The 55439-nt window shown below is 28.8% G+C and overlaps 5 protein-coding genes and 2 pseudogenes across 5 annotated transcripts; 3 read left to right on the top strand and 4 right to left on the bottom strand.

Moving 5' to 3' along the window:
- Positions 1 to 6666: 6666 nt before the first annotated feature.
- LOC132953828 (uncharacterized) lies at positions 6667 to 7491 on the bottom strand. The gene has a single exon (XM_061026163.1). The coding sequence runs from the start codon at positions 7489 to 7491 to the stop codon at positions 6667 to 6669; it is 825 nt and encodes a 274-aa protein (XP_060882146.1).
- A 4148-nt stretch (positions 7492 to 11639) lies between these two features.
- LOC132953827 (zinc finger MYM-type protein 1-like) lies at positions 11640 to 14898 on the top strand. Its single transcript, XM_061026162.1, has 4 exons — positions 11640 to 11802; positions 11969 to 12067; positions 12569 to 12736; positions 13343 to 14898. The coding sequence occupies exons 1-4, from the start codon at positions 11640 to 11642 to the stop codon at positions 14869 to 14871; spliced, it is 1959 nt and encodes a 652-aa protein (XP_060882145.1). The 3' UTR covers positions 14872 to 14898.
- Positions 14899 to 17854: 2956 nt separating this feature from the next.
- On the top strand, positions 17855 to 20900 carry LOC132953826 (general transcription factor II-I repeat domain-containing protein 2-like). The gene is made up of 3 exons (XM_061026161.1): positions 17855 to 18775; positions 18821 to 19467; positions 20888 to 20900. Exons 1-3 carry the CDS (start codon positions 17855 to 17857, stop codon positions 20898 to 20900), a joined length of 1581 nt encoding a protein of 526 aa, XP_060882144.1.
- A 517-nt stretch (positions 20901 to 21417) lies between these two features.
- On the bottom strand, positions 21418 to 23812 carry LOC132953825 (E3 SUMO-protein ligase ZBED1-like). The gene is made up of 4 exons (XM_061026160.1): positions 23586 to 23812; positions 21974 to 22995; positions 21515 to 21930; positions 21418 to 21450 (listed from the first exon to the last, which is right to left on the bottom strand). Exons 1-4 carry the CDS (start codon positions 23810 to 23812, stop codon positions 21418 to 21420), a joined length of 1698 nt encoding a protein of 565 aa, XP_060882143.1.
- A 4061-nt stretch (positions 23813 to 27873) lies between these two features.
- Positions 27874 to 29198, top strand: LOC132953824 (putative nuclease HARBI1). Its single transcript, XM_061026159.1, has 2 exons — positions 27874 to 28116; positions 28377 to 29198. The coding sequence occupies exons 1-2, from the start codon at positions 27874 to 27876 to the stop codon at positions 29196 to 29198; spliced, it is 1065 nt and encodes a 354-aa protein (XP_060882142.1).
- A 6746-nt stretch (positions 29199 to 35944) lies between these two features.
- LOC132953823 (uncharacterized) lies at positions 35945 to 54042 on the bottom strand (annotated as a pseudogene).
- LOC132936620 (uncharacterized) lies at positions 50162 to 52906 on the bottom strand (annotated as a pseudogene).
- Positions 54043 to 55439: the final 1397 nt, after the last annotated feature.

Below are 55439 nucleotides of genomic sequence, written 5' to 3'. Positions count from 1 at the left end.
ATAAACCGGGGCACTCCGAAGATGTATGTTACAAAAAGAAAAAAACAAATAAATCCAATGGACAGTTTTCGGGAAATGGGCCAAGACCGAGTGGCTCGGGCAACCAATCGGTCAAAACATTAAAAACAATAGCCTTAAACCTGCAAGAACCTTGTCATTCAGAACCAAATTAATTGATAATCATGCTTTATATAAAATTCCACAATGTACAAAAAAGATCGTAAAGCTACTTGTAGACACAGGGGCTGATCTTAATTTAATAAAACTAGATGCGCTTCACGATGATGTTCAAGTATCAGACACAAAAATATTCATGTTACAGGGGATAAATGATCAAACAGTTAAGACCATGGGATTTACAATGTTGACAGTCATAAATGGAAATCAATCTTCCGAAAGTGAATTTCATGTAGTTCCGACAAATTTTCCAATTATAGGATGGTATTTTGGGGAAACCATTTTTAACGGAGAATCAAATTGTCATTGACGTAGGAAAAGGGGAAATTACATCAACATTAGATGACGTCACAACTATTCCAGCTAGATGTGAAACAATTATTCCAGTAGATGTGTCAGATCTACAAATTCAAGAACATCAGAGCATACTAGTTTACGCTCAAAATATAAATAGTGAAATAATATGTGGAAATATATTAAATCAAGTAAAAAATCATCAGATTCTCATAAGTATAATTAACCCAACAGAAACTCAAATTGTGGTACCTATACCAAAACTAACAGAGTTATCACACGAAATAATAAATGAAGAATCGATAAAACATTTTGTAAATACTAATAAAGTAACAAAAAATGAACAAAATAGGATTCAACTTCTAAAGAACTTTCTCAAAACAGATCATATGAATCTTGAAGAAAAAGTATCTATTGAAGAGTTATGCAGTGAATTTTCTGATATATTTTTTCTCGAAGGAGATAAAATTACATGTACAGACGCTGTATATCATGAAATAAGAACACCAGGAACAACACAACCCATCTATCAACGACCTTATCGACTTCCATATGCGCAGAAAGAGGAAATAGATAACCAAATTGAAAAATTGGAAAAAGATGGAATAATTGGGCCCAGTGATAGCCCATGGAATGCTCCATTGTTAGTAGTGCCAAAGAAGATCGATGACTCAGGTGAACAAAAATACAGGGTTGTAGTTGATTTCCGTAAATTAAACAACCTTACTGTGGGAGATGCGTTTCCAATGCCAGACGTCAATACAATCTTGGATCAATTGGGAAATGCAAAGTATTTCTCATGTTTGGACATGGCGAGTGGTTACCATCAAATTCCAATGCGACCGGAAGACAGACAAAAAACCGGTTTTAGCACCGAAAAGGGCCATTTTGAGTTCAACAGGATGTGTTTTGGACTAAAAGGAGCTCCGGCAACTTTTCAAAGACTTATGAATCAAGTACTTATTTGTCTCAACGGTGTGAAATCTTATCTTTTGTTTACCTGGATGATGTAATCGTTATTGGAACATCTATTAAAGATCACGAAAATAACTTACGAGATGTATTTAAAAGATTTCGTAAATATCATTTGCAACTTCAACCACTGAAATGCCAATTCTTAAGTAAAGAAGTATGTTATCTTGGTCACTTGATAACTGATGAAGGCATAAAACCAGATCCAAAAAAAATATCATGTGTAGCTAATTATTGCACTCCAACTAATGCTAAAGAGCTAAAATCATTTCTTGGATTAATAGGTTATTATCGAAAATTCATCAAAGATTTCAGTAAAAAAAAAAAAACCATTAACATCTTTACTAAAGAAGGATCAACAAATTATATTGACGGATGCTTGTGAAGACGCATTTCAAACATTCAGAACCATATTGACCAAGAAACCAATACTTCAATTTCCTGACTTTTCTCAACCTTTCAATATTACAACAGATGCCAGTAATTGTGCAATAGGAGGAATATTATCGGAAGGAAACATTGGGTCAGACTTGCCAATTTCCTATGGATCACGCACATTAAATAAAGCTGAAATAAATTACAATACTACTGAAAAGGAACTGTTGGCAATAATTTGGTCGGTTAAACAATTTCGTCCTTACATCTACGGTCGAAAATTTAACATTATAACAGACCACAAACCTCTATCATGGATGTTTGGAGTTAAAGATCCTGGAGCTCGTCTTACGAGGTGGCGACTTCTGCTAGAAGAATACGACTATTCAATCATTTATAAACCAGGAGTCCAGAACACAAATGCTGACGCACTTAGCAGAATAGCAGTTTCTACTACTACGGCAATTACGCCTCAATCGACTAACGAATATCAGAAATTTCTTGAAGAAATATCCCAACGTATCATTATAAACAATAATGTTACTGAAACAGCGGGTAATTTATTCGATGCTGCAGACGAATATGCATTAGGACATTGTGTTTCTCAAGATTTTTGTATGAAAAAAGGGATAGGTCTCGAATTCAGAAGAAAATATGGTCAAATTAAACAGCTAAAAAATCAAAATAAACAGGTAACAGAAATAGCTTCTTTACAAGTAAATGGAAGAACTATTCTTTACCTAATTACAAAAGAAAAACATTGGCAGAAGCCTTCTAATAAAACAATGTTTTTAACTTTAAAAAATTTGCGAACTTTCTGCGATACAAATAAAATAAAAAAACTTGCATTACCAAAAATAGCTTGTGGAATAGATCAATTAGATTGGTCTGAAATACGCACAATGATTCGATTCCATTTTAAAGGCTCTGAAACCAAAGTACTAGTGTTCATTGATAACACATATACAGAAGAAGATAAATATAAGATTATCGAAGAATTTCACAATTCACCACTAGGAGGCCATCAAGGAATTTCCAGAACAATCAAAAGAATAAAACAACAACATACATGGAAAGGATTGAAAAAAGATGTACAAAATTTTATATCGTCATGTCAATCATGCCAGCGAAATAAAACTCTTAATAAAACCGTCAAACAACCTATGGTTATAACAACTACATCTTCCAAACCCTTTGAACGTATATTCCTAGATATTGTTGGACCAATTACCACGTCTAAAAAAAGAAATAATTATATATTGACACTACAAGACGATTTGACGAAGTTTTCGGCTGCATATCCGTTAGTATCTCACGATGCAAATTCGGTATCGAAGGCGTTCGTTGAAGGTTTTGTATGCCATCATGGAATACCGGAGTCAATCTTAACAGATTGTGGTACAGAATTTATGGGTAAAATATTTGCTGCCTGTTGTAAGCTATTGCAAATAGATAAACTACACACGACATCATATCATCCTCAATCTAATGGTGGACTTGAAAGGTCACATCAGACGTTAGCTGCTTATCTTCGACATTATGTCGATAAACATCTTGATGACTGGGATGACTATGTTCCGTATGCAATGTTTGTATACAACACCACAGTACATACAACAACCAAACACCAACCATACGAACTAATATATGGATTCCCTTGTTCAATACCACATACATTAAGTAGAACTCCTCAACCTAGATACAACTACGAAGATTATGTCTTCGAGTTGAAACAAAAACTTCAAGAGTCACACAAACAAGCTCGAAAAAACATATTATTAAGTAAAGAAAAATCCAAAGAAACATATGATCAAAATCGACATGAAATTAACTTCAATGTAGGAGATCGAGTTTGGATAAAAAATCACCAACCGAAAGGCAAATTAAGTCCTAAATGGCTTGGACCGTATTCGGTTACTCAATTAGAAGACAATGAAAATGTCATAATACAAAAAGAACGAAAAGAAGTGAAAATACACATAAACGAACTTAAGCCGTGTTTTCCGTAAAAAAAAAGATAATATATTTATATATAAATGATTATTATAATAGTGGTAATGATACATAGATAACATAAAATAAAAAAAAATAAAAATAAAAATAATAATAATATAATGTATTTCACATATGAACTTGTAGTCAAATAATACACAATGGTGTTTCAGAATAATATGTATGATGGAATCACTTATTAAAACAGAACCCTTGTACAACATCTCGTATGCAAAAGAATCACCAGGAATCTACTTCGACTACATCTCCGACATGCATATAACACCTGCAAATTGGGAGATAGCAGTATATTTAAATGTGTCCATTTATCAGGCACATTATTTGGAAATCAAAAATTTTCAGAAAGAAACTCTAGCACTTTGCAATGAAGCGACCGAAAGTTTTTCAGATGAATGCAGTTTCTTATGCTTAAAAAAGAAATTTTATACATCTGAAATTTGTTCATTGTTTAAGACTACATCAGAAAAAGTTTTGAACGAATTTGAATTTGAGACTAACAAACTAGTCCAAATAATTGAAGAACAGGATCATTCAAAACATAAACGCAATGTAGCAAACGGTATAAAAGAAATTATATATACTCTGTTCGGGTCTATAAAAATAGATGATGTTTACAAATTATATTCAAATATCAGAACAATGGTAAAAAATGGACAGAAATCTCAAAATTTGGCAGAAAGTAAATTAATAATTACTCCTGCGAATACTAATAATGCAATAATGATCAATAAACCAACTATAGACGCAACGACGGAAATACAAAATAACATAAGACAAATTCGCCGTTTTATTTTATCAGAACGAGAAGAGTTTAGTGATGAAAATATCAAAATTATATTGGAAAATCAAATTATAAATTTAAATTTAATATATAACCAATATGCTTTAGAAGTAGGAAAAATTATTCAAATATTACATTCGGCTATGTATGGGAAATTACACCCTTTAGTAATATCATCAAATCAATTATTAGATGAAATGAAATTAATTAAATTAAATCTTTCACCTGACTTAAACATTCCTGTAAAATTAGATGTATCTGGTATGTCTGAACTGTATAGAATAATACAAACTACAATCGTTAAAAGTAATGATTTAATTATATTCATCAATACGATTCCTTTAGTATTAAGTAACATGTATAAACTATATAATGTTCTACCAAACCCAGTATATTATATAGAAGATAAGAGATTTATGTTTATACAACCTAGGTTTAAGTTTATAGCCATAACTATTGATCAGGAATATTTTATTAACTTAAGCGAAAACGATGTTAGTTTGTGTACTGATACAAACCGTTTTAAAATTTGTAAAAACCTTTTAGCCAAAAGGGTAGTGACATCAAACGAATGTGAAATAAATTTAATTTCTTATTCAGATATAACAGAATTAGCAGATTTTTGTAAAATAAAATACACTTCATTTAAACATGGGATTTTTCATAAGCTTATGTCATCAAATTCGTGGATTTTCACGGTAACAAAGCAAAATTTAGTTGTAACGTGTTCCAATAAAGATTCAATTACAGAAGTATTAACTGGATCAGGAATATTATCACTGAGCGAACAATGTTCCGCAATTTCAGGAGGTTATCGCATGATTCCGTTTAGAACAATTTATTCAGAATTAAAATCAGACTTCATACCAACTATAAATTTAACTAAATATATACACGATGCTAACACAATAAAAGAATTTGTATCACCAGAAATGGTATTTTCAAAGTATAAAGATGATACTGAAGTCACTATCCCAAAAGATAATTTAGATTATAAGCAATCTTCAATTTATATAAATTATTATGTAATTGGTTTAATAACACTATGTTGGTTACTAATAATTATACTGTCAATTATCATAATAAGAAAAATATTTAATTTTAAGAAAATTAAAAATATCAATGTAAATCAACCGAGTTCGACGGAAAAAAATGAACAAAATCAAGTAGAACTTAAAATAAGAAAAGGAAAAATTACCCAAAATAATTGTTTAGAAGTAGGATAATGATCTTCCGTCTAACCCGGGGGGTGTTATATGCCCACCACTATATATTATGTAGACTATAGTGACGCTTGTTTATCAGAGTATAATAACGCCTGTATGTAGGCGTCTTATCTTAGATATTTTGCTTTTGCACGACAAGACTATTGTATCGGTCCTGTCGGCAATTCAGTCTAGAACCCGACTCATTCGAGTTAAGTAGTGTGCTTCTAATATATAAATTACATAGTTAAAATTAATAAAGTAAAGTATTCTTATTTAAATCAAATCGTGTATTCTTTTTAATAATAAACTACCAACATTTGATTATCACCCGCTACACAGAGAACGGTTTCAACAAATTGTCGTCTTTGGATACAACCAAGGACACAATATAAAATATAACAGAACATCACGGGCATATACGGTGGCGTTCATAACAATTTAGTACAGCATACAAATACTACAAAACATACTATACAGAAATCCGAAGGACAGATTCAATCAATGAAATCGCCAACATCTTGGGTGTTTCACAGCAAAAAGTTGACAAAAAATAGAAAACTTTACAGTCCCAATTTCGTAGGGAACAACATAAAGTAAAAAATAAAAAATCTGGAGCTGGAACCGATGATAATTACACAAGTGCGTGGTATTTGTACAAGCCATTAATTTTTTTTCAGATAGAAATAAACCAAAAAATACTTGAGACACTTATGATGCACAGGTAATAACAACATTATTTGAATAATTTTTTTAAAACAAATAATTGGTAGTTTTTATTGGTTAATAATTAATAGTAAATAGTTAATAAAAATTAAGCATAGAAGTAGGTAGGTAATTAAATACAACTTATTCAAATTCATCTTGCAAATAAACACGCCCTGCAGTTGCAAAATAATGAGCAAATCGTTCACGAGTTTTGTGTACAGCTGCTGCTGATTTTCGTCCACATTTCTTCAATGGTAAAAATGACGTGGTTTCCGACGAATCACTCCTCCAAGTTCCTTTTTTTAAAGTTCGGTTTTCAAAAGCTTCAGAGTCAAAAATATCTGGTGGACTATATACATTTTTTGACGACTCACTCCGTCTTAAAAAATTATGCAAATGGACACACGCTAAAACAATTGTATTTATTTTTTCTGGTTGTAGTAATAACGGTTTCCTTAAGACTCGAAAAACTGAAGCCATTATGCCAAAAGTATTTTCAACGACACGTTGTGCCCTTGATAAACGATAATTAAAAGCTCGTTGTGGTGAACCTCGTAAATGAGTCCCTGGAAAAGGTTTCATTAAAATTTCCTTCAATGGAAAAGCATCATCGCATACAAAAACATATGGAGATTTTTCTTTTTGTCCTGGAAGTGCTTTTGGCGATGGTAGGTTTAAAGATTCATCGTAAATTTTTTTTGCCAAGATGGAATTATTAAATACACCTCCATCTGATATCCTACCTTGGCACCCAACACTTGCAAAAATAAAACAATAATGTGCGTCCACTGCAGCAAGTAGTACAACACTAAATGTCCCCTTGTAATTAAAATATTCCGTGCCACTATTAAAAGGTGCTTGCATTACGATGTGTTTACCGTCAATAGCACCTACACATTGCAGAAAATTCCATAATTCATTATAGTCATTTGCTATTAATTCCCATGCGTTTGATGAATTAGGCATCTAAAAATAATTATAATTTGTTTATAGTACCTACATTGAAAAATATTGTTAAAATAATGTTAACAAATTATTATATAATTTTCTGTTACCTCTCCTGCGCCACCAACCAAGTAAAATAATTATTTTTATTCTAAATGCAGTTCAATAATTGCATTGTTTTATATTAACAAATAACAATATACAATTTATATTGCAAATTTCAGTGTATAATACATTATATTTAATATAATTAGGTTTAAATACATTTTTTTTTTAAACAAAATACAAATTAACTGAATTTTTAGTTTAAATAATTTATAACTCTTTCTTACAATACAAAACAATATTTTAATACGTATTATGTTACTCCTAAATATTTTATATTATATTATAATTTTATACATTTAATGATTTTTGTATTTATTATAGTATTGGATTATAAAAAATCATATTATTCGTATATTTTTTAGATTCTGAGTGAAACGATGAATGTATTGATTTTACAATGATGTGTGTTTTTTTTTTTATTTTTTATTTTTGTGTCTGTGTACACGATAAGTAGTCGAAATAATGCTTCGATTTTCGACTTCAGTATCTTGTTCGATGGGAAAGTGAATATCGTTGGTGCATTGGGGAGGTCAAAATTTTAATTTCCCAGTAGTTTTCAAAAGCGATGTGAAAAACAAAAGAAAAATTAAGGAAAAACGGGAATTTTTACGCAAAATCGATTTTTAACAAAATCGATTTTGGTTATTGGTGTAACTCTAAAACAAATGACCGTAGATGCATGAAATTTTCACTGGTTGTTTATATTAGCATTTTCTATACACCATAAAATTTTCCAAATATTTTGACTCTTTTTGAGCTGTTTACAGCCATTGTCAGTTTTCAATTTTTTTAGTTTTTTTTTCTATAAATATCAATAAAATTTTATCTATTGAGTAAAAAAGCTTGAAAATTTAATAGAAGGCTCCTAGTTTATTGTTTCAAAGGCAGATGAAAAAAATTAAAAATCCTTAGTTACAGTTTTTAATTATAAGCATTTAAAGTTTAAATTTTGACAAAATACGGAAAAATCACGAAAAATAGCAAATTATTTTGATGAGAATTCATAAAAATTTTTCTTTTTAAATCTAAGATTTGAAAATGTAATATAAGATTACTCATAAGTTTGTCTACCTTTATCAAAAAAAAAATGTCTAGAAGAAACTTAAATTAAATTTTTATGAGCGTCTGAAATTTATATTTTTACAACATTTGATATTTACTCGATTTCTCATGTAACGATTTTTTTATTTTATTGTAATTAAAAAACGAATGACTGTAGATACTTGAAAATTTCACTGAATGTTTATATTAGCATTTTCTATACACCATACAATTTTGAAAATATTTTGACTCTATTTGAGCTGTTTACGGACATTGTCAGTTTTCAATTTTTTTAGTTTTTTTTTCTATAAATATCAATAAATTTTTATTTGTTGGGTAAAAAAGCGTGAAAATTTAATATTAGACTCCTGATATATTGTTTTAATAGCAGTTGAAAAATATTAAAAATACATTTGCACAATTTTTTTTTATAAGCATTTAAAGTTCAAATTTTGACAACATTTATCAAATTTATAATTTATTAATTATTTTGTGGTTAAAAATTTATAAAATGTTTAACTTTTATGGCTAAGGATTGAAAATTTAAAACAAGGCTCCACGTTAATAGGTTATATATAAATTACTTTATTCACAATAATATCATCAAATATACTTGGTAATATCATAGGCTGACTGACCGTTTTCGCTCAGAATCGTTTTTCTTATACAATGATATTATATCATTGAATTCAAATTTAACACCATCCATTACAGTGACCCACTTGTAACCTACCGTACAGCAGAGCGACATCCACTTATCCACCTTTTTTTATTCAGTTCTTACGTTGTCCTAAATTCCTTAACGTAATTATGACTTATTATTTTTTATTTTAATTAATTTTAGATTCTGAGCAGAGAGATGAAAGTATTGACTTTTACAATGATGTGTGTTTTTTTTTATAAATTTATTGAAAAACAAAAGAAAAATTAAGGAAAAACAATTCAACAAAATCGATTTTAGTTTTTTGTGTACCTAAAATTAATTCATTTTTTATATTTATTTTTTTATTTTATTTTTTTGTTAACTCTATAACAAATGGCCGTAGATACATGACATTTTGACTGAATGTTTGTATTAGCATTTTTTATAAAACATATAATTTTCAAAATATTTTGACTTATTTTGAGCTGTTTACGGACATTTTCAGTTTCAAATTTATTTAGTTTTTTTTGTATAAATATCAATAAAATTATAATATAGGCTAAAATGGACATGGCAATGGGGGGGGGGGGGGCTATAACCCCATAGCCCTCCTGGGTACTCATCTAATTTTACGTATATTTACATAAATAGGTATTATTGTTTAGGAAGAAACAGATAATGAAGATGTCTTGGAAGATGACTTCATCGTGGTAGATAGTGTTGATGGTGATGGGAAAACTACAGAACGACCAAAGAGATTTTCATCGCCAAAACAAAAAAAAAAAAAATTAAAACAGATGAGGATCCAAGAGTAGATGAGGTTTATTCTATACTGAAAACTTATGCAGAAAAAAATAAAGTGAAGGATAACGCGACAACATACGGGGAACACGTCGCTAACAAACTTAGGTCTTATACAGATTTTATTCGTCTTAATACAGAACACAAAATTAACTGTATTCTTCACGAATCGGATATGTTAATGCTACAACAAAATAATCAACCACCTGACTATCCTATACATTTTCCCGGTCCATCTTCAAGTAATAATAATTCTTTTATTCCTTTACATTCTATTGGTAGGTACATCTTCAGGTAATACACATACACTTTCTCCTTTATATTCTGCACCATCTTTTACTCCAAATAATAATTTCAGTCCATTACCCTCCTCCAGCGTACCATTTACACCAACACATGAAAGCAATTCCTTAAATACACAAGAAAACGCTTCACCATATTATAATATTAATTAATTGTAAAAGTTATAAGAAGGATGTCTGCTACCGCTATAAAGGAAGATAACCAATAGTGCTGTATCCTAGGTAGGATTATTTTTTAAATTTTTTTTTTTTTAATACAGTTTTATTTTGTTTAATAATTAATATAATATGTTAATTTTTTTTTTAAATCTTATTTTATTATTATATTGGTAATATAATTTATAAATAATATACTCATGTCCAAAAGTGATAACAATTATTATTTTTTTGTTTTTAATAAAGTTGTAGCCATTATTTAATAATTTTTGTTTTTATTTACCTATTGTAATAAAACTGTCTGTACCTTTATCATTTAAATATATTTTATCTACATATTATTGGCATTATAATATTATTGATATTATGATGCAGTGGCGTGGCGTGTATATAAGCAGTGTAAGCGTTGCTTACACTTTTTATTGTTAAACGTTTTTGGGTGTATTATTTTTAAATGACCAAATTAAATTCAATTTTAGCCATGATCAATGTGAAATAATATTATTGTTTATTATAATATTTTTTCATTGATTTTATAATTTTATATTTATAAATTGTTATTTGTTGTTAGTCTAAAAATAACATCGTTATTCGTTGTTTTTGAACGTTTCGGTCGTCGCGTCGGTTCATTACAAGCCAAGAATACTCGGTAAAATGTCCCCCGAACTTCCGCAGTCCGCGCACGCACGTTCGGCTCATCTATGCATTTTCTATAAACATGAGAAATGCGATGTGTGTGTAAGCGATTTCAATTCCCTTTCCTATTTTATAAATTAGACTATTACAGTTTATAGTATAAATTGTTTGTGTTGAAATTATCACGCGGAATAGTATACGCGGTGGTGGTACTGACATATAAGCGATTTTCAAATATGATACACGACGAATCAGCAATCATCGTGATTTTAATCGACATTTCACTTTATTTTATTTTTACCAATTGCGTTGGTATAATGGTATGACAAACAGTGCCGCACTGCCACTATTGTCTGTTGACTGTTATGACTATTTGACTTTATTTAATAGTTACGACTTACAGAATAGTACAGTTAATTTATTTTTTAACTTCAATTAATGTTAGGTTATTGTATGATATTTATATTTTTAATTATTTTATGATGAGTGATCATGTTCAAGATGTTAATTTTATTACTTGTGAGTGTGGCAAACAAGAAAATAATATGAGCAGTTATAATTGGCTATTGCATATAGCTTCTTGTGTAGTGCGAAAGTCAAAACTTACAAATAAAAATATAAGCAACTATTTCTCAAAAACGCCAAGTAAGTAATAACTTCATATGTTCTAAATGTCTTCTAGTTGTTAATGACTGTAAAAGTTAATATGTACTATGTAGGTATATTGAAATGACTTAAACATCAAACATATTACATATTATATGATAATAATTATTTAACCGCTAATATTAAGTGTTTGTCATCATTGCAGCAATCAATAAAAATGTTGGGTCAAACGAAATTAGTGTTGCTGTTGCACCAATTTCAGAATCCACAACTTCATCACAAAATACTGATATTGGATTAAAAAGTATGTCAATAATAAAATAAGTTATAAAGTAATTTTATTATCAATTACCTACTAATACAATCTAACAACATCTATAGTTTAAGTATTTCTGTAGTACACATGAGACATGAGTACGGGAGCTCAAATTAAAAAAAGTGTATACAATGTGTCTAAATCCGGTGCTTTTATTAAAATATTTCTATTATAAATTAAACTAGACTAGTGTATGTTATATTTTTTTATTCATAAAATATTACTTTTTTTTACCCATGAGATGAATTATTTCTTCAGAAATGTATTTATATAAAAATATATTGATCCAAATCTAATACAATGTATTAGAACAATTATTTTATTATTACTAGAAATAATATATAGTTATTTTTTTTAATCAATTATTTCAAATGATATAAATAAAGTTAAATACTACATAACAGTTTATTAGTTAAATAAAATTTCTAATGTTTCAAAACATAATTTGTATAAATGTATTACCTATATATTTTCTAATTTACGTTTTAGGAGGAAATTTAGTTTCAATAAATCAAGGACTTCCATTGTTTTTTAACACACCAAAAACATTTACTAGCTATCAACCAAATGATACAAAATTATCATCAGTTTCAAACAATGAATCACCACCAACAACTCAATTTTCACCTCAACAAGACAATTTGTCCAACTTCCACTGTGATATAGATAGGTTACTGGTAAAATCATTTGGCGCGCATACTTATGAAGACAAAATGGATATTGTTTTGAGAGGGAGGCCTACTCCTAAATTACCTAATTTGAAATCTAAAACTAAAAATTGTTACCGATATTTTAATGAATGTTTTTATAAAACATGTGACTGGCTTTGTGGTTGTTCGGATAAATTGTACTGTTGGCCCTGTTTGCTCTTTTCACATAGTGAATCGAATATTTGGTCAAAATATGGGTTTACTGATATGTCTAATTTTCATGGGTTAAAAACTAGACACGAATCAAGTCAGCTACACATTCAAGCCTTGGTAAATTTAAAAACTTTTGGGAATAATAGGATAGATATTTGTTTAAGTGAAAATTTAAAAAAAAACATAAATAAACATAATGAAAAAGTAGATAATAATAGGTATGTTATAAGTAAATTAATTGATATCACTTGTTTCCTTGCCAAACAAGAATTAGCTTTAAGAGGTCATGATGAAAAATCAAGTTCTTTAAATAGAGGTAATTTTGTTGAAACATTTAATTTACTCTCTTCTGTTGATGATAAACTAAAATTCCATATTTCAAATTCTACTGTTTTTACAGGCCTTTCAAATGACATACAAAATGATTTAATTAATTCTATAAAAAATGTTATAATTACAAAAATTAAAAATGAAATTAAAGATGCTGACTTCTTAGCAGTAATCACGGATGAAACAACTGATATTACAAAAAGATCACAACTCACAACAGTATTTAGATATGTTAATGACAAAGGTGTTCAAGAGAGATTTATTGGGTTTTCTGATGTTAGTGCTGATAGGTCAGCTAAATCTTTGGCTGATCATTTTTTTTCAATACTTCCAGAGTATATATGTGATGAGAACAAATTAGTTGCTCAGACATATGATGGAGCTGCTGTTATGTCTGGTTCTCATAATGGTTTGCAGACTTTGATAAAACAGAAATATAAAAATGCAATGTATATTCATTGCTATGCACATAAACTTGATTTAGTTCTTAAGCAGTCAGTGTCTCATATTAAGGAATGTAAAATATTTTTTACAAATCTAAACGGGTTTGCGGTTTTTTTCTCTAATAGTACAAAAAGAATAAATGAGTTAGATTTAATTGTTAAAAAACGGTTTCCAACTATTGCACCAACAAGGTGGAATTATAATAGTAGATTAATTAATATTATGGTTGAACATAAAAAAGAAATTAATCAATTAATGCAGTCTATTGTAGAAAACGCTGACAAATGGGATGGCGAATCAATTATATGTGCTAGAGGCTTTTGTTTGACATTAGAAGATTTTGATTTTAATTTTAATTTAATCATTTTTGGAAAAATACTTCCTTTAGCTAGGTACCTTTTTGATGTATTACAAAAAAAAGTGTTTGATATTTCATATTGTACTCAAAAAATAAATGAATTTAAGAAACAATTAAATGAGTATAGGCAGAAATTTAATTTAGTTTGGAATGAAGTAAATGACTTAGAAAAAAATAAAATAATCCCATCCAGAAATAAAAGGTGTCGAATGGTTCAAGTATCAGAAGATAGAAAAATTAACTATAAACGTTTATTTTATGAAATAATAGATACTATTTTAGTTAAAATTGATGAACGATTTTCTGAAGTATATAACTTAAAATTTATGGGGTTACTTGATTTTGAAAAATTTTCCCATTACAAAGATAATTTTCCTCAGGATAAATTTAGTTCACTTAAACAAACATATGGTCAGTATTTTGAATTTCCAAAGCTAAAGAGTGAATTGTCAATTATATATTCATCTGATCAGTTTCATCAAACACATATTTATAAACTTTTAGAATATTTGAGGGAAACAGATTTAACAACTGTTCTACCTCAAGTTACTAAATTATGTGCATTAATTTTAACCATTCCTGCAACAAGTGCTTCTGCTGAAAGATCTTTTTCCGCTTTAAAAAGGATAAAAACTTATTTAAGAAATAATCAAACTCAAAATAGACTTTCAAATTTATCTTTACTTTCCATAGAAAAAGAAGTTTTAATGACTACAAAGTGTGAACCTAATTTTCATAATGATGTAATTAAAGACTTTATAAAACAAAATAGAAGGATAGAGTTGTCTTATAAGTGAACTTGTAAACTAATAGAATTTGGAACTAAAAATTAGATTTAAGAAAAAAAACAGGACTGTTATTATTATTATTTTTATTATTTATTAACACTATTATCCCTACATTAGAATGTATATAACTTAAAAAAATTGTTTCGTTTGTTATTAAAATATATTTAAAAATAAATAGCTAATGTATTAAAAATATATATGTTTTTGTTAATTTTGTTATATTATAACCAACAGTTGTTGAGACACATTTTTAGAGGTAAAATTTGTAAGTATGCAACTATTTAATTATAGCAAGGTAAAATCAGTATTTTAAACTGAAGCTGCTTTTGAGTGGTGGTAAAAAAAAAAAAATTAAGGTATAGGTGGGTATAATTTTTGGTGATTGCTTACACCACTGTTGACTCCACGCCACGCCACTGTTATGATGTCAAAATAACTAATTTTATAATTTTGATATTTAATATTTACCTGAACATATAATTTTAGCGCTTCAACTATAGCTTCACACACTTCTGGTACTATATTAGATATTAGTTGTTTGGAAATTTTAAAAAGATACATTAAACTTGTATATGAATCACCTGTAGCCAAAAAACGTAATGTTACTGCCAGCCGCAAATTTGGTGAAATAGTTTCCCTTAAATGAGTTATATCCTTCCCAATTTGAGGACCAATAACTTCCAGCAATGATTCAAAATCTGTTGGTGACATTCTTATAAAGTTTTTGAATCCTGGATGTTCCAGTCTTAATTAATTTAGTAAGTCATTACCATTATAACGACTTCTACTTTCAAAAATTGTACGTTGCCACCAACGTCTTTTATGAAGTTTTTTTTTTTTTACTCGAGAAACTAACGATGTAAAAACAAACGCTGCACTTGCAATAATTATATCTTCGTCACTCATATTGAAAAAAAAATAAAACTAATAAATTGTTGAAAAACTGGTAATTACACGTTCACACCGCAATAGATGGCTTCGTACTAATATGAAAATAAATAATATGAGTGGGAAATCTTTAAGTTGCCAATTTAAGCCGGAAATCGTTGTGTATGTAGAACGAACACTGTTCTAGAATATTTTAAAGTACAGTAGCATTGGTTCGTCGAGTCAGGAAACATTCTCAACGAACATGTTCGACAACAATGTTCGTCCTAGTGTGGACCCGGCAAGATGAACATTAGATAAATCGTAACATAATTATCTAGATACTTTAAAAGATAATTTTTTTCAAAAAATCTTATCTAGATAGTTTAATCTAGATAATTCCCAACACTGCATATGTGGCAATAAATACCTTAAACGCCGTTGACGCTGTGAATAATAAGCTAGCAGGCGCGGACTGGCTGGGATGCTACAGCATCCCTTGCCCTAAAATATATTTGCCCCTATCGGTATAAATGTGCCCACCTAAAATTAATCTGAATTTTGAAGGAGAAGGTTACAATTCTCTGATAAAATCGTAGGTAGATGTAGATCTATTATTTATGTAATAAGTAATAATTATAACAATCATAAAGAAAAAAGAATACATTTAAAGTAGGTAGCCAATAAGAAAATAGGTAAATTAGTTTGAGCAGTTTTTTATATACATTAAATATACTTTCTTAATTTATTATTAACACAATCTTTATAAGAGGAACTTAGCTCTAATTGTTATGGGGCGGGGGGTTGGGAGGGGCAAAAATTAATCACAATTTACTGACCCTTAAGTTTGCCCTCTCGATTTCTGGCCCCTCGTGACCCTTCGTCCTTCCACACCAAATGCTGCGGCCTATGACAATGTTTATGCTCTTATTAATTTTGAGACCTACACATTTAGTTATAGTTTTATTAACTGCTACTGGTTATTGCTTTTTAATGTACCAAAATAAGAACGTGACCAAAATCATTTATCTGTCATTATCTCTGTAATTGCAGAATTATATAACCCACAAACTATCATATAAAAAAAATATATAGAATTGATTTGATCTCATCAAAATATTGCTACAATCGAAAAAGTGCTTCGACCGATGCAAAGTAAACGTGCATACCAATTCAAACATCTTTACATATTTTAAATCGAACAACTAGAAATACTTTAATTTTTGTCAGGCGTTTAGGTCGTTGTTTCTATGTTCCACGTGTGTTAGACAAAGACAGACAATCGCGGCATGCAACGCCCTTAAATATATTATATTTAATAATTAATGTAGAAATAATTTTTAAATATTTTTAATACCATTTGAGTTTGAGGTAATTTGTTCTATTTTTGTTCATGTCGCGTCGTCGCCGACGACGATTAGCGATTATTATATTTTTAGTCTGTATTTCATTAGCCCGCTGCCCGCAGTCCGCAGAATGAACATTGCTTTATAATATACGATAAAGTTATTATAGTCATTATATGCAATAATATTATATCCGTCGACCACCACATCGTCGCGGTCGTCGAACATCGTCGCTTGCGGCGTTCCTTAGATGTTAACTTATATTGCAATAAAATCATAGATAAGAATAACCCGAGTCCCAACGACGACCGACGGGTGACTATATAGGTATATGGTCTATTACAGGGGTCACCAAATGGCGGCCCGCGGGCCGCATCCGGCCCGCGAATGCATTTTAACCGGCCCGCAGACTGAGAGGAAAATCCAATAATTTAATACGTACTTATTATAAAGCGCGACTGTTGTAATAATAAATGTTGCAGGTAATTTCTTATCTTTGTACATTATTACTGCATTATTAGGTTTTTTCGGCTGCAACAAATATTATACTAGCCGTGAAGCATATCTTATCTTATCTGTTTTATTATTTATTTGAAATTTCATTACGACAAGTCGACAACTCGTTAAGTCACACATATTAATATACGTACTACACGTCAGTCCGTCAGTTATCGGTGAGACGGTGGTGTCCGCTGCGACGTAATTTTTGTTCGTCCGTTCCGTTTTGTTTATTAATTTTCGTAATTAAATAATATATTATTCTTTGTTTTAATTTGACTATGGATAGAAAAAGAAGAAAAGTAGAAAATGAAAATAGACAGTTTTGTCCTGAATGGATGGACTTATATTGTTTTATTTTACCAGATAGAGTAGGTGCCTTACCTGTTTGTTTAATTTGTAATCAAACAGTGGCTGTTATGAAAGTGTTTAATATCAAACGTCATTATGAGACACACAAGTCATTTGCCGAAAAATTCCCATTGGGTACTGGCATTCGTAAAACAAAAATTGAAAATCTAAAAATGAAATATAAATCGGCAACTCAAATTTTAAGCCATGCAATGACTGAACAACAGAAATGTGCACAGGCATCTTTACAAATTTCGTGGATACTCGGTAAACATATGAAGCCATTTACAGATGCTGATATTGTTAAAGAATGTATGCTTCAATCTGTAAATATACTGTTTGAAAATAAAAAGGAAATTGTCGAAACTTTTCGTCATATCCCAATATCAGCATCCACTAACACGAGAAATACTGAAGTACTGGCCAAAGATAATCACAATCAGTTGAAACAAGATCTATCTACTGCTGATTTTTATTCTATAGCCTTGGATGAATCTTGTGATATCACAGATACATCTCAGCTAATAATTCACGTGAGATACTTGAGCAATATCAGTGGGGCATTTTACGAAGAGTTATTGACACTTTTGCCGTTATCAGGGACCAGCAAAGGAAATGATTTGTACAATGCTGTAGTATTGTATTTTGAAACAGAAAATTTAAATTTGAAAAAAATTATCTCTGTTACAACCGATGGTGCACCAGCGATGATTGGCGCTCATCAAGGCTTTGTTCAAAGATTAAGAAATGACCCTAAATGCAACTCTGATCTTTTATCGTACCATTGTATCATTCATCAAAGCGTCCTTTGCTGCAAACTGGATCCGTGTTTGGAAAAAATTATGAAAACAGTAATGAGTATTGTTAATTTTATACGTGCAAAATCTTCACTCCAGCACAGACTATTTAAGGCACTTGTTCAAGAAAATGATACTCAGTTTGACGATTTATTACTTCATAATAATGTGAGATGGCTGAGCAAAGGAAATGTTTTGCAAAGGTTTTTTAACTTACTGAATGAAATTGAACTATTTTTAATTCAGAGTACACATTTGTCTGCCAAAGACTATCACGAATTTATCAGTGATAATAGTAACATAGCAACTATTGCGTTTTTGACAGATATATTTCAACACATAAATTCGTTCAACTTGAAACTTCAAGGTAATCAGAAACTAATTTGCCATTTAGTTTCTGAGGTAAATTGTTTTTGTAGAAAAATTGACTTTTTTTTACAAGATGTTGGTAATGAACGTTTACATTTTCATAACTTGAAAAAAGTTGTAGATGAAAATCACGAGATTGATATGACAAATTTTACGAAGTTTTTGGAAAGTTTAAAAACTGAATTCGAAAGACGCTTTGCTGATTTCAGAAAAATCAAAAACGTTGTACAACTATTGAACAGTAGTTTTACTCTGCAGCCTGATGGTGAATGGATTAACGAAGCAGAAAATGTTTTCAACTGCAATAGAGCACATCTTCAAATGGAAATAATTGAATTTCAATCAGATGATGTCCTAAAAAATTTGTATAATGAAAAGTATTCAAAAACTGAAATTGATTCTACATATTATGATGAATTTTGGTTGAAATATGTATCTGAAAAGAAATACCCGATGTTGAAATTATTGACAGTGAAAATGTGTACAATGTTTGGCTCCACATACGTCTGTGAGTCTGCTTTTTCAAAAATGAATTATATCAAAAACAAATTCCGATCCCGACTCACCAACGAACACCTTGAAATGATGATGAAGATAGCTACCACAAACCATAACCCCGACTTAAAGCAGCTAGTTGAAAGCAAGATCTGCCATTTTTCTCATTGAAAATATTAATTGATAATTGTTTCATATATTTATTAAATTTAATTATATTTGCATTAGTTTTAGTTACATAATAATTAATAAGTGTACATATTTTTTTTTTAGAAATAAAGTATTTTTGACCAACCGGCATATTATAATAATTATTATGAAATTTGAATTTTTATGGCCCGCGAGAATTTTCCGAATTCTTAATGTGGCCCGCGGAAAATATTAATTGGTGACCCCTGGTCTATTAGAAATTAGTTTATCCAAAACCAACTATGATGTAGACGCAGACACGCCACACGCAGTATAGCTGACGTAAGGCGTATTGTACTTTTGACTTTACTGAAAAGATTTCTTAAACAAAACGCGCAGAATATACATGAATGCACGATCGGCGGTTGCACCATTAAGGCATTAACTCACAGGTATCTATACATTTTTTTTTAGTTTTTTAGTTTTTATATCATTTTTCTGAAAAAAATACATTATTGATCAATTTATTGAGTGTAAATGTGTAATAATTCAATAATGATATCAATAATAAAGTATTAGATTTTTCAGGTAAATATACATGAAAATATTATTGTAATTTAATCTTAATATAAATGCATGTACCCTATAGAATCTCATATCTTGAATGTATGTGAGAGCATGTTTAACTAATTATTATAATTTATAGATATTATTTATTTTTACTGATATTAAATAACTAATATAAAAAATAAAATCGAGATTAATTCATTACAATTTTGAGAGAAAATTTTTTAAACCAAAAGTATATAGATTATAGATATTTTTTTCCATATTAAAACCTAAAAACCAATTATTTGCTTCATAAAGTATATATTAATATATTATCTGAAATATTATGTTATAATGTTGTAATAAATTTAAAATGTTTGTAATTCAGTATAAATACTATTTAAAATGTTATACTAATTTAGTATTATTTGATAAAATAATATCATTAATAATATTGAGTCATATTAACATACTTAATTTCTTAGTTTCTTCAAAAGTTAGATAAAATCAAGGCTGGGCTAGGACTGCGCGATAATTTTTTTCCCCACAATAATCGAATATTAGTTAAATGTTCGAATATAATCGATTAATCGAATAATCTGAGAGTATTACGATTTTTAACAGAAATGACGAATAATCGAATAGTATTTGACGATTTATCGAATACTCGAATAATCGAACACTCGAATAATCATACTTATACCTTATACTACACAATATATTATAGTGTTCTAATAATAATATACTAATTTTAGTAATCAAATAAATAGTCTGGTTTAAACGATTTATTCATAAAAACATAAAATAAACTAATACAACAAATATGAACTGCTGTTTACCTTAAGGGTTAGTCTTAATCTTGAAGTTATATTAAAATAAAATAATATTTAAAACACTAGTTTAGCTATATAGTCCTTATTCATAGTTAAAAAAATAAGCTGGCTGGCATGTTTGTTTGTTAACGATGATCTATGATCAGTTAATATACATCCCCCTTTACTAAAAATACGTTCAGACGCTACGCTTGTAGCTTGAATGGTCATAACTTTTTTTGCTGAAACGAATATAATAGGGTAAGTTGTCTTGTTTATGTTCCACCAATCTAGTGGATCTTGTTCAACACCAATTTTTGGTTTGTTAATGTATAAGTCCAATTAATTTTTTATTTTTTGGCTTAATGGAACTTCCTAAAATGATAAAATTAAAAAAGTAGTAACAATAAAGTAAAATAATTTATCTACAAATTCTTACTTGGAAATTATCCATATTATTATTTTCAGGAGTACCAAAAATTACAGACATCCCAGTTTTTGATTTTTTTTGTGATGCCAATTGATTAGAAATATTGTTGACGTAACTATCACTTTCGATACTCTCGTATGTTGTTTCACAAAATTCAGCGATGGTTTTCTTTAAAACCGATAAATCATCATACTTAATGTACTCGATTTTGAACCTAGGATCCAATACGGTACACATAATCAGTAATGTGTTATCTTTATAGCGTTGATCTAGAACCTCAATAATAGTTGTGTACATGTTTTTAATTTGTCCTTCGTTGATGTCCGTATCATCACTTTCATTTAGTTGTGTTATTTGAGATAATTTTGATTTAAGCGAAGAAATAACTGGTAGTATAGCCGAGCCCGTGACGTATGAATCGCCAGCTATTATTATCAGTTATTTCCCGAATTGGCTGTATAATACAACTTAGGTTTTTTAACACGATAATGTCTGATTCTTGAAGAGCTAAATTTTTATATCCACCATTTTTATATGTTCGTAGGAAACTTGTGAGTCCAAGTTCTTGTTCAATAATAACATTAATTAATTCCAACATTGACCACCAACGCGTTTTTGAGTAAGATGGAAATTTTTTATTTGGCAAGCTAAATTTTTCCTGAAATTTACCCATTTCTCGAACTGCCTTCCAACTATGGGCAAATATATTATGGATGAATTTGACTTTATGGACTACATCTTTTATCTCGTCCATATTAAAAATGCGTGAAACTGCCGTGTTAAGAGCATGGCCAAAACAAGCTACATAGGGTATATTTAAATTGCGTACAGCCTTTAGCATATTAGATCCATAATCAGTCACTATCGAACATATTTTCCTATCCGGTATCTCATAATCTAAAAACAACATTTGAACTACATCGGCTATATTCTCCCCAGTGTGGTCTTCCGACAGTTCAATGCGACCCAAACTGGCTGAAGTTAATTTGAAATTATCGTTGATAAAATGGCACGTGACATCAATAAACGGTTGGTTTGAACTTGAAGTCCAGCAGTCCGTGGTGAAAGTAAAAACATCGGCGCTCCTAATTATGTTCCCTATAATGTTACGTGTTTCACTATACATAGACGGAATTCGGGATTCTGTAAGAGTTTTTCGACCTGGTAGCTTGTAGCTAGGATTTAACGCATTTACAAATAGTTTGAATCCCTCCTTTTCCACTAAACTGTATGGCATCATATTTGTTGCAATGAAATAGGCAAGTGCATTATCAATTTTGATTTTTGCACTTTTATTCAGAGTGAATTGTGCCATTTTCATTTGTTTAGTTAGGGTTGAATTTGTTTTGTGAACAATGGCTATTGATGAGGTGTCAGTAATAGGAGACGGATAAATACATGAATCAGTTGAATCTGATTGACCTAATTCTGGTTCATAATTTGAAGTAGAAGGTTGTGATATTAATGAATTTGATTCCTCAATCTCAGACCTAATAAAAATATTATGAAATAGGTAAATGTATATTTAGACATTTTTATCTTTAATTCAATTTAACAAAAAAAAGGGGGTCAAGTGGATATCGCTCCGCTGTACAGTAGGTTACAAGTATGTCACTGTATAATGGATGGTATTAAATTTGAATTCAATGATATACGAACAACGATTGTGAGCGGAGACGGCATGTCAGTCTAGGATATTTTAAATTATATTGATATTGTTATTATACGGTAGTTGAATAAGTTAAATAAATTAATATTATTCATATTATTTAATTATCAACCTAAAATTATCAGCGATGCTGGAAAAATTATCTAATATAACTCGCATTGGAGCTTCGAATACAAAATTATTTTAACGCTACAAAAATTAGTATTGCTTAACCTTTAAAAACAATTTCATGCATTTCAATAATTATATAGGTATTGAGTACTATTTTCGGTAAAATTCAAAACTCTTAGCAATCGTAAACTCATGAAAAATAATTACAATTTGTATGTATTTTAAATCACACTTATATTCAACTAATATTTTACTATATTGAATCATGATCTACATTAGAGCTTATAAGTGTTTACTTACTCATCTTCGTCTATGGAAACATTGAAAACGTCTTGATTAAATGCACTTCCTGATAATCCCATTCGAATTCGATCAAGTTCAATAAATTTTGGCTTGTGTTTAAATTTTAAATGGTTCCACATGTTCGTTGTACTTGATCCTGGATTTGCATATTTCTTTTTACATATTGAGCATTTCACTTTAAGACCAGCATCGTCTTTGCTAAAAACTTGCCATACCTCACTCATATTGAATACTTGGTACTTGGTACTAATGAAATAAATAATAAATATTTAATTATATGAATTCCTCAATGTATATATAAGATATAGTTAGCCACTAGTAACTACTATAACTAGTAGGTAGTAAGTACTTACTTTCATTGTTTTGTATTTCTGTAATCTGTATAATATATTATTTGGTATAATTATTAATCCACATGTGCTGATGGAGAATGGAGACGAACTAGTTACCAAATGGTGTTTACCGTCCGACGTCCGTACTCCGTGTAAACAATAAGTCAATTAGAAATATTACGAATGAATAATAAAATATAAATACTAAATAGCATCTAATAATTAACCATAATCATTATCAGTTTATTTAGATTATAAATATAAAGTGTCATTGTATAATTTGGTTAGCGCAAACATGCAAGACTTATAATTATTATATTATTTTTATTTAATATTATTTGGTTTTATTTATTTAAAAATAGATAACCCTCGGCAGCAAGGCCATTAGGAAGACATATATTATTATATTAATATTATTTGTTATATTTAACTAAAATACCTATTTATTTTTTTGTTTTGAAATGTTATGCTTGGTTATTCGATTATATTCGATTATTTGATTATATTCGGTTAATCGGTTATTCGATTATTTATCCTTCGTTAAAAATAATCGATTAATCGAATAATCGATTAATAAAAATAATCGCACGGTCCTAGACTGGGCATTACCTAACAAGTTAATAAGTTAGAAATTATGTTAATTTTTAGATATTAACTTAACTTACTAGTTTATTGTTTTAATTAACTTAATTGAGTTTAAAAGTTTTTTAAACTTGCCCAGCCTTGGATAAAATTAATTAAGTAATGAATTGAATACCTACCTACCTACCTACCTACCTACAACCTATCTATAAAATAGTTCTAAATACTATTATATAATAATTATTAATTAAACATATAATTTTAGAATTATATTTTATAACTATGTAGGTAGGTAGGTACTTACCATTTTTTTGTCTTACACAAGTATTATATTATTAAGATTAACTATATTATTATTATCATAGATGGTGCACTTGAATTCCTTTGTGTAAAAGCTAAATTACAATTTGAAGAAGTAAAAAGTGAACTGTGCAATTTTGCAATATCTTTTAAAACGATGGTCAGTGCTAGTATTGGAAATGCAATTTATTATGCCAGCAAAACACAATGATGATTCTGAAACTGATTTGAATGAAGATAATGGTAGTATACACAAAAATATTATTTACTTGGCTACTTGAGAACATAGAAATATTTTTTTTTGGACCAACAGGATACTGATGAGAATGGATCTATACATAATAATGAACTCGATAGCTGTCAATTTTGTTTACCATGCGTGTTTCAAATATTGTGGAAATTCAATTTACATTCTTCAGCATATTCCAATGTGTACTTATTATATAAATTTGTACTAACATTAGCATGCACTCAAGTTTATTGTGAACGGTCTTTCTCAAAATTAAAAATTATCAAAAATAGACTAAGAAGTACCCTTTCTGAAGAATTGTTGAATGCATTAATGTTAATAAGTACTGAACATGATCTTATTCCTGATACTAATTATATCATAAAAAAAATATCTGAAAGTTCAGACTTGCTTGGTAAAATATTATAAATTTGGCAGGTAGGTACCTCATACCTATGCAACAAGTCAATGATAACAATATTACACATAACTTGTTTCATATTATATGTAGGTACTAGGTAATATAAAAATATTTAAAATGTAGAAGTTCATTATTAAATATTAATTTATACATTCAGTAATATTGTAATACAAAGAATATCATGTACATTATAAGTTTACTTTTATTTTGTATCAATAATGAATAATAATAATATGTATCATAATATAAATATATTATATCTATAATAATACATGGCGCAATATATAATATATTTTTGTTAGTTATTTTTTGCTTGGATTCAACAGTTTTCAAAGCACAATTTTTAAAGATTTTAATTTGTATTTGTAATTTGTATATTTGATTTTAATTATTTTTATTAATATTATAGTTATTGTACTGTAGGTGAACATAAAAATGTATATCAGTATAACTGAGATTTATGAGTATTGCACTTAAGTAAAAAGTATATCCTTGTTTAATCATATATCTACTACCTACCTATGTCGCAATCCCTAAAATCGGATTTATGATATTTTAAAAGTAATTAAGTATAATATTTGAATGTGTTATGTGTAATAACGGACCATTAATTAATTTTTATATTTTTACCATACAACTGTATAACTTTGTAAATTTGTAATTTTTTGAATGGCTGTTGTAATTTGGCACCTATTTACATTTTTAACGTATTTACAATATTTTATTAAAAAAATATTTTATTAAGACAATGTTTAAATATTTTATAAATAACCTACATATTTAAAATTTGCCCCCAAAATTTGTTTTATTTGCCCTTTAAATTATGTAGCATCCCGCGCCCTTTTTTACCAGTCCGCGCCTGTAAGCTAGTAAGTATTTTTTGTGTACGTGATTTAATTATTATTGTATTATAACGTAATACGTTTCTTTTTAGTTAAAATACTGCAACATCACGAATGACAACAGAATTGAACTTAAACACGAGCATAAATATTATTATCAAGTTATGGGACAAATGCGAATAACAAATCGCAGACTGTGTTATTTTGTAGTGTATACCCCTAATTGGACAAGTATACAGGAAATTAAATATGACGAAATATTTTTGAACACATAAATGGCCGAAAAACTTAAAAGGTAAAAATAAATTTGAATATTTATTAATTTTATTAGTGTGTTAACATAGTTATTAATTAGATTACAAAATATTGTAAAATATTATTTTTTAGGTTTTATATGGAGTGTTTACTACCGGAAATTGTCGACACACTTTATGGTAAACGCTTCGAAATCACGGATATTAGAGAACCCGAATATATAAAGGAGGCAGTGAGACAAAGAAAAAATTTTAAATAATAATTAATACATAGGTATACTGTACGCAGTACGCGTATCAAATTATATTAAAGTTCATAATATTTTTTTTTTTTTTTTATTAAGAAAACAAAACCCTCGGCAGCAAGGCCATTGGGATATATAATGTATAATAGTGTTACAACATGTTATGTGTTAAAGAGAGAGAAAAAAAAAATACAGAACGATAAAAAATAATATAAATATGATTTAATATGTACAGATTATTAGATTAGTTTGAGCAAACCAGATTGTTGAAGGAAGGCTATTATATTGGAGACTGGTAGGTTAGGTCCGAGGCTTTCAAATATGTCTTCCGGAAGTTGGTTGTGTTCCCTTGCATCGCGGTATGTTCATAATATTATTATAATGTTATTACATTGTTTAGGTTACAGTTATAAATTAGATTTTATTCACTGTATTGTATACATTTCTTTAATGAGTAAGTACCTATCTAAAAATGCAATAAATACAGGCCGCGTAAGTACGCACGAATATTAAAAATATTACGGCGGCAATGCGGCATAATATACGTGTCACATATTGTATGCATTTTATATTTACGCGATCCGACATGGACGAAGGTTGAGAAAATAATAAACATTAGACATCGCTCCCGAATGAGCAAAATCGTCATCCAGCCGCCGACTGCGAGTAGTGAGCGCGGCTTAAACATCGCGTGCTTGCGGATCACGAAAACACCTAAAGCCGCGTCCACACCTAGCAAACATTTGGGGAAACATTGTTTGTTGAACGTTTGCCCAATGTTTGTCAAACGTTTGCCAAATGTTTTTTAAATAGTTTGTCAAAGTAACAAACATTTTATTTGTTCGCTTAAATGTTTGCTCAATACATAAATCTACAGTTTCGATTATGGCGTCTCTAGAGCAAGTCATGTGTGTAGGAGCTGCATTCATAATTATTCATAACCACTATAAAAATAAAATGAAGTATAGAAGTAAGAGACGATGGTGGGTAAGACAACTACTACAACGTCGAAAAACTTATAGTGGTGAGCGTTTCATTTTGGATTTACACGCAAGTGATTTGTTTAATAATTTTACAAGAATGTCAAGTACCGATTTTGAGTTTTTAATAAATTTAATTGGACCCAAAGTTGCAAAAGAAAATACAAATTTTCGTGAAAGTATTTCAGTATCAGTTCGCCTAGCAATTACTTTAAGATTTTTGTCTTCTGGTGAATCATATCATTCTTTAATGTACACATTTAAAGTATCCAAACAATCAATATCAGAAATTGTACCAGAAGTATGTGAAGCATTAATATCTGGTCTTAAAAACTACATCAAGGTAAGAATAATTTTAAATTAAATAAATTTTATACTGTAACATAAAGATACAATTATTATTGAAACACACTGTATTCACTATCAATTGGTTTAGTACCTATCGACACTTAATAAAAAAAAATTTAAAATTAAATTTTTAACAGACAATGTTAGTCATACCGAAACCTAACTACTTAAAAATTGTTCACAAAAATTTACAGTAAAAATAAATGTTGTATAGTATATTTTATAAATTCTAAATATCTTTGAAATGTATTTCAGATGCCAACTGAAACAAATGAATGGTTGAAAATATCTGCAGATTACGAGGAAAAATGGAACTTCCCGCACTGTTTAGGTGCTTTAGATGGGAAGCACATACTATTACAAGCACCTATCAACTCTGGAAGTGAGTTTTTTAATTATAAAGGCCACTTTAGCATAGTTTTGATGGCACTGGTTGATGCGAATTATTCATTCATTTACATAAATGCTGGATGTCGAGGCCGCATATCCGATGGTGGAGTCTTCAAAAATACTGACTTATGGAAACGTTTAGAAAATAAATCCCTTAATTTACCTGAACCAATAAGCTTACCTGGTAGAGATAATCCTGTACCCTACGTTATAGTGGCCGACGATGCATTTTCACTAAGTGAAAATGTAATGAAACCTTACCCTGGACATCAAACAAAAGGAAGTAAGGAGAGGATATTTAACTATCGGTTAAGCAGAGCACGACGAGTATCAGAAAATGTATTTGGTATAATGAGTTCTATTTTTAGGGTACTTAGAAAACCCATATTATTAAGTCCTGAAAAAGCAACCTCAGTTACTCTTGCATGTGCTTACCTGCATAATTTTCTAAGAGCTAGCAAATCATCAAAAAACTGTAATACTCCACAAGGAAGTGTTGACATTGATGGTGGCTCTGGAGAAATTACACCAGGAACATGGAGAAGACAGTCAGAAAACTCTTCATGCTTACCACTTCAACGAATTGGACGTAAATCAGGAAAAAATTCTAAAGCTATTAGATATGAGTTCGCTACATACTTCACAAGTGAAACCGGAAGTGTTCCTTGGCAAGATAAATATGCATAAAGGCAATGCAATAAAAAAAAGAAATACGTATTTTTCACTTAGTAAATATAATTTAATTTTAATAACTAAAAATTAATGTAAATGTAATTGTATTATGTAAACTTATTATGTTTATAAAATCATATGAAATGCATATCAAGGTACTTAAAAAATAAAGAATTAGAATAAAGATGAAGTTAACTTAGGTACATTTTTAATCTTTTAGCTTACTTAATAAAATTGAGAATTTTCAAAGTGATTTTGCATGTCGTAGTTTTGTAACTGTATTTGATGAGGATGTGGTGTCACTGATGTAGCTGACTGTGGTGATGGCGAATTTGATGCTGTTGGCTGAAATTCAGACAAAAGTGGTGTTGATTGCACAGGAATAGTAACTTGTTTATATTGATCCATTTCCGCTTGAAATAATAGATTATCTGGTTTCAGTAGACATACGCTCATGGGATTTTGTATTTTACGTAGTCTAAATTCAACGGATTCTCCATAAACTTTTAAATCATCCCTTGGTTGCTGATCTTGTAGTTTTGAGTAACATGACGTCATAATAGAATAAGCTTCTTTAACTTGTTCGTTTTGGTTTTTTTTTCTCGGAACTTTTTTTGCCGGTTTTGGTGATATAAATAGTTTTTTCTTTTTGGTTTTGGGACTTTCTGTACTCGAGTATTCCGAATATTCAGATTTTTTTTCATTGTCATTTTCGTTATCCTCATTAACTGATTCAATATCAAGTATATCGCAATCCTCTTCACTATACACATCTTCATTAGTGTTAGACCGCGTTTTTCGAGGATCATTTTTGTTGTTCATAAAATAAAAATATTTATAAGCGTACCATGGTGTTTTTAAATCATCACTTGACATTCCTGATTTTAATACTAATGCTTTTTTTTCTCTACGATATTGTGTAAGAAGAGAATCCATTTTTTTTCTCACCTCTTGTTCTTCAAAATTAAGATCATTGGCAATTTTTATAAATGCATCGGTCCGTTTTATTTTATTTTTATGATCCGATGACTTTGTGTCCCATAAACATTTTTCATTTTCATATAGCTCGATTAAACGAATTATATTTTCTTTCGTCCACTTATTGTCATTCATTTCACCCAGGAAAAATAAACAAAACAAAACAAATAAGACACCACTAAACTTTGTATTATTTTAAACGTGTAAAATAAAAACGTTGTACTTCAACAAAAATCACGCGAAGACTGACTCAATACGGCCAGACGGCCAGTTGACAATAAATTATCGGTTTTCATAATCTTATCTACATTCTTCAAACCAATTTCCTATAATATTATTAAATAAAAAAAAAAACAGTTCATCTAATAAATCACATTTATTTGTAACAATATCAATAATGTATTCAACATCAATATTATTCAATATATTTTTCTCTACAGCAATAAGAATGAATGATAATTTGATAACGGTAGACAAACTTATGAGTAATATTATTTTAAATTTTCAAATCTTAGATTTAAAAAGAAAAATTTTTATGAATTCTCAACTCAAAATAATATGCTAATTTTCGTGATTTTTCCGTATTTTGTCAAAATTTGAACTTTAAATGCTTATAAATAAAAACTGTGACTAAGGATTTTTAATATTTTTCAAATGTCATTGTAACAATATAGTAGGAGCCTTGTATTAAAGTTTCAAGCTTTTTTCCCCTACAAATAAAATTTTATTGATATTTGTAGAAAAAAAAACTAAAAAAAATGGAAACTGAAAATGTCCGTAAACCGCTCAAAATAAGTCAAAATATTTGGAAAATGTTATGGAGTATAGGAAATACAATTATAAACATTCCGTCAATGTACCTACGGTTATTTGTTTTAGAGTTACACCAAAAACCAAAATCGATTTTCTCGAAAACAGATTTTGCGTAAAAAATTCCGTTTTTCCTTAATTTTTCTTTTGTTTTTCATGTCGCTCCCCGAAGTACCAACTAGATTCACTTTCCTATCAGAAAAGTTACTGTTGAAGAAAATTCAAGCACTTTTACTGTCCTAAAAGGTGATGACAGACACAAAAAAAAAACACACATCATTGTAAAATCAATACATTCATCGCTTCGCTCAGAATCTAAAAGTACTTGGACAAAGAATTTATGATAATATATTTTTTTTTTACTGTGAATTATACTCAACCGAAAATGTGAATACTTCGTCAAAGAAAACATATGAGTATCTTATAATTACACCAAATAATATGATATAAAATGTTATAAACCTAAAATTAACAAAAAACGTGAAAATTGATTCAATTTGTAATGTAAATTAATTTATAAAACATTTGAAAGTTTCTATAAATAGGTACTCTTTTAAAGTATTTTAATAGGTAATTAAATACTTTTTTTACTGAATATATTAAAATACGTATCACTGGAGTACTCGACGCCTACTACACAGCAGAGCAATAACCTACTTTCTCTTTCGAAAACTACTGAAATTTTTACTTTTGACCCCCCAAAGTACCAACTAGATTCACTTTCCTATCAGAAAAGTTACTGTTGAAGAAAATCCAAGCACTTTTACTGTCCTAAAAGGTGATGATAGACACAAAAATAAAAAAAAATTTAAAAAATTTAAAAAAACACACATCATTGTAAAATCAATACATTCATCGCTTCGCTCAGAATCTAAAATGTATAGCTTCTTTTAAAATTTAGTAACTAATATGAAGAGCTATCAAAATAAACTTCTATACGATATTATTGATAATATTTACAAAATATCAATTATGTATTTCTGACGCAGCGGTTTATTTATACAGTTAATTTATATAAGTTAAAACTATTTTATTTTATTACTAAATGTCTAAATAACAATGTGTTATGTTTAAAATTTTAAAATTAAAAAAATTTAGTATAAACATGTACCTGTGTTTTTTATTTTATTGTACGTTACATTAAAAAGGAACGACGGAAGCAATTAGTTCCTTTCTTCAAGACAGGAACGATAAAGGATTTAATTCCTTGTTTAAAGGAACTTTCCAAGCATTGTTCTAACTTTTATCTGATCCTGATGCATGGCGTAACTATGTCTAAAAACCTTTTTCTGGGGGGAGGTGGATAGATAAATCATTTGACATATAAAGGCGTGGTTGTATACCCTACGGCCCACCATAAGTTAATTTTAGGTTTGGTTGGAATTTTTTTTTTCGAGAGAGGATTAACCCTCCCCCCACAATATACGTTTATGTGCTGAGCGTATACCTACCCTAGAAAAAAATTACCAATACATCACTGAGTGTAACGGTGGTTAACCTCACACACTCTTTATTTTTTTAAGTGTGTATTTTTTATGTATTTTTCTTTTGTGTATGTGTATCACAATAAGTAGTTGAAATAATTATTTTATTTTATTAAAAATATAGTTATGTTACCTATAACTTTAAATAAGTATTGTACATCCTTCTTTTGCATAAATGTTATTTTTAATTTAAACCTATGCAATTGGCTATATTATACTGAATAACATTTACTTCGACAAGGTTTGGTTTATTTTTAGTATACTTTATTTATACGGTCCACAGTCCATACAGTATTTTGCATGAGGTAAAAAAAAAATAAGTTTTGTAATATAATCAATAATTAAAAAAAAAAGAGTAGGTCAGCGCTGGTCAGTCCTCGGACAGGGTAGTGTATTATTACAATATTAGTTGAATGCAATGATTGCATTTGATAAAAAACGAATTTTAGCGGACGAAAGAAAATGTTAAAGTCATAAATATGTATTAATAAGTAACCATTAAATGTATATAATATACCTAGTGGGAATTAGATCATTTTTTATTTTATTCGTTCCTATGGTGATAAAGAAAGCGTTAGAAATTAATATCTCGTTTTTAGCGGTTTTTCATAATTTTTTGGTGGTTTTTCTCGTGGAGTTAAATAACTATTGATAAAATCGAATTACCTCTATAAAGTGCTAGCTTGATTCAATTTTCTTAAAGATAAGATACTATATGTGGAAATCGAAGCACTCCTCATTGTTTAAAAAATAATAATAAAAAAAAAAAAAAAACTTTATTGTAAAACCAATAGCTTCCTCTCATCGCTCAGAATCTAAAATATTTAAATATGTAATAAATTTGCTTTATAGTTTATGAAAATCACAGATTTTAAAATAATTTATTTTCTAGAATGGTCCTAGTGGAAATACTAACTATAAATAATAAACACACTCATAGTTTAGATACTGTTGAAACTTTAACTTTTGAAAGATTTATACCAGGAGACTTAAAATTAAAAAATACATTTTTTGAGTACTTTAGTTCCAATATGGGAATTTCTGAAGCTCTTAAGTATCATGAGGATATTTTCGAGTTAAAAGATAATTTTTTATTGAAAGACTTAGCATTGGCTCAGTATTGGCATGATGAATGTAGAATTAAGAACTTGGATCCACGTTCTGGAATTGGAACGATTGAAGTAGGTTAAAAGGGTGACTATTGTCAATACCTATGCAATAATATATTTATATAATTCATTGTGTTATTCTATTTTACATTATTCTTTCTTAGAAATTAAATGAAAAATTGAATGCATATTCAGAAAATGTAATTGTCAAATTTGTTGAAGATCTATTTGCTCTTCTTATTGTAACTTCTCTTATGCAAAGAGCTCATGAATTAAAATCTTCAAGTGGTATAGTATTTGTTGATAGCACTAGCGCATGTGATGCTGAAAACCATTCAATATTTTTTATATTAACTCCATGTGCAGCAGTAGCGGTACCATTAGAAATTATCTAAGAATCTAACAGGAGTATAATAGTTCAAATTAGCTAATATAAAAAATGTACAAAAGATGTAATCTTCATTCAATTATGCCCCCTCTCTTATCTAAGTGAAAATGTAATAATATTTTATTATAGATAAATACTCAATTATGTACAGTCGAAAAATAAAACTTTCTTTCTCTTTGGAATCATAGCTTCCGTTTATTTTGCAAATGTGGGTACACTCATAACCGCCCTTCTATGATTGGTTCATTTGAATTCACGCTTTTTTCTTATCACTTAATTCACTCTCATATCATACTAAATCATCATATCAAATATTATACAGGTTTTTTTTTAAATTAATTAAAGTAATAATACTAATATAACAATAAACTAAAAAAATTGGAAAGTTTAATGAGTAACTGGACTATTAGTAATAAGATCAAGAAGGTGAAAAATTTTCAGTCAGTTAATTCTTGTTAATTAATTGATACTTAAAGTCTGAAGCATAGCATGCTATGTATTGTAAACAAACTAAAATATTGTAATTTAAATATATTAAATAATTTGTATTAATTTTTTACATTTCTATATTATATTACACACTACTACCTAATTCTCAGGAACAAATTATAACTTGCAATCACACTTGGACTTAACAAAATAATAATTTAAACTCTTAAAATACATAAATAGTGTAGTTACTATAATTTTCTTATAAAATACTGTACATTAAAGTAATTATACAAATATTAGTAAAATATAATATAACTTTATAATATTCCTCCTTAATTTAACTATAGGTATTATTATTATTATTAAATTATATTCTAAATCTGAACAAAGTTCGGTAATGTTGTAAATATTAAATACTATTAATATTTGTTTAATGAGGGCAAATATTGTAAATATCAGGAATTCTTCTGAATATGATCCTGTAGAACAGGGGTCGGCAACCTTTTTACCTACATCTCCCGTTGTAGTTCCCTTCAAACTACATAATTCAGCTAATTCTTTAGAAATATTAAAATTAAAATCAATTCCTCGAATAAATATTAATAACTGAGCAGTATCACAAACATCAGTCCTTTCGTCAGTTGTGATAGAAAAACAATCAAATTTAAAATTAACTTTTTCTTTCAGTTTGAACATTAAATTTGTTCCTAACTCTTCGGTACCTACGTCTAACACAGGTCCTAGCTGAGAGACTGATGTCTTCAAATTGTTTTTTTTTTCTCAGGGCATATTTAATTTACAACGGCTAACATACATTTTTTTATAAACTCAGAGTCGTTGGATGGACGATTACACTTGGCTATCATTTCAGCAACTACGAAACTAGCTCGTACTCCTGATTCGTTTTGATTATGTTGTAATTTAAGACTATATTTTTGTTGATTATTTAATGAACTTTTAAAAGTGTTTATTTTAATCTGTCTAATATCACCAGTGAGAGTGTTAAATTGTAATTTATGCTCTGTTTCATAGTGACGTTTAACATTATACTCTTTTACAGATAAAATGGTTTTTTTGCAAATTAAACATAACAGTTTACCTTTATTTTCGATAAAAAAAATATAAATCCGTCCATGATTCGTTGAATGTACAATGTTCATCACTAATTTTACGTTTTTTTGACATTGAATTGATAGGTTATTATAAAACAGTTGAAATTTAAACTTCACGTTGGAATGTTTCGTAACGAACTGCACTAAGGCCATAACCAAATACGTATTTGTCATATTCGACGATATATACATTATATACGATTAGATTACGTTCTCGATCATAGCTTATCTCGCATTATTATACAATAATCATGATTAAATATTATTTATATATTTTATAACAATTTAAGCTACAAAATTAAAATTTTAAACACCATAAATTATATTTGGAGGGCCGCAGCAAAAAGTTCCGAGGGCCGCATGCGGTTGCCGGGTTGCCGGTGCCTGGCTGTAGAACAATAGTATACTAAAAAAAAAAAATTAGTACATGATTTTATAATTTGTTTTACTAGTGAGATTTGGTATTAATTATATTCAAATTTGAACATTGTGTTAAATTTTGAATACGCTTAGGGTTTTTGATTTTTTTTTTATTATTTGTATGTCTCCCGGCTGCAGAATAAGTTACTGCAAGAGGTCTTCCTGCATTAAGGATGATTCACACTAGTCAGACACGTTCCGACAGACACCGTACCGTACCGTTCCGAAAAATATTTTAATATTTGTTTAAATATAAACTATTCACATTTTAACGATTCCGTTCCGTTCATACACGTATCGAACCGACAGGGTTCGTCAGACATTAGTCCGCTTTAGACGTAAGCGATTTCGAGCGCGCTTGGAACGGACGCGCCAAGAGCGCGTGATAAAACTTTGCGTTTAAAAATGAAATTGTGTGCAGACTTAGCATTTGTCCAAACCTGTACAGAATTATCGTCTGTACCAAGACCGTGGTGTTATCTTTAAACACACATGCTTGAATGCGCGCAATAAATCTGCACGTTTTTGATTTTCGTTTTATCGATTTATAGATGTTTATAATTATAATAATAATATATTATATATATTATATATAATATAATATAATATTTATTTATTTATTAATATGGACTTAAATAAGTCCAATTCACAATATATTTGTAAAGATAACAATAATATAATATAATTTAAAATAAAAGATAAAAAGATTTAGGTATATAGAATTATAGTAAAAAATAATAATAATGAAAAATATACACTGCGTGTAAATTATTATGATGAACAATTTAATTTCTGTCGTCTATACCCCATCACTGTTTTCATATAAAACAACTCGTATTAATATTTTCAAAATTAGTTTGGTCATAATACTTCATGTACATACTGTACAGACTTGTCGCTTGCCTGTACAGACTTGTCGAAGCTTGTACCTACCAAGATCGAACACACATACGGGCGTAGGGTACTCAGTGAGATCCTATTGTAAAAGGTGACGTTGTGAGATCTATGATTTTAATAACGTATTTTTGAACTGGACCAAAACATAAGGTTTTCAAAATATATTTGGGTATAACATACTTTTTATATACACCAACATACACGTGTTTTAAATTATATTGATGTAGACGTTGTGAGGTCTTATGTGTGTTAAGTTTGATACTGATCTACTCCACTATACGAGATCCTTTTTTGTATATTATTTTAAAGCATCAACACAACGAGATCCATGCGACGTTGCCATCCTCCCATAGTCCCATTACATTCTACACGAACTCAAACATAACTAAGACTAACAAACTGCTATTCTCTGTTTAGACATTTCTCCGTGACCGTTGCGATTTAGTACTAGTGCGATTTGCCAATTTAGCTTATTCTTTGATTATGATGTTTATGTTTTAATCGTAGCCAGCAATTAGAGGCACGTTGCTACCTACCAGTAGACTGTAGTAATGCAGAATATTATAATACCTATGCCAAATGCCAATGTCAATCTACCTTTTTTGACCTTCCGTGATTTTTAGTGTTATAGTAGGCAGTTTGAATTTGATTAAATAGTTTTTAATAAATACGATGTCTAGGGTTTTTATAAAAGAAAACTTTAAACAAAATGTTAGTTTATTGAATACTAATCAATATAACTCATTATTAGTTATAATGTGAGAAAAGTTGTAAAAGCCGTAAAAGCATATTATTTTTGATTACCCAAAATACATAATTTATTTTATGAAAATTTATCAGCCACCTCACATTTTTTTTTCAATGTCATAGTCTATAATAGTTTAATATTGACAAAAACAATATTAGGTATATTACACACATATTTAGGTGTAATTATATGTTTTGGGGTCTGGACATTGATTGAATAGAACTTAAATTTATTATGGTGCAATAATTGATTGTTAAAATATTAATTAATAGAGTTTGTAAAAAAATGTTATTTTACCAATTATACAGTTGGTGAATCAAAGTAATTGTTTTTAATAGCAAATGGCCCACTTTTTCAAAAATGTCTGTGGGCACCTCTTTCATATACAATATTATTAGGTATAAAAGTACAATTTTACTAAATTTCATTGATCCCTTTAATGAATGATAATTATATTTTACTATAAAAAAACAAGGTAAAATTATAACTTTAGTTAGTTGCTCTTATATAAATTATAAATAAATGTTTTGATCTTTTGCCAACTCTTTCCTGTGAACAATAAAAAAATATTTTTAAATATCTTAAATTTAATTAAGGTTTAATTTTTGTATTTGTAACAATAAATTACCTGTCATAGCTATTTTGTTATTCCTAATGAAATCTTCGCATTCTCCCTTCTTTGGAGGTTTCTTTAAGAGTATATGTTTTTTAAAATACTTAATTGTAATAGCTTTCTGCTCTTCTGTCCAAGGAATGCGGTCAAATTTTTTTTTCGGTTTGGAACTATTTTTTACTTCAGTTTTAGTTTTATTTGTTTGTAGTTTACACTTATTGGTAGAAACACGTCTTGGTGGTGTGGAGCTTATTGGTCCACAATGTGTTTGTTTTTTTAGTTCTTGTTCTTTTATTATTTCATCATCCAATTCTGGATCGCTTAAATCAGAATTGTTCTCGCTTTCTTCAGACACAAGTCCATCAATATTTATATTGATATCATCCAAGTTTTTACCTTTATATTCATTTGCGTCTCCTTTTTCCATCATCAGCAAAAATTTGCTTACTTTAGCCACTTGGTATATGTTTTCGGGTAGACGATAAAATGTTTTATGGATTTCTTTTGAATGGCCCATAAAATTTGCAAGTTGCTCAACATCCCCTTCATTAAAACTTAGAAGCTGGGCAACTGTAGCAATTTGTTTTCTTAATTTAGTCGATGTTAAGGATGCTGGATTTTTTGCTCCACTTTCAATAGCCATTCTTCGCATAATATCTGATGCTCTTAAACAGCTACCATGTGTATTAGGAACTGCAAACAAATATTCATTTTCTTTTGAACAAAATTCTTCACGAAGTGATAAAAGTATCGACAGGGACTTTTGAAGTTTTGGGGTAAATAAAATTGGAACTCCTCGTCCTCTTTTACCTCTGATAACAAGCCTTTTGAATTTATTAGCTAGCTCCCGTTCTACTTCCGATAAAGACAACAGCATTTCTTCTTGGGGTGCTTCTGGAGAACTATTTAAATATGTTTCAAGAAAAATACGTTGAACTTCACCAGCACGCTTGCGATTTAACAAAATTAACTGTGCAAGTACAGAATCTTGAAGCGCTTTGTATGAAACTACATTTGTTGGATCTGCTTTTAATGCATCTAAAGATTTTTGTTGTACTAGTAATAAGTAGTCACGAAAAATTTTAATGTCCAAAGTTAAAGGCAAGAAAGGCTGGTTTATTCCATTTTCTTTGATATATTTCTTTAGAAGCATTTGTAAACAGTTCAAAAGACCATTGTTTTGTTATCAATTTTTCCGTGGTTTTTACTTTTAAAATGGATTTTTCAATGTCTTCATTAATTTTAAGTATTGGTGATTTCTTTAAGATCATATATTCTGCAATGTCACAGCATTGTTTTAATGATGTACCAATTTTTAAAACCAAAGATGGTGCTTCAAATTTGTCGGTCTCCGCATTATAGCCTGAAATAGTTTTTGTACTCTTGATAATGTCATCAAAAAGTTCTGGTACTAAACAGTCTAGTAATGTTAGACACTTTGTCTTCGTATTCTGCATAGCCATTAAAAGTCTACCAAGTTCACGCATTTTATTAGAGACAACTGTTACAAGATGTTTTTCCTTATGACATTTAAGATACCTCGTTCCAAATGCTCGAATCAATGGATCAGCCTTTACGATCATGGATATTTCATCTGGAGCCATTCTTGGAAAAACATCTTGAACCAACTTTGTATCGTCATCAGTGAAGGCTAAAAGTAGAGATTGCGCATTAGCTTGGATATTTTGTCGTACATTACCTAATTCCTCTTTCTTTAGGGTACATATTTTATGTGACGACGCAAGTAATTTTTTTTGAATAAACCAAAACAAAATTTGCATGGCAAATAATCAATGGCTTTAGGTTGTTCAACAAATTGATTTGGTCTTCTGACTGGTTTTAACTTTGTTGTGCCATTTATATTGTTAAAAAAGTTTCCTCTTTTACGGAGTTGATCAATATGCAGTTTTCTTTCTTGAGAACCCTTTTTATATGATAACAATTTTGCAACTTCTATTTCTTCACTATGTTTTCTATTTAAATGACGAACAAAGTTGGTAACTGATTCTTCACAAAAAATGCAAACATCTTTTTTATCCCAAATGCGCTTATTTGATAGTGCTGTTTTTCTTGAAGTATCAACAACTGCTGAAAGATTATAGATTTTTTCTTTAACTACATTTTGATGATTTTGAATGGCGTTTGAAGTTGTTGGATGTTGGTTTTCATGAGCATTATTGGTTATGGCTGCTATAGGTTGATCTTTCTGGGCATCATCACATGGAAATTCTGTATTTGAATCAATATGTTCATCATTAAATCCAATTATTGGTGATTTCGAAGTATCATTTGAAGAAAATGATTCATTGACTTGTTTATTGTAAGGATTATATGATGAGCCTGAATCATATTCTGATTGAATTGAACTATCTGAATCATACAAAGATTTAGGGTTTTCAAAAATATTTGTTCTTCTCAAGCCTGGGTATCTTTTATTTTCATCATGAGGTGATAATTTTCTCTCTGATAAAGAAAAAAAAACAAATTATATTTTATCATAGAACAATTGTTAAAACCTAGCTGTAGTGTAAACTGCATATTATTTATTTAAGGCAACAATAAATATAAATTATAATATATAAATTATACATATTCAGATATTCTGTAATCAATCCCAACAACCACAAAAGGCATTTCAAGTATTAATGAAATAAACAAATATAGCATATGAATAATAAATATATTTAATACTTAATATAATATTGAAATAAATAATAAATATTATTTTTATAAAAAAATATTGAGTAATAACTATTAAGTACTATTTACTTAGGAGATAATTGTGTTAAATAATTTATGAAGAATAATATCTATAGCTATTATGAAAATATAATTACCATTTATTAACAGCATTTTATTTGTTGAGTCGGATACATTCTTCAAAACAAAATTGATTAAACCATCAGAATTAATTGTACTAAACTGACAGTCAATAAAATCACCATTTATTTTTTCTGTTTCTAAGTTACGTTGAGTATATTCGCCAACAGAATTACCAATTTCAACATCTAAAAAAAATATTTTGATCAAATATAATTGTATTTAATTTTAGTTTAACCTAACCATCTGTTAATACGTCAATTTTGTTGTTCAACGGCAAATCTTCTGTAAATTATTTTTATAAAAAAATATTGAGTAATAACTATTAAGTACTATTTACTTAGGACATAATTGTGTTAAATAATTTATGAAGAATAATATCTATAGTTATTATGAAAATATAATTACCATTTATTAACAGCATTTTATTTGTTGAGTCGGATACATTCTTCAAAACAAAATTGATTAAACCATCAGAATTAATTGTACTAAACTGACAGTCAATAAAATCACCATTTATTTTTTCTGTTTCTAAGTTACGTTGAGTATATTCGCCAACAGAATTACCAATTTCAACATCTAAAAAAAATATTTTGATCAAATATAATTGTATTTAATTTTAGTTTAACCTAACCATCTGTTAATACGTCAATTTTGTTGTTCAACGGCAAATCTTCTGTAAATTCGAAAACTTCAGCAACAGTTTTGTTAACTATAAAACAAATTGAACCATGAACAATAATTAAATTAAACATGAAAATATATTTACCATCAAACAATATTTCATCAGTTGAGTCTGGTACATTCAATACAAAATTCTCTAAATTGTCATCAATAGTTGTACTAATTTTTTCTGTTTTTGAATCAAATGAAGGATTGGACTTACATGCACTGACAGCTAAACCAGTTTCACTATCTAAAAAACACCATTAAAATTGAAAAATATTTCAATAACACAAAATTGAATTTACTTTATATTTATAAATTATAAATACCATTTGCGAATACTTCATTTCTTGTAATATTTTTGTTATTCAATGAAAAATTCTCTGTATATTCAGCAATATTAGTTACAGTTTCATTATCTATAGAAAAAAATTCAATACATATTATATAAAATTACTATAGATACTATGACCAAAATTTAACTTCATTAAGTGTGGTAATAAAAATATGAAATATTTCTTGGTTTATTTTTCTTTCCAACCATATAACATTTTTTTTAAACTTATTTACAATTTTAACTACCTTCCTATGAATTTTCAATAAATTGTAAGACATATTACTACTTTTTTAATCAGTTGATTATTTTTTCTAAAATAACATAAATAATTTTTACAAAATAAAATATAAATAATTACCATCAGCAAATACTTCATTAATTGTAGATTTAACATTTGGTTCATTATTTAAAAGTCAATTAACAACTGCTTCATTATCTATAGGATTAAATTTAAAATTATAATAGATTAGATAGGTATCAAATAATAATTCAAATATTATACTAAATTATCCAAGGTGGAACAAGTAAAAAAGTATGTTTACAGTCAACTCTTTAAGTTAATATAGATTATGATTAAGTTTAATTTTTTTCAAGTTTCTATACTACATAGCAGGTTTTGAGTTTACTTTGTGACTGAGTAGATAACAGTAATATATGACGTGTAAATTGTAAATCATTGTAGGTATATGAAAATGATTCTGAGCAATAACGGTATGTTAGAATTTTTTTTAATACAGTTCATAATAGTTATAGTAATTGATGTATAAAATTAGTGTAAATATTTTTAAAATTTAAAATAATAATGTGAGTAGCGGAAGTAGCAAAAAAATTCAAGATCTTACGATTAAGATTTTTTAATTTTTATATTATTTTATATTAAAGGTAGGTACAGAAATTAAATGTATACTTCACGATATTAATGACTGTACACATTTTTTTCTTAAGTTCCGACAATAGGAACGAATGAGGAATGTTTAAGTTAATTTTAAATTTTAAATCTTAAATATTAAAATTAAAAATGCTAATTATTTTTAATTAAACAATTTTAAATTTGTTGTAATTTGGTCAACAATTAAACTTTCAATACTTTAAGGAAAAATTGTAACTGTATTTTTGATACTTCTTAATTGTTGTAAAGGCAGTTTATGGTGAATCTTGTATAAAAGTAATCTAAATATTAGGATTTTAGTCCAATAAAATGCTACCACAATTAAAGCAAAGACCTTCCTGTGAATAAAACCAAACACACAAATCATATTAAAAGGCAATATTCTTGTGATAGGTACTAACTTCTTTATATTTATCTCTTATCATTCTGTTTAGAACCTAAAAGTAACTTGCTAGTTTAAAGCTGTTACCTACATACATTTTTGTAATAAAAAAAAATACTAATTATAATAAATATATTGATTTCAAACTTAAATTTATAAATATCTGTTATAAAATATTTATTTATGATTATTTTTTCTTTTAAATACATCATACATTTATTATATAATATAATATAATAGGTACCGAGTGAATTTAATTTAATGTTTAAATTGCCATTACCAAAAATTATATACACTAGTATCTAGTCTAGTTTTTAGCAGGCGGTCGCGGTACACAAAATTAAAGAGTTCCTAGTTCATATCTCTAGAGATTTAAAATTTTGTAATGTACTATGTACCTACAATCTACATAATTATTGTACCTTCTTATAAATTCCACGATTGCAATTAATATACCTACACTTAAAAAAATAGAAAACATTAAGGGCCATGATCTAAAAATACACATCAAACGAAATATACCTACAGCATAATGATAAAATTAAAATATAGGATACCATAAACTAAATCAATATTCAGGAATTATGGAAAATTGGACCATAAATTACGTACGTTAGGAGATCCTCATTGTTTGGAACTCGCAAAAGCATATGTATTTATAATTTGGATCTCTCAACAGACATTAAATAATATACACAAAATAGTTTACAAATACGGGATCTCATATAGTCACTGAAGTACGTTTTGGGTAAATAATGATAAAGACCACACTGCAGCGGTGGCGGTAAAATTCTATTGTCTTGACTGGCCGCCTAGGTGGCGGCAAGTTGTGTCCGGTTGTGCACATTGCACTATACCACATTACCACACCGTCCACACCGTTACAGAGTGTGGCCGTTTAATAGACCTTAAATGTAAATTGTATTGTTTTATACACATGGTAGGTTACGAAATCTCCATAGTTTGGAGTTCAATAATGTAAATGTTTAAGCAAATGCAATTCACGGATATAAAGATGTCTAAACTCATATTAAATAAAATAAAAATGTTATATATCCGATCAACTAGAGTAGGTATATTAAGTTAAACGGGTGATGTTTAAAATGTAGATACACCTACCTGTTTTAATATCCGTAACTTTGGCCTTTTTTTTTGGTTTTTTGATACATGAAATCTTGACTGTAAAATAAAAATTAATGTTTATTAGAGCCATAAATATTTGACGAAAATTTTGCCGGTTTTATTATGAAATTTACTTACCATTTATTTTTTTTCTGGATCTCAATACACATGGTTTCGGGTTATTAGCTTTAGCTAATGCTAACAACTTTTTAGTTCTTGATGTCATTATAGTTAGATGATATAATAAAACATCAATATATTATAATATCTCAAACACGAACGGTAATAATGGAGTATAAAATATACGTATAGAAATAACATTAAAGCACAATAGATCTCGTACCGACTTCAAAACGTACACTAAACGTTATGAGACAAAGCAAAATAAAACAAGGGACGCTCCTCGTGGACTTATCGTTAATACATGTATAATATTGTTATTGACGATTACTATTGGTCATTGGATATAGTTTTAGGAAATTCCAAATTCTATATATCTATAATATCAAGCATTATATTTATTCTGATTACAGAGATAATAGTTATTTTTATTTACATTTTATATTTTACTCTGTTATATATATATATATATATATATATATATATATATATATATATATATATTATATACATATTATACATATAATCATGTGCGATAAGCTAACAATAGACTATCGCATATTGCAGTCTGCGGAATCCTACGACTAGTACGATATTGCGAGTTCCATAATCTTTAATATCTTTATCATAATATTATTGGTCATCATGGATTAGTATTAGCTAAATGTTAATGATATACGTCGGATCTCTTAACGACTTCATAATACTAAGTCTTGTATGTTGTTTACAATAAGCATGGACTATGTCACATAGTATTCTTAATATATTCTAGTATATTCTAGTCTATGTAAATTCTTACTTTTCTTTCATCATACAATATACTTACAATATTATACATGAGTACATGACCATGTTTTAAGATTTAGGCTCTTTGGTTAATCGTTCGAAATAAAAATGAATTAGTATAATAATATTATAGGATACTTTTCTGTTATACGAGACTACCTTGTTTCTTGACATCACAATTCACAATCCTGTTAAATAAGACTACCAAAATGGTACTTTCCTGTTATACGAGCCTAAGTACTGGACAGTCTTGACACACCAAAATAACTCACGGATTCCTCATGTCAAAACATGAATCTCTCACTGTGAAGCTTGCAATACAAAGATCACAATGAAACACATCATACAGAATGTCATATGTAGCAACAGGAGCAAACAAATTTCAATTTGACCGAAACGTTCTATGAATTTATTGGACCAAACCCGGATCAAGACAGAAAAATCATAACTTTTTTAAATCTAACAAAGCTTAAAAATAAAATATAATTGTAATTTTCAAGTTAATGTAACAATTGTAACATATAACGTAAAAGTTAAAAAAATGAAAAATTGTAAATAATAATTAAAATTTGGAACTAATGGCCCTTGCTGCCGACTGCCGAGTTGTATCCAAAAACCAAAACTTAATTAGTCAATTACATAACTTAATTATAATGTATACAATTTAAAAAATAATATAGTCGAGAAGTAACTATACGCTATTTTAACAAAACAACCATTTTTAGTTGGATAGTAGGTACCGTCAGTATTTAGGTAGGTAGGTATTTAAATTACGTATTAAAAAAAATAATACAACAAGGAAATTATAAGCCACATACTATACTTATAATAAACAAGTTTAATTAATATTTATACGCATACTTATCATAGAGAACAATTTATTTCGTTATGAGATCCACAGTTTTTGCAATCGAGTACGTATCGGTTAGTATAATAATAATTTAATAATTATAAATAATATATTAAAACTATCGGATCTCTTAAAATGCAGATATAACTCCAGCACACACAAAATGCGACGTTGCCGCTGACAATGAGTATCTTGGATCTCATAAAAGGCTAACAAATATGGCGAAGAACATACATTAATTTAAATTTCTGCCACCCGCAGATACAACCACACACACACACTACTTATGTAAAGATCGTAACGAGATCCGGTCAATTTCCGACTAACTATGATCGTTATGGGCAAAAACACAATTTTCAATTAAAAACGTTGAGAGTTCCACTGTTTTGGATCTCACAACGAAAACGGATCTCGTGACGCTGCTCTGTTTCCATATGTTGGATCTCGGAACATACTAAGCGTACGACCACACACACTAGCTTGAACGCGCGTGTTTAACTAGCACTCACTTTCATTTCGTATGTTGTCGATTTTTGTTTCAACTAAAAGTTCTGTTAACGACTAGCCATATTTTAATATTCTAATTAATATTTTTATTAGAATATAAAACTATTAGTTTGTTACTAAAATATAAAATTATAAAATTTTGAATATGAGTAATACGCGATATTGGTCTAAAGAATTTACGACTACTTTTTTAGAAGTAGTTTTGAGGTCAAATAGTTGTTTTACGTAATTTCGTAAAAGTTTGGTAGGTCTACCCCCCATGATTGTTGTTCGGGACGGCTCTGGTTTTTTTTTTTATTTAAAAATAGAAAAATTAAAAAAGTGAACAAAAAGTTATTTCATTTGCAAACAAACCTTATAATTTTTTTATATACTCTGTATTTACATATGACAGGTTCTTTAAATTGATAATTTATTTAGGGATCAGTGTTGGAGCTTACAAATATAGATACAGCTAGTATTATAGATCAGACAACAACTTCGAAGTTTTTCTCTGCTCCTCAGCCAGCACAGACACTGTGTTCCACTAAAAAAAAACGCACCGTTGCAGATCGCCAAGTGGAATTTATGAAGGCGTGTACCCAGGCACTAAGTCAAAGTGCAGAAATAGATGAGTATGATGCGATTGGAATTAACGTAGCGGCGAAATTAAAAAAGATGAAAAATAAACAGAGTATTTATGCTGATCTTTTGATTAACAAGGTCTTATCTAAGGGATTATTGGGATCATTAACTCCAGAAACTGATGTTTATGAACCAGAAGGAACAAACATTCGAAATGATGAATTGTATTTCTCCAACTTGCAGCAAAACAATACACCTGAAACGATAGTCCCACATATAAATTATGATCTTCAAAGGCCTACACTTCCTTTAAACCACCATATTTTATCGATGCAATCTAATAATAGTTCAGCTCCAGTATATTCTCAATTGTCAAATGTTAGTGGCTCATCTTTAAACAGTTCTCCTCAAGAGTAACAATTCTATTATAATTATATTTTTATAATTTTATTACATTATTTACTTTTTTTATTATAACTTGTAAAACAGTATTTCAATTATTTTTTTTTAATTTGATATAAGTGACTCATTTTTAAATATTTTATTATTTTGTTCTTTAATAATTTGGACTATTTTTTATAATGATATCTTGTGGAAAGGTATTGCATTTTTTTTTAAATACAACTAAGTTGAGTTGAACAAGTTTTTTATTTTAAATTGTTATTAAAATATATTTTGTTTTACCTTCATATATTCTGCTCTTAGACTTTCGTAAATTGCTAGACATGTCTCTGAAATAATGTGTGATAGACTAGGAGCAGATATTCTCATACTGAACTTCAGATCTTCGTAAGATCTCCCCGTTGCCAAAAATCGCAGTGTTGCTACCAAACGTTCTTCTGGACTAATAGACTCACGCATAATTGTGTCTTTCTTTTTTATCATAGGGCCCACTATCTTCAACAGGAAATCAAAATCTTCACCGTCCATTCTTAGGTAGTTTTTAAAATCGTCCGGATCATTTTGGCGGAGCTCACGTAATAAAACAATATCACTAGATTTTTTTCGGTTTAGTTTCCAAGTCTTAACCCACTTGGAACGTTTTTTTTTATTCAATGAATTTAAATATGAAACTACACCCATAGACGCAATGGCAATTTTTTTTTGCTTTACTTTTAACATTGTGATTAAGTACAATTTTATTAAAATAAGTGAATGTATAAAAAAAAAAATTTTAAAAACGGGTATTTATTTTTATATAATATATTATATTAATTAACATATATTTTAAATAATTTTTTATTTGAAAATACTTCACTAAAGAACACCGAAATCAAAACTCAACGACACAACTAGGACTAAAAGAAAATCACATGGTTTGGTAAGATACTTCCCGCTAAAATTGTGTGAAATACACACACGCCACGCGCCGTTCTAAACACGCGCGAAAACGCTAAGTTTTGGCCTTTAAACGGACGCGCATGGTACGTATGTGCTAGAGTACAGGTAAAGCACACATGATTGGCGTATGCTAGTTGTTGGGAACACAGTTTTGGCGCGTCACACGCGAAGAACGTGATAAATAACGCGCTCCAGGCGCGTCCGTTCCAAGCGCGCTCGAAATCGCTTACGTCTAAAGGGGGCTATTCCGCGCGAGAATGTTTTGTCGGGACGGGTCGTGTCTGATCTGGTCTGAACGGGTCTGTATGATAAGTGTGAATGAACAACAGACATATTCTATCCGTCGGCTGTCATTCACTGGAAGATTATTCACATTCACTAAGTTTTTAACTTTGAAGTACATACTTATTGTACTTATACTTAAAACTTTTTATTGTTCTCAGTGTTTTCGCTTGTTTATATTTTTCATACGTGATGAACCTAGAGTTATTAATTGAACTCGTCAGAGATCAAGAATGCCTCTATGCATTGTCACACAAAAAATTTAGTGACCATGTGTACAAAGAATCCTGCTGGAAAAACATTTCAACTTCTTTAGGCATACCTGGTAATATTAGCTAAAATATATAAATTAAAAATTAAAATTGGAAACTTAAAATGCCCGTAAACAGCTGAAAACTATTATTAAAAGCATTATTAAATGTTTATATAAACATTCAGTGAAAATTACATGTACCTATCAACGGTATTTTTTTTTAGAGTTACACCAGTTATACCTAACAAAATTTTCAAAATATTTCGATGACACGTTTTGAGCTGGACTTTTTTTTTTAAATATCAATTAAATTTTATTCGTTGGGTCGAAAATCTTGACAATTTAATACAAGTTATTTACACATTGTTAAAAAATGTAATAACAATATTTGATATATTATATTATACTATGATGTGTCTATGTATTTTGTATATAATTGGTGATTATATTTTCAAGAAATATAAAAAAAAACATCGTACATATATAATAAATGATAAATGATTTTATTAATTTAACTAATTTGTATAAACACATTATAAACAATTAATAATATTAAGTTATTAAAAAGTATTTAAAAATAACATACACTTATTTAATTGATTAGTTCCAATGGATTTGACCAGCAGGTGAATTAAAAAATTGTTTGAATTTTTCTCTCACTTCGAATGCTACTTGTGGTGCGCTTCCTCCTTGATTTGAAATATTTGTAATATGTCTAGGTAGTTGTTCGGACACTGATGATGCAAATTGATTATCATTATCACTTTTTATAAAGTTATGTAAAATACAGGTAGTGAAAATTATCTTATCCGCATTTTCCGGTAATGATTTTAAGCGTCTTTGATATACACGAAATTTTTGTGACAGCTGACCAAATGCATCCTCTACAACTTTTCTCGCACGTGATAGTCGCTCGTTGAATATTTTTTTGGTTTCATCTCGGTGAATTTGTATGCCGGGGTATGGTCTTAAAATATAACTTTTTAAAGGAAAAGCCTCATCTCCTATCATTGCGTATGGTAAAACTTCATTTGTTCCTGGCAGAGCTCGGCCATCAGGTACATTAAATTATTTTTTTTCAAACGCTTTACCCATTTTTGAACTGGAAAAAATTCCACCATCACTACTTTTCCCATAAGCCCCAATATCCACCGCAATAAATTTATATTTCGCATCAACCAAAGCCATTAAAACGATCGAAAATGTTTTCTTGTAATTAAAATAAAGTGAACCACTATTTGGTGGAGCTTCAATGGCAACATGTTTACCATCCAATGCACCAATGCAATTGGGGAAGTTCCATATTTCCCAAAAGTCATTAGATATGGTTTTCCAATCATCTTCTTTCGGCATTGGCATACATTCTTCTTTTAAGTTAGATATAATAGCAGTACAAACTTCTAAAACAATTGATTGGACAGTTGAATGTCCCAAACGGTAGCTAAAAGAGATGGTTTGAAAAGAATCTCCAGTTGCCAAAAATCTATGAAAAAAACAATTATTTTAAAAACTTATATAAATAAATTCGACAAAATGTACTTTTATAACCAAACAAATAATGCAAATGCCTAAACTTTCAAACTCTGGTACTAAAACAGTTAAACTTAACTCATTTATATCTGCGTTAACTTAAAATCAACTTCTACTTTTTTAATATTACCAATTGAGTTAATTTTAAATTTTTGTTTTATCTAGAATATAGAAATAGAATAGTGGTTCGTCGATTTAAAATTCGTAGAATATTAGAAAATGTTGTTGGAAAAAAAAGAAGATATTTTCGTAATTATTTTTATAAATAACAACTAATATGTTTTATTTATTTATTTTTTTATTAATACGCCTCAACTACTAGGGTTATTTGTGTTTTAAAATATTGTTACAGTTTGTCAAATTTCATATGAATAGTTTATTAAAACAGAAAAAAAAATAATTATTAGGTACAATAAGATTAAGTAGAGATATAATAATGAGTAATATACTAATATTTTATATTAATTAAGTATGAACTAATAAAATAATAAATAATAATATAGAGATAGCATTGTAACAATGTGACATTTAATCGCCCGTACGACCATATTATATAAGATAATATATTATTACCTACTATAATACAAGTGATTTTCACTTATTTTAAAACATTTTCAATGAATTTTTTTTGTTATTAAGTTAACAAAAATTTGATAACTTAACTTTAAACTTAATTGATATATTAAAAAAATAAATTAACTTAACTTTTAATTTAATTGAACAAAAAAATTTTAACTTAACTTAAATGAGTTAAAAAAAAATCATTAACTTGCCCAGTCTTGACTAAAACAGTAAAATAGAAACATTTTAAACATTGTGTAAATTATATTTATATAGTGAATGATTGCAAGAAGACATGGAACAATTTGAGGGACGCATTTAGAATGGCAATGAAAAAATCACAACCGACATCTGGCCAATCAGCAAAGTATATAAAAAAGTGGAAGTATGAAGAAGAAATGTCTTTTTTACGGCCTCATATGAGAGAAAGGGATACCATAAGCTCCTTAAATCTTAGTGACGGAGAAAGTGAAGCAAATAACGACGAAAATGGAATAGTTGAGGTGGAAGAAGGTGATATCGACTTTGATATAAATTCGTCTATTACACATATTAATACTGAGTCTCCGACAACTTCGTCTTCTGCAGAAAATAAAATACGTAGTCAAAAACTATCTTTAGGAGAAAAAGAATTAACTAAGACAAATATACGTTAACGGAAACAGCCTACAGGATCAGCTTCTGCAACATTAATGGAGTATATTATCATAAAAACAAAAGAACAAAATAACGTAACGGAAACTCAGCAAGATGGTTTAGATCATTTTTTTTTAAGTATAGCTTCAACAGTAAAAAAATTCACGCCATATAATCAAAATTTAGCAAAAGCTAAAATATTTTCTATTGTCTCTGATTTGGAATTGAGTGAACTTAAACCTAGTCAAGAACAACCATATCAATCCGGAAATACACCATCGTCAGCATTCATACTACCACAATCAACCCAGTTTCCACAACCATACCTGCATCTACTTACACATGAAATATCTAACCCTGCTATTCAAAATATCCAATATGATTCAACAGCTTCATCATCATGTGGTAGCTATTTACATACATTTTCTCCTGAAGATAATTAAAACTAAAATTGATACAGTTAATTCTATTTAAATTTTTTAGTTTTTTCATAATTTAAAGAATATCTTCAAGAATTTATTTTTGTTTTATTTACACTGAATATAGTATTTGTTAAATTAAAAAATAAAATAAGGTGGTACCTAATTAATAATTTTTGAATTTTTAATTAAAGTTTATTATGTTGTTTTTTTTCGTTTCATTTGATATTTATATAGTATAGTAAATTTATTCCTATACTTTTTTGAAGATCATATCATAATATCTAATATTATTTATTGTAATATTTTGTTGATTTATTAATAAATTTAAAAATTTAGAATTCATTTTATCATTAAGTAAGTGTAATAATTTGTTACGAAATTCATACTTTCTTACCTTAAACAAACTGCAAGTTTTTCTCTTGGTGATATGGCTTTCCGAAAACACGTATTTTTTTCTAATTGTGTTTTTAATTTTCGATAAAAGTACATTAAATTGAATTTTTGTCATACGAAAATATTTAAAAAAATTTTCTTCGTGGTCAGTTAATTGTTTATACAAAGTTACGAATTCACCTTCAATGTGCCGTTTTAACAAAATATCATGAGCCCATATTCTTTGTTGTACATTCCTTTCTTCTTCTTCGTCTAGGGCAATAACAATCATTGCCAAATCGCTAGTAGTAAAATTTTTAAACATATTTCAAACTTAAAATATATCCTTAAAGAAAATGGAAAAACAGGGAAACTTGTGTAGGCACTTAATGATATTGTAGCGAAAATGTGAGTATGGTAACAATGACGGTCGTTACGTATATTCGATCGGTATGGTACAGTGTCTGTCGGTACGTGTCTGAACAGTATGAATTGACCATGCCTGTATCGGAACGGTACGGTACGGTGTCTGTCGGAATGTGTCTGACTAGTGTGAATCATCCTTTAATTCGATGTGTACCCTTGTAGTTTCCACGTCTCCTAGCTACTAAAGTCGGCTGAACAAGAATACGTCTGCCCCATTTAGAACTAAAGTAATAAATATAAAACAAATGAAGCAGCATAATACAATTACATATTTGTTAATATATTTATGATATAGTAGATATTAATTAACCATTTACCTAGAAGCACTATCAATAACAAAGTCTACAGCTTGAGTGGGAATCACTTTACTTTGTATATTTTTTGTTGAAATAGTCAAATATGTTATTGATGTTTCTGAAACATCTTTTTTTTAAAGCAAGTCAAAGATTATTTATAGTTTGAAAATTCTGTCCACTTTTTTAAAGTAAATTGTTCATTTAATAACTGCTGGCTTGGTACCTACATCGTTAGATGAAGTATCATGTGAGTGTAATTGTTGGTCGTTTGATGCACTAGTTCTTTTGATCACTTTCTGACACAACTGTTGTAGTTTGTTCAACTAAGGTATTTTTCTCCATCAGAGATGTTTGAGGAGTTGATAGTTCATAAACAAACTTATAATTTGGTTGCTGGATATCCGTTTTGTTCGTTATTTGGGGAATTCATAATAATATAGTTTATTGTATTTTGTTGAATTTAATTTTTTTAAATTTCGTTGTCTTTAATTTATTTTTATGATTCATAATTCTCAATGATAATCTTAAGGTTTGATTAATTTCAAAAAATTTTAAGTTTTGCATAATTCTATATTTCTAACCACTGTTTCGTTATTTTTAGATTCAATTTTCAAAAATATTTCTTCGGGTAATTCTTTTAAAATACAATTACATTTTTGTTTTTCTGAAATATTTGTATATACTCTATTACCTTCTGATAGTACATTTAATACGTAGTTTTATAAAGTTTCGTCTACTCTTTAGTTGGTGTATATACATTTTGTTTAAGCATTTCAAAGTCTTCAGAGTTGTATTGATTTATAAAATATATAAACTATATCCCAAGTCATAGTTTTTAGTTACCCATATTCGATAAAATAGTTGTTTTACTTGGTCCCGTTAATACAATGATAGCATAATCGATTTTTCACCTGGGCCCCATTTGTTAGTTTTGCAATACGTATCTACAAATGCATCAAAATATTCAACTACGTCTTCAGTAATTTTTCCAGAATATGTTTGAGCCTTATTGGGGCTTAGTGATGGTCTAAGCTATTTCGTAACGTAATCGATTCAATATTTTGAATATTTGTTCGGTGTCTAGTGGCAACCGGACCAACATGTATAATATAACCGTCCAATTTTGTGAAAAAGGATTTCCAATATGTCCATTACTATACGTACCTACCTATAGTAAGCAAGTATACACACGCAGCACAGAACGACATATTATAATACTATTACCTGTATATAGGTATAAGTAGGTATCTTTATTATATTTAAACCTCGAGACGCTTTTTGATGATATATTGTAATATTATACATTTTGTGTGTACATTATATATTGCACATGTCTATTCTTTGGGATAATATGCGTTTTGTCAATATGAAATTTGCCTAAAACTATTATACACACTACCTATAAGTACTCCATTCAGAAATAATAATGTCCATTCAACCGACGAAATCTGGTACCTACTTTATTATTCATATAAATATATAATAATATTTATAATTTAGGCGGTTTTTGTGTAGTAAATAATTTCTTTAGAAACGGTCGGATCGATTTCCATCATATGATACCTAACTGGCGATATGCTATCGCTGGTTGCACAGACGTCATGTCAGTTTCAATAAATCACGGGGCGTACAATAATAATCATGTATCTATGTGTATAACATTATATCGTAGGTAGCCTACAATCATTTTATTAATTGCCTTAATTCTGGAATATTGAGCAAACTTTTTTCGCAAGACAGACAAAAGTATTTCAACGCGCGAGTTTTTAAAGATAAACATTTTTGCTCACCAGCAGTGAGCCCAGAGCATTTATTATGAGCTTTAAAGTTACAGGAATCACATTTTATTGGAACATCCAGGTTAGCAATATTTAGATTGCAAACGAAACAAGCACAATACATAATTTTGTATTAATGTAATTGAAAATATAATGTCGATATAACTTATCACAAGATAACTGAAGTTATCAGTAATATTAAATTAGATTAGATTAGAGAGGAAAAATAAGCAGAACACAACTCACTCTACGACTGCACAACTGCAACTGATGATAATATTATGTAGGTAACTTTATTCACAACCACGGTTTAAAATAGAAAACC

The sequence above is a fragment of the Metopolophium dirhodum genome, chromosome 1, assembly GCF_019925205.1.
Source record: "Metopolophium dirhodum isolate CAU chromosome 1, ASM1992520v1, whole genome shotgun sequence".
In the NCBI taxonomy this organism is placed as follows: Eukaryota; Metazoa; Arthropoda; class Insecta; order Hemiptera; family Aphididae; genus Metopolophium; species Metopolophium dirhodum.
This window is presented reverse-complemented; position numbering and strand designations above follow the sequence as displayed.

Bases quoted from the DNA above. Each gene is read 5' to 3' on its own strand.
- LOC132953825 (XM_061026160.1), bottom strand. From the start codon at position 23,812: ATGAGTGAGGTATGGCAAGTTTTTAGCAAAGACGATGCTGGTCTTAAA. The intron at 22,996-23,585 runs GTAAGTAAACAC...TATTTTTATTAG, and splicing joins GTTTCCATAGACGAAGATGA to GTCTGAGATTGAGGAATCAA. The intron at 21,931-21,973 runs GTTGTATTATAC...TGATAATAATAG, and splicing joins TATCGTGTTAAAAAACCTAA to CTGGCGATTCATACGTCACG.
- LOC132953824 (XM_061026159.1), top strand. From the start codon at position 27,874: ATGTCAAGTACCGATTTTGAGTTTTTAATAAATTTAATTGGACCCAAA. The intron at 28,117-28,376 runs GTAAGAATAATT...AATGTATTTCAG, and splicing joins GTCTTAAAAACTACATCAAG to ATGCCAACTGAAACAAATGA.
- LOC132953827 (XM_061026162.1), top strand. From the start codon at position 11,640: ATGAGTGATCATGTTCAAGATGTTAATTTTATTACTTGTGAGTGTGGC. The intron at 12,068-12,568 runs GTATGTCAATAA...TTTACGTTTTAG, and splicing joins TACTGATATTGGATTAAAAA to GAGGAAATTTAGTTTCAATA. The intron at 12,737-13,342 runs GTGATATAGATA...CTGTTTTTACAG, and splicing joins CAATTTGTCCAACTTCCACT to GCCTTTCAAATGACATACAA.
- LOC132953828 (XM_061026163.1), bottom strand. From the start codon at position 7,491: ATGCCTAATTCATCAAACGCATGGGAATTAATAGCAAATGACTATAAT.
- LOC132953826 (XM_061026161.1), top strand. From the start codon at position 17,855: ATGGATAGAAAAAGAAGAAAAGTAGAAAATGAAAATAGACAGTTTTGT. The intron at 18,776-18,820 runs GTAATGAGTATT...TCTTCACTCCAG, and splicing joins TGGAAAAAATTATGAAAACA to CACAGACTATTTAAGGCACT.